Genomic DNA, 72,089 nt, shown 5'->3' on the forward strand with positions numbered 1-72,089 from the left:
ATTTAGGTGACCTACACACATTTTAAAAAAGATATGTCCAGCAACAACATGAAGACAGGGGCAGCATATAAGTCAATACCAGAAGCATTTATTGACTGATCTCAAAAGTGTTGGCTTACCAGGGTTGGTGGAGCCCTCAGTTTCATCTTTGCCTCGCAAAGCTAACTCAAACACTCCGCAAAACTTCACACACTGGATTAGCCGGCTGAGGATGTGGCGGTTCTTGCTAATGTCATAGTAAATATATTTGTTATAGTGAATATGGAATATGATATGTTGAGTAAAATGTTGTGCTAAGATCTATTTAGGTCAGGAGCTGGTTATAAGTTCTGTTCCTATCCAATAACAATGGACAAAAGGGTCCTATCTTGTCAGCCTTGTCAGTTTCAGTTCTCCAGTAAACTTGTGATTATCAACACTAACCTCATTGTTGTGGCGGCGGACAGCTAGCCTGTATCCCTCATCCAGTTGAGTGGCAATGTTCACTCTCCCCAAAGCAGACAATCTCAAACAGCTATCCATGTGGGTCTTTGACAGCTCATGTTTCTTAATCTTTCCTGAAAGATGGTGCATGTCCGTTACACACCAGTCGCTGTCCAAGCGGTGCTGTCTGCCGTGCCGCCTTCAGGGTGAAAGAGTAAGCAGGGGGTAGCAGAAGACTGCATTAGCTACATCGCAGCCTGCTATTCAGGTTTTTCGTTCGTACCAATTTTTGGAAAATCCTCGGGTGTAGGACTTTCCGCCTTTAGTAGAAACCTGTTGAATTATTAAATTTGGTCTGGGAGGTCCTAATTGTTTCATTGCCAATTTATCTTGATTTGTTCGCCGACAAAAAGTAACTTATTTCAAAGAGACAATCGAGTTGCACTGAACGCTATAGCCATCTTGATAGTAGTACGTGAATTGATTGACGCTGCTACCCGCTCTTTTCTTAGTTACGTTCATGGTTATGTTACGTATGACGAAAGCGCGTAAGTGCAAGCCCTCAGAAACCCATAGAGATTGTATTGAAAGCTCTGATATTTGAAAAAAATAGATTTTACATGGGAGTCTATGAGAGACTTCTGGGCGATTTTCAACCTGACTGAAATCGCCCCAAAAGGGGGGGGGGGGGAGGGGGCATTTGAAGCACGACTTTAGCCTGATTGGACATTTAGTGGCAGATCAGACGTCTAGATTAGAACACTGATAACTACTGTTGCCGTGATATAATTGATTAGAAAAAAAATCCCTTCCTTTTCCCGTTTGGCAGTGCGTCGCCCATATCGCCCTAATGAACACACCGCCCCTGGTCTATATAGAGATACATAATACATATCTAGCTGAACCAACCACAGATGGATCTATAATGAGGTACACAATACATATCTAGCTGAACCGACCACAGATGGATCTATAATGAGGTACAGAATACATACAGTGGGGGAAAAAAGTATTTAGTCAGCCACCAATTGTGCAAGTTCTCCCACTTAAAAAGATGAGAGAGGCCTGTAATTTTCATCATAAGTACACGTCAACTATGACAGACTTTTTAATGAATTTATTTGCAAATTATGGTGGAAAATAAGTATTTGGTCACCTACAAACAAGCAAGATTTCTGGCTCTCACAGACCTGTAACTTCTTCTTTAAGAGGCTCCTCTGTCCTCCACTCGTTACCTGTATTAATGGCACCTGTTTGAACTTGTTATCAGTATAAAAGACACCTGTCCACAACCTCTAACAGTCACACTCCAAACTCCACTATGGCCAAGACCAAAGAGCTGTGAAAGGACACCAGAAACTAAATTGTAGACCTGCACCAGGCTGGGAAGACTGAATCTGCAATAGGTAAGCAGCTTGGTTTGAAGAAATCAACTGTGGGAGCAATTATTAGGAAATGGAAGACATACAATACCACTGATAATCTCCCTCGATCTGGGGCTCCACGCAAGATCTCACCCCGTTGGGTCAAAATGATCACAAGAACTGTGAGCAAAAATCCCAGAACCACATGGGGGGACCTAGTGAATGACCTGCAGAGAGCTGGGACCAAAGTAACAAAGCCTACCATCAGTAACATACTACGCCGCCAGGGACTCAAATCCTGCAGTGCCAGACGTGTCTCCCTGCTTAAGCCAGTACATGTCCAAGCCCGTCTGAAGTTTGCTAGAGTGCATTTGGATGATCCAAAAGAGGATTGGGAGAATGTCATATGGTCAGATGAAACCAAAATATAACTTTTTGGTAAAAACTCAACTTGTCGTGTTTGGAGGACAAAGAATGCTGAGTTGCATCCAAAGAACACCATACCTACTGTGAAGCATGGGGGTGGAAACATCATGCTCTGGGGCTGTTTTTCTGCAAAGGGACCAGGACGACTGATCCGTGTAAAGGAAAGAATGAATGGGGCCATGTATCGTGAGATTTTCAGTGAAAACCTCCTTCCATCAGCAAGGGCATTGAAGATGAAACGTGGCTGGGTCTTTCAGCATGACAATGATCCCAAACACACCGCCCGGGCAACGAAGGAGTGGCTTCGTAAGAAGCATTTCAAGGTCCTGGAGTGGCCTAGCCAGTCTCCAGATCTCAACCCCATAGAAAATCTTTGGAGGGAGTTGAAAGTCTGTGTTGCCCAGCGACAGCCCCAAAACATCACTGCTCTAGAGGAGATCTGCATGGAGGAATGGGCAAAAATACCAGCAACAGTGTGTGAAAACCTTGTGAAGACTTAGAGAAAATATTTGACCTGTGTCATTGCCAACAAAGGGTATATAACAAAGAATTGAGAAACTTTTGTTATTGACCAAATACTTATTTTCCACCATAATTTGCAAATAAATTCATTAAAAATCCTACAATGTGATTTTTTGGAGAAAAAAAATCTCAATTTGTCTGTCATAGTTGACGTGTACCTATGATGAAAATTACAGGCCTCTCTCATCTTTTTAAGTGGGAGAACTTGCACAATTGGTGGCTGACTAAATACTTTTTTTCCCCACTGTATCTAGTTGAACCAACCACAGATAGATCTATAATGAGGTACAGAATACATATCTAGTTGAACCAACCACAGATGGATCTATAATGAGGTACAGCATACATATCTAGCTGAACCAACCACAGATGAATCTATAATGAGGTACAGAATACATATGTAGTTGAACCAACCATAGAACCAATGAAAGCTCTTGTGTGTCGATATCTTCACTAGTTGTTCCTGGCATCAAACCTGTAAACAATCAGGATCAATTGAACTTCAGACACCCACCTGGATCCCTTCTGCTGGAAACGTGGCAACAAGATACACACACAAACACTAAATATTTCAACAGAAATCAAGGGGTACATTTAAATGTGGTAATGGAAAAACAAGGTCTGAAAAGTGGTTTCTAAAAACAAGATAAAAAGTAAGGAACAAGTTGTTTTATTCACATTTAATATTAACTTTGTAGTAGAGTGGTTGCTTGTTAAAAAATCATGCAGATCACAATTCATCCAAACAACTTGGCATAAGTCCTTGCCACAGTGCTATTGCTTGGAGCTAGGGTTGGGTTAGGGTTAGGGATAGGGTTGGGTTGAAGCTAGGGTTAGGGATTGAGTTGGGTTGAAGCTAGGGTTAGGGATAGAGTTGGGTTGAAGCTAGGGTTAGGTTTAAGCCAACATGTGGATGGACATGAGTCTAAGGTTTGAGGATATATAATCTCTTATCTGGCTGTAATGGGGGGAGAGAGAGAGAGAGAGAGAGAGAGAGAGAGAGAGAGAGAGAGCGAGAGAGAGAGAGAGAGAGAGAGAGAGAGAGAGAGAGAGAGAGAGAGAGAGAGAGAGAGAGAGAGAGAGAGAGAGAGAGAGAGAGAGAGAGAGAGAGAGAGATCCTACCAGTGTTTAGTTGTACCTTTACCTTCCTGTAGTTGGTCATTTGGAAGGATTATGTATGTAGGAATGGTCTAATATCACTCCCAATGTGTTCTCGCAAGGGAGGTATTGAACGGGGGTGTCAATTTTGACCGCTACCTTTTTGAGAAAAAAAGTATTACTTGTTAAACAATCTCTTTCTCTGAGCAATTGTATTAGTATCAAATCATTTAATTTAATAATTTGGGACCTTATTGTATACTTCAATGTTAGAGATATGTTGAAACTGGATCCATCATAATGATTCTACATAGTATAGTATGCCATGGCCTTTACTGGCCAAAGGTTAAACTACTGTTATGTTTATGCTATACTATGGGATTGAGTCACTAGACTTTGACCAGATATTATTGCATCCAAAGATCAACTGTACCTAGAACATAGATACAGAGCCACTTGTCATCAGGAAGGTGCTCTCTCAGCACAACGGAAAATATCTCAATGATTTGACATGTTCTGTTTGTGAATTCAGGCTACAAGGTAAGAATCTTCCAAGGGATTATTGTAAAGTGTGTAGGGAAATTAAAGATATGGTGTTATTATAGTATAGAGAATGACAGTAAAACACTCAGATCTAACAGTCCATTTCACCTGGGACAGGTACGTGTCAGTTCAATCATACAAAATGGCGCTAATTGGGCGTAGGCAAGTCAAATTCAAAAACATATTGTTCATATCTCGTATTATAGGATTCGTATATCGTGGTGATTTTACAATTTGTAAAAATGTTAATGTATCATAGTTCTAAATAATCTTTCAGAATATCAGAACATTTGTTGTTTTCAAAATTACAATGAGCTCCTACTTCCTTTGTAATTTGGTATGAAACCTGAACGTACTTTTCTTAACATTGATATTATGAATTAAATTCAATAATATCATAATAATAGCAGACCTGTTGAACAAAGCAACACACTAGAATGAGTTAAATTATTACAAGAAAAAGTGAGACATTATTATTATTAATTACTATTAATAATAATATTATTGTATTATTATTAATATTATATTATTATTATTATTATTAGTTCCACTACATGGAGAAAAGGTTAACATCATCAGTCATGACTACGTGTTGATGTGATTGTATTAAATCACCTGACTGTTTGGATGTATCTGTTAGTAAATGTTTTATTTCTAAGAGATAATGAATAAAATAGAACAATTGACCTTCAATAATTAGTTGTCACTGTGTTCACCACAACCAACATGTTGGATCTCTGTTTAGGGGTCAGTGGTCTAAAATGAGTCTCTCTGGGGAGAGAGAGGAGGGGGGCCCTGCCTCTAATATGAGTCTCTCTGGGGAGAGAGAGGAGGGGGGCCCTGCCTCTAAAATGAGTCTGTCTGGGGAGAGAGAGGAGGGGGTCCCTGCCTCTAAAATGAGTCTCTCTGGGGAACATGACACCAAAGCTAAGAGGTGAGATGACAATGTTGTTTAAGAATTTATAAGTTTATTTCTAAAACGCTATATCCACAATTTTTTCACGTGTCTGTAAAATATTGTTGTTCTAAGATGTTAATTAATAGATTGTTGTGTATTAATTTTTGTTTAGCAAAACGCTATTTAGCTGGAATGAAATGTTTGTATCCTGTATATTTGACTGTGATATGTGGTTGTCTCACCAGCACACACACACACACACACACACACACACACACACACACACACACACACACACACACACACACACACACACACACACACACACACACACACACACAACATCTTTACCAGCATACACAGACATCTTTACCAGCATAAACACACATCTATAGAAGTTTTGCATGACACAATCATTGTCTAATGATTGTGTCATGTCTAATATGTTGTCATGCATAACCTTATTGTTTTTACTAATTCTGATCGTTGTTACAAGCGTTGTTTTTGCTAAGAATATATAGGACAATATATGACAATAGGAATGGTTTAAAAATCCCAATATTCATTTTAAATGATCCTTATAAATAGCAGTGCTGGGGATTTTGAAAGCCATAGTCAGTCAATCAACAATAGAATAATACTCTTATGAAAAATATTGACCTTTAATTTAGTCTGTGGATACTATGCGACTAGAAAGGTTAGAAATGCATGTATGACATCACAGCACAGTTGAAAAAAATATGGCAGGTGGAAATCAAAAGAGGATGTTCTACGGAGATAGGTGGGCGGGGCAGAGAGTAGCAGAGGGGTGGGATTAAAAAAGATCATGATCGGTAATAGTCATTACTGTAAACACTATAGATGTCTGAGTACTATCTATCCAAAATGTAATGTGTATAAGTAATTATTATTATTATTATTATTATTATTATTATTATTATTATTATATATAAAAAGTAATTACTGTGTATAAAAGTATTGTATGGGGGGTAGAATTGATCTTGGTTATATGCAAACACACTGGTGGCCAGAGAGGCATCTCTTTGTTTGAACGATGGCCCACGTCAACTCTGGCTGACTTCTTTACAATACAAAACATTACAATACAATACAACTTTGTCCATTAGTTGCAGCAAACAACAAAAACATGTATTTTCTGCTCCATTCTTAACCCCCCCAAACAGCAGACCTCACACATACAGTTGAGACCAGCACAGGTTCAAGCTGCAGTGCAGTTCCCCTGGATGGAGAGCATGTTGTGGGGTTAAGGGCCTTGCTCAAGGGCCCAACGAAAGGTGAATGTTTTGAGGATGTGAACCCATTAGCTCTCCAGGGGTCAGATCAATTCCGCCCGTTCTTTCCAGCACCCGGCCCGGGATTCAAACTGGACACTTTTCGGCCACAGGTCCAATGCCTGCCACAGCTCCAACTCATTTGCCGCTGGGCGAAAACCTGAGTTAATATTCAGAAATAAGCATGAGTTAATCTGCCAAAATGAAGACAAAATGTTATGCAGACATCATTATTATGAAAACATACATGCAGTTGTCATCAGCAGCAGCCACAAGAGAGAGAGCCTCTGATAGTTCTGGGTAACTGCCAGACTGAGCAAAACATAGATAGTGTGTTAAAATACATGTAATGATTAACTAGGATATTGAATCACCAACATTTATTATACATAATTATTATACAGAAATCAATGCCAAAAGCACAAGACATACGGTAGCATGTAGTTCTATATTATTTATGGATTGATCATATAGAAATATAGAAACATTATTTTAACTACTCTAAAGCAATTACATGTGGCGCAGGAACCACTGACTCACTGCATTATTCTATAGTATTATCAAGACACCTGCTGTTAACTCTTAACATGTTAGAACAGCTCATGAGGTGTCCTAAATATCTGCCGACTAGAGACTTCATGCATAGCTTTAATTTATACCCATAAGAGTAGAATTGCTGATACAACACTTATACGACCAATTTTCTACTCTGAGACGCTTTTTTGGATATGGGCCCAGATCTCAAAATATTGTTATAAAAAAACTTTGAATGTTTGTTTTACATATAAAAAATAATAATAAATGGTTTTGTAAGACACTGTAAAGACTGGGTTTAGTTTATTGTTTGGCAGTGCTCATGTCCGCGTTCTGGAACTGTCCGCGTCCCCGTACGGTTTGGCGCCAAGCATATTGTCCAGTTACGCGCAGAGTGGTCTGAGGTGATCTCGGGGAACAACGACAGAGTTCGATACAGTGTTGAGATGCCGAAGTTTATTGTTCAATTTGCTTTTTGCTTTACGGTCAGGGACAGTATGAGTGTAGCCAGATCCTTTTCACTCGCTGTTCTTGTTTAATTGTGTGGTTCACCGGATTCGTCATCATCCTCGAGACGAGGGACAGACGAACGACCTGCTAGTTAGCCAAGCTAGTCGGTACAGCTAGCTAAGCTAGCTACTCTACCAGCAGCATCCTAGTTATCCTACCTACCACTACATCATCACCGGCTGCCTGCATTTCTTGTGGACCGATGGAGCTCCCGGGTTGTTTCTTCCACCTGTTAAATACCGTGGAGGGCTTCTCCCCTCTCATTGACGGATGCTGGCTTCCTACGCTCCCTCTGTCCGGTTCTCCCCTCTTCACTAGATGGACGGTAACTTTAGTGTTTAACCCCTCTGTGTCCAAGGACCAAACTTTTGAATATTATTTTCGGGGCGCCTCAAGTAGGCAGGACACACGTCATTTTTAACATTGCTTTTTTTCGGATAAAAACTAGTTAATTGCATCCGCCATGGAGCCCAGTTTAATAATATTACCTTCTGTCCCTGGTTATGATGTAATTGCGAAAAAACAGGCCTTATTTTAGGGTATTTTTCACCCTACCAGCTCCTATTAGTTCTATTGAGCTCCGTGACACCGACTCGCCTTCAGAACGTTCTATTCCCAGCCCATTGTTCTGCGTCACAATGCCAGCTTCACTATTGTTATCAATGAGACCTGCCTGCGTTAACCCTGTAGGTTTACCTCAGGTAACTTATTATTAACAAGGTTACGGCTACTTGGTGAGCGTTAACCCTGTAGGTTTACCTCAGGTAACTGATTATTAACAAGGTTATGGCTACTTGGTGAGCGCGCACACTGTTCACCTGAGTAGATGTTGTGGTCACCAATAGTGAGGTGAGACACAGTTTATGAGGCAATTGCTGGCGGATAGCCATCAAACATTAAAAATGTTCTGGTCATGGTTAACCATATTTGTTTTAAGAAAAAAGTGTACAATCTAAACAAAACGCATGTCCCTGTCCTCTTTTTCAAGATGTGGCCGATTTTAAAGAGCCAGAATACATTTTTTTATTAAGAAATAACACTTTTTTTGACAACTTGTTGTTTCTAAATGGCTGCTGGGTAATTTGATATGCATCGAAATCTTTGTTAGTAGGCATCAAATTGAGCGAATGCTGCGCAGGTTCACTGAGTTGCAAACCAAATGGATATAATGGGGTGATTGTTGTCTAATCGGGTGGTCTAGCTCATTGATTTGTAGATCTGACGCAGTTGCTACCTCAGATTATGAGCCTAGCAAGTGTCATGAGTGAGTTATGTAGTACCCACATACGGCCACATGGAGGAGCAAGAGTGCCATAAACCCATACTGTTTTTTGCCATATAAACCCTAAACCTAACAATCAATCAAATGTATTCATAAAGCCCTTTTTACACCAGCAGATGTCACAAAGTGCTATACAGAAACTCTTACCCTACTTATAACCTAATTTAGCCGTAACCCTAACCCCTAATTCTAGGGTAGGGTAGCCTAGAACACTTTTAGAAACTATTTTAGTAATAATATTATCTTAGTAAATACAATTATAGTATTACATAGCGTTTTGATTATTTTGTTGTTATTTTATTATATGTATAATTGCAAAACAGAACACTTGATAAATAAGACACATTTGTTTTATTTTTCAAATGTGGTTTGAATTGGGTGACTTAGTAAACTCTGTGTGAAAGTCCAGCAAATGGCGTGGGTCAGGTTTGAGACTGATCTAATTCACTTTATTTCTCAGCTGCCTCACCAATGTCTGTATGTGAATTAATAACTTTTAATTGCTAAATATTTCCAATAGATGGCAGCATAAGACAACGAAGCATCAGTCATAGGCTACAAGCAGCAATATGATTGACATAAAATATTATGCAACCAAATACTATATGTCCCATGATTTTCTAAGATGGTCACTCATTACTTTAGTTAGCTATATATCTCGTATTAGGCCTGTGATGCTTTTGGAAGAGCAACAAAATATTGACTATAGCAGGTGTTGAACCCCGGGTAAATAATCACTAGTCAGATGCACTAACCTCAACCCTAGTATACATGCATTATAGAAAATAATCTTAATATCTGATATTGGGAGTAAATAACCTCGGAATAGAAAAGACAAGAGTGCATCTTCCAGCCCGCCAATAAATTACATCAAATCAAATCAAAGTGTATTTGTCACATACACGTGTTTAGCAGATGTTATAGCGGGTGTAGCGAAATGCTTGTGCTTCTAGCTCCGACAGTGCAGTAATATCTAACAAGTAATATCTAACAATTTCACAACATATACCCAATACACACAAAACTAGTAAGGAATGGAATTTAAGAATATATACATATATGGACAAGCAATGACAGAGCGGTATGGACTAAGATACAGTAGTATATTATAGAATACAGTATATACATATGAGATGAGTAGTGCAAGATATGTAAACATTATTAAAGTGAACAGTGATTTCAATAGGCAGCAGCAGCCTCTAATGTCCTAGTGATGGCTATTTAACAGTCTGATGGCCTTGAGATAGAAGCTGTTTTTCATTCTCTCAGTCCCAGCTTTGATGCACCTGTACTGACCTCGCTATTGGATGATAGCGGGGTGAACAGGCAGTGGCTCGGGTGGTTGATGAATCTGACAATGAATGTACTAGGAAAATAAGTTTTTCTCGACCAGAGGTGACTAAAGTAATGTCCAGGCGTTAGCAGTGTGGAAAGGGACAGTAAAAAGCGTGTGCAGGAGTTTTCCTGTGAGGGGGAGTGGTGGTGTATCCAGGGAGAAAACTAAACTAACCTTCTGAAATGTCATTCATGGTCTTATGCTGCCATCTATTGGAATTATTTAGCAACTGCAGTAGTACTGAATAACGTGTATATCCTTACTAAAGTAGTAATTACTCAGAATTGCAAAATATGACATTTTCTAGTTCATTTTACCACTTACAACAATAAAATAACAATTTATAGCATAGCACAATGAAACTGACATAAACCAAAAACAACATACATTTAGATAATTATAAAAAATTAATAACAAACAATGTATTTAGATGGGTGACATTATCTGCCAAAGTAACACCTCAATCGAGCGTTCTTTTTGATTATTATTACTGTGTAAAACCTAGCAGTACTACTTATTTCTCAGAGAGTGAGACAGATATATATTATTACTGTGTAAAACCTAGCAGTACTACTTATTTCTCAGAGAGTGAGGCAGATATATTATGACTGTGTAAAACCTAGCAGTACTACTTATTTCTCTGAGAGTGAGGCAGATATATATATTATGACTGTGTAAAACCTAGCAGTACTACTTATTTCTCAGAGAGTGAGGCAGGTATATATTTTTACTGTGTAAAACCTAGTAGTACTACTTATTTCTCTGAGAGTGAGGCAGAAATATATATATAGCTGTGTAAAACCTAGCAGTACTACTTATTTCTCTGAGAGTGAGGCAGATATATATTATGACTGTGTAAAACCTAGCAGTACTACTTATTTCTCTGAGAGTGAGGCATATATATATTACTACTGTGTAAAACCTAGTAGTACTACTTATTTCTCTGAGAGTGAGGCAGATATATTATTACTGTGTAAAACCTAGTAGTACTACTTATTTCTCTGAGAGTGAGGCATATATATATATATTATTACTGTGTTAAACCTAGTAGTACTACTTATTTCTCTGAGAGTGAGGCAGATATATATTATTACTGTGTAAAACCTAGCAGTACTACTTATTTCTCAGAGAGTGAGGTAGATATATATTATTACTGTGTAAAACCTAGTAGTACTACTTATTTCTTTGAGAGTGAGGCAGATATATATATATTATTACTCTGTAAAACCTAGCAGTACTACTTATTTCTCAGAGAGTGAGGTAGATATATATTATTACTGTGTAAAACCTAGCAGTACTACTTATTTCTCTGAGAGTGAGGCAGATATATATTATTTCTGTGTAAAACCTAGCAGTACTACTTATTTCTCAGAGAGTGAGGCAGATATATATTATTACTGTGTAAAACCTAGCAGTACTACTTATTTCTCTGAGAGTGAGGCAGATATGTAGTATTTAGCAAAAAACATGATTAGAGTAGATGAGAGATGTAATCCTTGTCTCTGTTGTGTTGAAGTCCAATCAAGCAGGAGAGACCAGCCTCCCCTGTACCCAGCTGTGTGTCCATGAAGAGTGACCTGTCTATGAATCAACCTATGAAGTTTAGAGAGGGAGACTTTTCTGCTGAACAAAGGTAAGAAGAACTCATGGGTCATGGTCAGTGAGTTAAACAACACTGTCTCTAGTCATTTCTCCTCTCCCATTTTACCATTTATTTTTGTTGTTTTCATAATCCATAGGCTAATAATTTTTTCCATTTTCATAGTCCTGAAACAATATTAAACAAACACTACATCCCTCCCTGTGTGTGTGTGTGTGTGTGTCTGTGTGTGTGTGTGTGTGTGTGTGTGTGTGTGTGTGTGTGTGTGTGTGTGTGTGTGTGTGTGTGTGTGCACTCCCTGGATGAGGAGATGTAATCTCATGTTTTTTCCACAGAAACCAACAGGAGAGATCAGAGTCAGAGATTCTCAGTGGTCAGTCTTCCCAGAGTCATCAAACAGACCTGGCCTCCATATTCAGTGTATGTGGTCCTGTTATGTACATTTGTTTTTGTTTACCTCAAGTAAAGTTGATCTTTCAATCATTAATTCATGTGTTAATGAGAAAGCATTTAGTCTCTTGCTTAACTGATTTACTTGATTTCTTTCAGTTGCTTGAAGAGAATATTATGACATTTGTGAAGAACGAGCTGAAGATGTTCAAGAGGATTCTTAGTCCAGAACTCCCAGAAGGCTTTGAGAGTCAGAAGCAGGATAAGGAAGTGGTGGATGCTGAAGATGAGAAGCAGGAGAGCAGTGCCAGAGAGGGGGCTCTGAAGATCACACTGCACGTCCTGAGGAAAATGAACCAGAAGGAGCTTGCTGACACACTGGAGAAAAGTAAGAGCTGTCTGCCTCGTGTTGAATGCTGTTTTATAACATTTAAAAGCTGTAGCTAAAGTACAGCTAAAGTAGCTGTGTAACTCAATGATATTGTAGCAGCCTTAACACAACACCTAGTGACCTCATCAACTAGCAGCAGGGATGTGTTGTGTTGTGTTGAGAGAGAGAGAGAGAGAGAGAGAGAGAGAGAGAGAGAGAGAGAGAGAGAGAGAGAGAGAGAGAGAGAGAGAGAGATAATACCAATAATAATATAATCAGTCATACCAGTCTGTAATGCATTATGAGAACATTTACACATTTATACAGTCAGTTATACAAATAAATTATTATAATTTAAAATGTTATAACAGTCCCACAATATTGTAGGCATTAAAACAGACGTAATATTAATATCCTCTGTGTTATTTCTTCATTCAGATGAGCTTGCTGTGATTTGTCAACGTGAACTCAAATCGAATCTAAAGAAGAAGTTTCAGTGTGTATTTGAGGGGATTGCTAAACAAGGAAACCCAACACTTCTCAATAAGATCTACACAGAGCTCTACATCACAGAGGGTGGAACAGGAGAGGTCAATAATGAACATGAGCTGAGACAGATTGAGACAACAACCAGGAAACAAGCAAGACCAGAGACTGCAATCAAATGTAACGACATCTTCAAACCCTTAACTGGACAAGACAAACTTATCAGAACTGTGCTGACAAAGGGAGTCGCTGGCATTGGAAAAACAGTCTCTGTGCAGAAGTTCATTCTGGACTGGGCTGAAGGAAAAGCAAATCAGGATGTCCAGTTTGTATTTTCATTCCCTTTTCGGGAGCTACATTCGATGAAAAAGAAAAAACAGACTTTCATTGAACTTCTCAATCACTTCTCAATGGAAACCAAAGAATCAAGAATCTCCAACTACGACAAGTACAAAGTTCTGTTCATCTTTGATGGTCTGGATGAGTGCCGACTGCCCCTAGACTTCAAGAAGAACAAGATATGCTGTGACATCACAAAGTCAACCTCAGTGGATGTTCTGCTGACAAATCTCATCAAGGGAAATCTGCTTCCCTCTGCTCTCCTCTGGATAACTACCCGACCTGCAGCAGCCAATAAGATCCCTTCAGGGTGTGTTGACCAGGTGACAGAGGTACGAGGGTTCAATGACCCACAGAAGGAGGAGTACTTCAGGAAGAGATTCAGTGATCAGGACCTGGCCAGCAGAATCATCTCACACATAAAGACATCAAGGAGCCTCCACATCATGTGCCACATTCCAGTCTTCTGTTGGATTTCTGCAACAGTCCTTGAACACATGTTGAGTACAGACAAGACAGAAGAGATGCCCAAGACTCTGACTGAGATGTACACACACCTTGTGGAGTTTCATACCAAACAGAAGAATGAAAAGTATCTTGGGAAAGAAGAGACAGGTCCACACTGGAATAAAGAGAGCATTCTGTCACTGGGAAAACTGGCTTTTCAACAGCTTGTGAATGGCAATCTGATTTTCTATGAAGAAGACCTGAAAGAGGCTGGCATTGATGTCAATGAAGCCTCAGTGTACTCAGGATTGTGCACACAGCTCTTTAAAGAGGAATGTGGGCTGTACCAGGACAAGGTGTACTGCTTCGTGCATCTGAGCATTCAGGAGTTTCTGGCTGCTGTATATGTGTTCCTCTCATTCATCAACAACAATGAGAATCTAATGGCAAAACCTCAATCAACCAGGAACTTTTTTGCACTGTTCAGAGACATGCCTGAAGTTACTTTCTACAAGAGTGCTGTGGATAAAGCCTTACAAAGTGAGACGGGAAACCTGGACCTGTTCCTCCGCTTCCTTCTGGGCCTCTCACTGGAGTCCAATCAGAAGTACTTACGAGGTCTACTGACAAAGACAAGAAGCAGCTCACAGAGCCATGAAGAAACAGTCAAGTACATCAAGGAGAAGATCAGGGAGAATCCCTCTCCAGAGAGGTGCATCAATCTGTTCCACTGTCTGAATGAACTGAATGACCATTCTCTAGTGGAGGAGATCCAAAGCTACCTGAGATCAGGAAGTCTCTCAGAAGAAGAACTGTCACCTGCACAGTGGTCAGCTCTGGTCTTTGTGTTGCTGACTTCAGAAAAGGAGCTGGATGTGTTTGACCTGAAGAAATACTCCAGATCAGAGGAAGGTCTTCTGAGGCTGCTGCCAGTGGTCAAAGCCTCCAGAGCTGCTCTGTGAGTACATAAAATGACATTTAAGTACTAATCATCAGGAAGAAATATTCAGTTTAGAGAAATATATATGTATTATAATATGTATATAATGTATAATATTACATTGAAAAACTTACTGAATCAATGCATTGATGTTCACATTAGTATAACAATATGACCATACAATTCTAGGAGACGGAAGATTAATCTATATGTTGTTTAAGAGAATAAACCAAATGCATCTGCCATTGTCCTTCTACACTACTGGTGTTAAATTAACAGTGTGTTTGTGAAATCATGATGATCTCTCTGTCAGGCTGTCAGGCTGTGGAGTCACAGAGAAAGGCTGTACTTCTCTGGTCTCAGCTCTGAGTTCAAACCCCTCACACCTGAGAGAGCTGGATCTGAGTAACAATGACCTGAAGGATTCAGGAGTGAAGCTGCTCTCTGCTGGACTGGGGAATCCCCACTGTAAACTGGAGACTCTGAGGTCAGTATTCCTGTAGTTGGTCAACAAGTGATAACTGTTCACCAGATTCATATGTGTTTACCAGGCACACATAGTCCACACCATATGTTTACATTTTAGTCATTTAGCAGACGCTCTTATCCAGAGCGACTTACAGGTAGTGAATACATATTTTTTAAATATTGGCCCCCCGTGGGAATCGAACCCACAACCCTGGCGTTGCAAACGCCATGCTCTATCAACTGAGCTACATCCCTGCCGGCCATTCCCTCCCCTACCCTGGATGACGCTGGGCCAATTGTGCGCCGCCCATGAGTCTCCCGGTCGCGTCAGAGCCTGGATTCGAACCAGGATCTAGTGGCACAGTTAGCACTGCAATGCAGTGCCTTAGACCACTGCGCCACTCAGGAGCTTATATGTGTTTGGACAGTGAAGCTTACAGTTTTAAATTTGGCGCTATAATCCAGCAATTTAGATTTCAGATAAAACGTTTCATATTAGGTTACAGTACAGAATGTCACCTTTTATTTTATGTTAATGGTGAGAGGTTAGCATGTTTTGTTGTATTATCAGGATTAATTTAGTAGTGTTTAGAAACATGTTATCTACTCACTTAGACAGAAGATTAATCCAGTCATCATCCACCATTCAGTTACTATTGGGCAAAACATAACCCAAAACACAACCAAAACAAACTGCAAATGCAACCAACGAGTTTGGGACCAAATACTAAACCTTTGACTACTTTAATACACTTGAAGTGAATTGGTCAGAATACTTTTGACTTCTTCAAATGGGGGGAATCGATACATAAAGTGCTTTCATTTAAAATGTTAGCTTCTCTGTCAAAATAGATATAGTGTGGACTGTATACTCAATACAATCTAAATCTGATACCTCACCGTCTGTCTTTTGACTGATACTGCTTTTTAAACTGCTCTGGTCAGTCTACTCAAATATTTGTACTATACAGTGAGGGAAAAAAGTATTTGATCCCCTGCTGATTTTGTACGTTTGCCCACTGACAAAGACATGATCAGTCCATCATTTTAATGATAGGTTTATTTGAACAGTGAGAGACAGAATAACAATAAAGAAATCCAGAAAAACGCATGTCAAAAATGTTATAAATTGATTTGCATTTTAATGAGGGAAATAAATATTTGACCCCTCTGCAAAACATGACTTAGTACTTGGTGGCAAAACCCTTGTTGGCAATCAGAGGTCAGACGTTTCTTGTAGTTGGCCACCAGGTTTGCACACATCTCAGGAGGGATTTTGTCCCACTCCTCTTTGCAGATCTTCTCCAAGTCATTAAGGTTTTGAGGCTGACGTTTGGCAACTCGAACCTTCAGCTCCCTCCACAGATTTTCTATGGGATTAAGGTCTGGAGACTGGCTAGGCCACTCCAGGACCTTAATGTGCTTCTTCTTGAGCCACTCCTTTGTTGCCTTGGCCGTGTGTTTTGGGTCATTGTCATGCTGGAATACCCATCCACGACCCATTTTCAATGCCCTGACTGAGGGAAGGAGGTTCTCATCCAAGATTTGACCGTACATGGCCCCGTCCATCGTCCCTTTGATGCGGTGAAGTTGTCCTGTCCCCTTAGCAGAAAAACACCCCCAAAGCATAATGTTTCCACCTCCATGTTTGACGGTGGGGATGGTGTTCTTTGGGTCATAGGCAGCATTCCTCCTCCTCCAAACACGGCGAGTTGAGTTGATGCCAAAGACCTAGTTTTTGGTCTCATCTGACCACAATACTTTCACCCAGTTCTCCTCTGAATCATTCAGATGTTCATTGGCAAACTTCAGACGGGCCTGTATAAGTGCTTTCTTGAGCAGGGGGACCTTGCGGGCGCTGCAGGGTTTCAGTCCTTTCACGGCATAGTGCAGGGTTCTGCAATTCCGGTCCTGGAGGGCCGAAACACTTGTGTTTTTTTAATTTCTACCTGGTAGTTAATTGCACTCACCTGGTGTCCCAGGTCTGAATTAGCCCCTGATTAGAAGGAGAGGATGAAAAACAGAGGTGTTTCGGCCCTCCAGGACCGGAATTGAAGAACCCTGGCATAGTGTGTTACCAATTTTTTTCTTGGTGACTATGGTCCCAGCTGCCTTGGGATCATTGACAAGATCCTCCCGTGTAGTTCTGGGCTGATTCCTCACTGTTCTCATAATTCCTGTAGTTCCTGTAGTTCCTGGAATTCCTGTAATTCTCCTGAGTGGCGCAGTGGTCTAAGGCACTGCATTGCAGTGCTAGCTGTGCCACTAGAGATCCTGGTTCGAATCCAGGCTCTGTTGTAGCCGGCCATGACCGGGAGACCCATGGGGCGGCGCACAATTGGTCCAGGTAGGGGAGGGAATGGCCGGCAGGGATGTAGCTCAGTTGGTAGAGCATGGCATTTGCAATGCCAGGGTTGTGGGTTCGATTCCCACAGGGGGCCAGTATGAAAAAAATTAAAAATATAATGTATGCACTAAATGTAAGTCGCTCTGGATAAGAGCGTCTGCTAAAATGTAAATAATCATTGCAACTCCACGAGGTGATATCTTGCATGGAGCCCCAGGCCGAGGGAGATTGACAGTTTTTTTGTGTTTCTTCCATTTGCGAATAATCGCACCAACTGTTGACACCTTCTCACCAATTGTTTGGCGATGGTCTTGTAGCCCATTCCAGCCTTGTGTAGGTCTACAATCTTGTCCCTGACATCCTTGGAGAGCTCTTTGGTCTTGGCCATGGTGGAGAGTTTGGAATCTGATTGATTGATTGCTTCTGTGGACAGGTGTCTTTTATACAGGTAACAAGCTGATATTAGGAGCACTCCCTTTAAGAGTGTGCTCCTAATTTCAGCTCATTACCTGTATAAAAGACACCTGGGAGCCAGAAACCTTTCTGATTGAGAGGGGGTCAAATAATTATTTTCCTCATTAAAATGCAAATCAATTTATAACATTTTTGACATGCGTTTTTCTGGATTTTGTTGTTGTTATTCTGTCTCTCACTGTTCAAATAAACCTACCATTAAAATGATAGACTGATCATTTCTTTGTCAGTGGGCAAACGTACAAAATCAGCAGGGGATCAAATACTTTTTTCCCTCACTGTACATGTTCTATCTAGAAGCAATAATCTGATAATTTCTAATAATGATACATTAATTTATGAATAGATATGGCAGGTTTCAGGACACTGATATATCTGAATATGTTGAAAAAATATACTGCCACTATTTTCACCGCCAAAGAATAGCAGTGTGGTTTTAATATGATTTGACTCTTTGCAGGCTGTCACACTGTCTAGTCACAGAGGAAGGCTGTGATTATCTGGTCTCAGCTCTGAGGTCAAACCCCTCACACCTGAGAGAGCTGGACCTGAGCTACAATGACCTGAAGGATTCAGGAGTGAAGCTGCTCTCTGCTGGACTGGGGAATCCCCACTGTAAACTGGAGACTCTGAGGTCAGTATTCCTGTAGTTGGTCAACAAGTGATAACTGTTCACCAGATCCACATGTGTTTACCAGGCACACATAGTCCACACCATATGTGTTTGGACAGTGAAGCTTACAGTTTTTAATTTGGCGCTATGCTCCAGCATTTTGGATTTGAGATAAAATGTTTCATATTAGGTGGAATTACAGAAAGGTCACCTTTTATTTTATGTTAATGGTGAGAGGTTAGCATATTTTGTTGTAGCCTCTGGAACTCTCTCACTCATTATTATTAATGATTAATTCATAATTTTTCTTAATCATGGCATCATCAGGATTCATTTAGTAATGTTTAGAAACATGTTATCTACTCACTTAGACAGAAAATTAATCCAGTCATCATCCACCATTCAGTTACTATTGGGCAAAACATAACCCAAAACACAACCAAAACAAACTGCAAATGCAACCAACGAGTTTGGGACCAAATACTAAACCTTTGACTACTTTAATACACTTGAAGTGAATTGGTCAGAATACTTTTGACTTCATCAAATGGGGGGAATAGATACATAAAGTGCTTTCATTTGAAATGTTAGCTTCTCTGTCAAAATAGATATGGTGTGGACTGTATACTCATACAATCTAAATCTGATACCTCACCGTCTGTCTTTTGACTGATAATGCTTTTTAAACTGCTCTGGTCAGTCTACTCAAATATTTGTACTATACAGTGAGGGAAAAAAGTATTTGATCCCCTGCTGATTTTGTACATTTGCCCACTGACAAAGACATGATCAGTCCATCATTTTAATGATAGGTTTATTTGAACAGTGAGAGACAGAATAACAATAAAGAAATCCAGAAAAACGCATGTCAAAAATGTTATAAATTGATTTGCATTTTAATGAGGGAAATAAATATTTGACCCCTCTGCAAAACATGACTTAGTACTTGGTGGCAAAACCCTTGTTGGCAATCAGAGGTCAGACGTTTCTTGTAGTTGGCCACCAGGTTTGCACACATCTCAGGAGGGATTTTGTCCCACTCCTCTTTGCAGATCTTCTCCAAGTCATTAAGGTTTTGAGGCTGACGTTTCGCAACTCGAACCTTCAGCTCCCTCCACAGATTTTCTATGGGATTAAGGTCTGGAGACTGGCTAGGCCACTCCAGGACCTTAATGTGCTTCTTCTTGAGCCACTCCTTTGTTGCCTTGGCCGTGTGTTTTGGGTCATTGTCATGCTGGAATACCCATCCACGACCCATTTTCAATGCCCTGACTGAGGGAAGGAGGTTCTCATCCAAGATTTGACGGTACATGGCCCCGTCCATCGTCCCTTTGATGCGGTGAAGTTGGCCTGTCCCCTTAGCAGAAAAACACCCCCAAAGCATAATGTTTCCACCTCCATGTTTGACGGTGGGGATGGTGTTCTTGGGGTCATAGGCAGCATTCCTCCTCCTCCAAACACGGCGAGTTGAGTTGATGCCAAAGACCTAGTTTTTGGTCTCATCTGACCACAATACTTTCACCCAGTTCTCCTCTGAATCATTCAGATGTTCATTGGCAAACTTCAGACGGGCCTGTATAAGTGCTTTCTTGAGCAGGGGGACCTTGCGGGCGCTGCAGGGTTTCAGTCCTTTCACGGCATAGTGCAGGGTTCTTCAATTCCGGTCCTGGAGGGCCGAAACACTTGTGTTTTTTTAATTTCTACCTGGTAGTTAATTGCACTCACCTGGTGTCCCAGGTCTGAATTAGCCCCTGATTAGAAGGAGAGGATGAAAAACAGAGGTGTTTCGGCCCTCCAGGACCGGAATTGAAGAACCCTGGCATAGTGTGTTACCAATTTTTTTCTTGGTGACTATGGTCCCAGCTGCCTTGGGATCATTGACAAGATCCTCCCGTGTAGTTCTGGGCTGATTCCTCACTGTTCTCATAATTCCTGTAGTTCCTGGAATTCCTGTAATTCTCCTGAGTGGCGCAGTGGTCTAAGGCACTGCATCGCAGTGCTAGCTGTGCCACTAGAGATCCTGGTTCAAATCCAGTCTCTGTCGTAGCTGGCCGCGACCGGGAGACCCATGGGGCGGTGCACAATTGGTCCAGGTAGGGGAGGGAATGGCCGGCAGGGATTTAGCTCAGTTGGTAGAGCATGGCATTTGCAATGCCAGGGTTGTGGGTTCGATTCCCACAGGGGGCCAGTATGAAAAAAATTAAAAATATAATGTATGCACTAAATGTAAGTCGCTCTGGATAAGAGCGTCTGCTAAAATGTAAATAATCATTGCAACTCCACGAGGTGATATCTTGCATGGAGCCCCAGGCCGAGGGAGATTGACAGTTTTTTTGTGTTTCTTCCATTTGCGAATAATCGCACCAACTGTTGTCACCTTCTCACCAATTGTTTGGCGATGGTCTTGTAGCCCATTCCAGCCTTGTGTAGGTCTACAATCTTGTCCCTGACATCCTTGGAGAGCTCTTTGGTCTTGGCCATGGTGGAGAGTTTGGAATCTGATTGATTGATTGCTTCTGTGGACAGGTGTCTTTTATACAGGTAACAAGCTGAGATTAGGAGCACTCCCTTTAAGAGTGTGCTCCTAATCTCAGCTCGTTACCTGTATAAAAGACACCTGGGAGCCAGAAACCTTTCTGATTGAGAGGGGGTCAAATAATTATTTCCCTCATTAAAATGCAAATCAATATATAACATTTTTGACATGCGTTTTTCTGGATTTTGTTGTTATTCTGTCTCTCACTGTTCAAATAAACCTACCATTAAAATGATAGACTGATCATTTCTTTGTCAGTGGGCAAACGTACATAATCAGCAGGGGATCAAATACTTTTTTCCCTCACTGTACATGTTCTATCTAGAAGCAATAATCTGATAATTTCTAATAATGATACATTAATTTATGAATAGATATGGCAGGTTTCAGGACACTGATATATCTGAATATGTTGAAAAAATATACTGCCACTATTTTCACCGCCAAAGAATAGCAGTGTGGTTTTAATATGATTTGACTCTTTGCAGGCTGTCACACTGTCTAGTCACAGAGGAAGGCTGTGATTCTCTGGTCTCAGCTCTGAGGTCAAACCCCTCACACCTGAGAGAGCTGGATCTGAGTAACAATGACCTGAAGGATTCAGGAGTGAAGCTGCTCTCTGCTGGACTGGGGAATCCCCACTGTAAACTGGAGACTCTGAGGTCAGTATTCCTGTAGTTGGTCAACAAGTGATAATTGTTCACCAGATCCACATGTGTTTACCAGGCACACATAGTCCACACCATATGTGTTTGGACAGTGAAGCTTACAGTTTTTAATTTGGCGCTATGCTCCAGCATTTTGGATTTGAGATAAAATGTTTCATATTAGGTGGAATTACAGAATGTCACCTTTTATTTTATGTTAATGGTGAGAGGTTAGCATATTTTGTTGTATCCTCTGGAACTCTCTCACTCATTATTATTAATGATTAATTCATAATTTTTCTTAATCATGGCATCATCAGAATTCATTTAGTAATGTTTAGAAACATGTTATCTACTCACTTAGACAGAAAATTACTCCAGTCATCATCCACCATTCAGTTACTATTGGGCAAAACATAACCCAAAACACAACCAAAACAAACTGCAAATGCAACCAACGAGTTTGGGACCAAATACTCAACTTTTGACTACTTTAATACACTTGAAGTGAATTGGTCAGAATACTTTTGACTTCTTCAAATGGGGGGAATAGATACATAAAGTGCTTTCATTTGAAATGTTAGCTTCTCTGTCAAACTAGATATGGTGTGGACTGTATACTCAATACAATCTAAATCTGATACCTCACTGTCTGTCTTTTGACTGATAGTGCTTTTTAAACTGCTCTGGTCAGTCTACTCAAATATTTGTAATATGCATTTTTGTATCTACAAGCAATACTTTGTTAATTTGTCATTTCCAATAATGAAACATTCATTTATGAATAGATATGGCAGGTTTCAGGACGCTGATATATCTCAATATGTTGCAAAAAATATACTGCCACTATTTTGACCACCAAAGAATAGCAGTGTGGTTTTAATATGATTTTACTCATTGCAGGCTGTCAGGCTGTCTAGTCACAGAGGAAGGCTGTGCTTCTCTGGTCTCAGCTCTGAAGTCAAACCCCTCACACCTGAGAGAGCTGGATCTGAGTAACAATGACCTGAAGGATTCAGGAGTGAAGCTGCTCTCTGCTGGACTGGGGAATCCCCACTGTAAACTGGAGACTCTGAGGTCAGTATTCCTGTAGTTGGTCAACAAGTGATAACTGTTCACCAGATCCACATGTGTTTACCAGGCACACATAGTCCACACCATATGTGTTTGGACAGTGAAGCTTACAGTTTTACATTTGATGCTATGCTCCATCATTTTGGATTTGAGGTAGAATGTTTCATATTAGGTAACAGTATATAATGTCAAATTTTATTTGAAGGTATTCATACATATCTGTGTTACTGTTTAGAAATGAAAGCACTTAATGTATCTAGTTCACCCATTTGAAAAAGTCGTAATAATTTGGACATATTCACTTATAATGTATTAAAGTAGTCATAAGTTTAGTATTTGGTCCCATATTCCTTACCTGCAGTGATTACGTCAAGCTTGTGATTCTACAAACTTGTTGAATACATTTGCAGTTTGTTTTGGTTGTGTTTTGGATGATGTTTTTCCTAATAGAAACTGAATGGTGAATAATGTCCTGTCATTTTGGAGTCACTTCACTTGTATTGTCAGTAAGAATAGAAGATGTTTCTGAACACTTCTACATTCATGTGGATGCTACTATGATTATGAATAATCATGAATGAATCGTGAATGATGATGAATGAGAAAGTTACAGAGGCACAAGGATCATAACCCCCTCTGTTATTGGTAATGGTGAGAGGTTAGCATGTTTTGTTGTAGCCTCTGTAACTTTCTCACTCATTATTATTCATGATTCATTCATGATTTTTCTAAATCATGTAATCATTAGGATTAATATAGTAGTGTTTAGAAACATGTTATCTACTCACATAGACAGAAAATTACTCCAGTCATCATCCACCATTCAGCTACTATCGGACAAAACACAACCCAAAACACAACCAAAACAAACTGCAAATGCAACCAACGAGTTTGGGACCAAATACTCAACTTTTGACTACTTTAATACACTATAAGTGAATTGGTCAGAATACTTATGACTTCTTCAAATGGGGGACTAGATACATAAAGTGCTTTCATTTCTAAATGTTGAAACAGATATGTATGAAAATACCCTCAAATAAAAGGTGACATTATATACTGTCACCTCATATAAAACATCTGATCTCAAATCCCAAATGTTGGAGTATAGAGCCACATTTAAAATGTTAGCTTCACTGTCAAAATAGATATGGTGTGGACTGTATACTCAATACAATCTAAATCTGATACCTCACTGTTTGTCTTTTGACTGATACTGCTTTTTAAACTGCTCTGGTCAGTCTACTCAAATATTTGTACTACATATTTTTATATCTACAAGCAGTACTTTGATAATTTGTCATTTCTAATAATGAAACATCCATTTATGAATAGATAGGGCAGGTTTCAGGACACTGATTTATCTGAAAATGTTGAAAAATATACTTTCAATATCTTCACCACCAAAGAATAGCAGTGTGGTTTTAATATGATTTGACTCTTTGCAGGCTGTCAGGCTGTCTAGTCACAGAGGAAGGCTGTGCTTCTCTGGTCTCAGCTCTGAAGTCAAACCCCTCACACCTGAGAGAGCTGGATCTGAGTAACAATGACCTGAAGGATTCAGGGGTGAAGCTGCTCTCTGCTGGACTGGGGAATCCCCACTGTAAACTGGAGACACTGAGGTCAGTATTCCTGTATCACTCAATGAACACACACTCATTGGACACACATACACACACACACACACACACACCAACACACACACACACTGTAAACACACACACTGGACACATACACACAAAGGACACACACACACACACAAACACACACTAGACACACACAAACACACACACACTGGACACACACACACACAATGATTAATTTAGTAGTGTTTAGAAACATGTTATCTACTGTTAATAATCATACATTAATTCATGTATATACAGTACCAGTCAAAAGTTTGGACACACCTACTCAATGAAGGGTTTTTCTTTATTTTTACTATTTTTTCCATTGTAGAATAATAGTGAAGACATCAAAACTATGAAATAACACATATGGAATCATGTAGTAACCCAAATAGTGTTAAACAAATGAAAATATATTTTATATTTGAAATTCTTCAAATAGCCACCCTTTGCCTTGATGACAGCTTTGCATACTCTTGGCATTCTCTCAACCAGCTTCACCTGGAATGCTTTTCCAACAGTCTTGAAGGAATTCCCACATATGCTGAGCACTTGTTGGCTGCTTTTCCTTCACTCTGCCGTCCGACTCATCCCAAACCATCTCAATTGGGTTGAGGTCGGGTGATTGTGGAGGCCAGGTCATCTGATGCAGCACTCAATCCCTCTCCTTACACAGTCTGGAAGTGTGTTGGGTCATTGTCCTGTTGAAAAACAAATGATAGTCCCACTAAGCCCAAACCAGATGGGATGGCGTATCGCTGCAGAATGCTGTGGTAGCCATGCTGGTTAAGTGTGCCTTGAATTCTAAATAAATCACAAACAGTGTCACCAGCAAAGCACCCCCACACCATAACACCTCCTCCTCCAAGCTTTACGGTGGGAACTACACATGCCGAGATCATCCGTTCACGCACACAGCTTCTCACAAAGACACGGCGGTTGGAACCAAAAATCTCAAATTTGGACTCCAGGCCAAAGGACAAATGTCCACCTGTGTAATGTCCATTGCTCGTGATTCTTGGCCCAAGCAGGTCTCTTCTTATTATTTGTGTCCTTTAGTAGTGGTTTATTTGCAGCAATTGAACATCTTGGCATGGTTCTGTTATAATCTCCACCCGGCACAGCCAGAAGAGGACTGGCCACCCCTCATAGCCTGGTTCCTCTCTAGGTTTCTTCCTAGGTTTTGCCTTTCTAGGGAGTTTTTCCTAGCCACCGTGCTTCTACACCTGCATTACTAGCTGTTTGGGGTTTTAGGCTGGGTTTCTGTACAGCACTTCGAGATATTAGCTGATGTAAGAAGGGCTATATAAAATAAAATTGATTGAATTCGACCATGAAGGCCTGATTCACACAGTCTCCTCTGAACAGTTGATGTTGAGATGTGTCTGTGACTTGAACTCTGTGAAGAATTTATTTGGGCAGCAATTTCTGAGGCTGGTAACTCAGATGAACTTATCCTCTGCAGGAGAGGTAACTCTGGGTCTTCCATTCCTGTGGCGGTCCTCATGATAGCCAGTTTCATCATAGTGCTTGATATTTTTTGCGACTGCACTTGAAGAAACTTTAAAAGTTCTTGAAATGTTCCTTATTGAATGACCGTCATGTCTTAAAGTAATGATGGACTGTCATTTCTCTTTGCTTATTTGAGCTGTTCTTGCCATAATATGGACTTGGTCTTTTACCCAATAGGGCTATCTTCTGTATACCACCCCTACCTTGTTACAACACAACTGATTGGCTCAAACTCATTAAGGAAATAAATTCCACAAATTACCTTTTAAGAAGGCACACCTGTTAATTGAAATGCGTTCCAGGTGACTACCTCATGAAACTGGTTGAGAGAATGCCAAGAGTGTGCAAAGCTGTCATCAAGGCAACGGGTGGCTATTTAAGAATCTAAAATCTAAAATATATTTTGATTTGTTTAACAGTTTTTTGGTTACTACATGATTCCATGTGTGTTATTTCATAGTTTTGATGTCTTCACTATTATTCTACAATGTAGAAAAATTGTTTTAAAAAAACTAAACAAAAACTTGAATGAGTAGGTGTGTCCAAACTTTTGACTGGTACTGTATATAAATTAATGTATCATTATTAACAATAGATAACATGTTTCCAAACACTACTATATATGAATAGATATGGCAGGTTTCAGGACACTGATGTATCTGAAAATTTTGAAAAAATATATTTTCACCACCAAAGAATAGCAGTGTGGTTTTAATATGATTTGACTCTTTGCAGGCTGTCAGGCTGTCTAGTCACAGAGGAAGGCTGTGCTTCTCTGGTCTCAGCTCCGAAGTCAAACCCCTCACACCTGAGAGAGCTGGATCTGAGTAACAATGACCTGAAGGATTCAGGAGTGAAGCTGCTCTCTGCTGGACTGGGGAATCCCCACTGTAAACTGGAGACTCTGAGGTCAGTATTCCTGTAGTTGGTCAACAAGTGATAACTGTTCACCAGATCCACATGTGTTTACCAGGCACACATAGTCCACACCATATGTGTTTGGACAGTGAAGCTTACAGTTTTACATTTGGTGCTGTGCTCCAGGATTTTGGATTTGAGATAGAATGTTTCATATTAGGCAACAGTACAGAATGTCACCTTTTATTTTAGGGTATTTTCATACATATCTGTTTTACTGTTTAGAAATGAAAGCACTTTATGTATCTAGTTCTCCCATTTGAAAAAGTCTTAATAATTTGGACATATTCACTTATATTGTATTAAAGGAGTCTTAAGTTTAGTATTTGGTCCAATATTCTTTGCCTGCAGTGATTACATCAAGCTTGTGATTCTACAAACGTGTTGAATACATTTGCAGTTTGTCTTGGTTGTGTTTTAGATGATGTTTTTCCCAATAGAAGCTGAATGGTGAATAATGTCCTGTCATTTTGGAGTCACTTCACTTGTATTGTCAGTAAAAATAGAAGATGTTTCTGAACACTTCTACATTCATGTGGATGCTACCGTGATTATGAATAATCATGAATGAATCGTGAATGATGATGAATGAGAAAGTTACAGAGGAACAAGGATCATACCCCTTCTGTTATTGGTAATGGTGAGAGGTTAGCATGTTTCGTTGTAGCCTCTGTAACTTTCTCACTCATTATTATTCATGATTCATTCATGATTTTTCTTCATCATTGCATCATCAGGATTAATTTAGTAGTGTTTAGAAACATGTTATTTACTCACTTAGACAGAAATTTACTCCAGTCATCATCCACCATTCAGTTACTATCGGGCAAAACATAACCCAAAACACAACCAAAACAAACTGCAAATGCAACCAACGAGTTTACAACCAAATACTAAACTTTTGACTACTTTAATACACTATAAGTGAATTGGTCAAAATAGTTATGACTTCTTCAAATGGGGGACTAGATACATAAAGTGCTTTCATTTCTAAACGGTGAAACAGATATGTATTAAAATATCCTCAAATAAAAGGTGACATTATATACTGTCACCTCATATAAAACATTTGATCTCAAATCCCAAATGTTGGAGTATATAGCGACATTTAAAATGTAATCTTCACTGTCAAAATAGATATGGTGTGGACTGTATACTCAATACAATCTAAATATGATACCTCACTGTCTGTCTTTTGACTGATACTGCTTTTTAAACTGCTCTGGTCAGTCTACTCAAATATTTGTACTATACATGTTTCTCTCTACAAGCAATATTATGATCATTTCTAATAATTATACATTCATTTATGAATAGATATGGCAGGTTTCAGGACACTGATATATCTTATTATGTAGAAAAAATATACTGCCACTATTTTCACCACCAAAGGATAGCAGTGTGATTTTAATATGATTTGACTCTTTGCAGGCTGTCAGGCTGTCTAGTCACAGAGGAAGGCTGTGCTTCTCTGGTCTCAGCTCTGAAGTCAAACCCCTCACACCTGAGAGAGCTGGACCTGAGCTACAATCACCCAGGAGACTCAGGAGTCAGACTGCTCTCTGCTGGACTGGAGGATCCACACTTCAGACTGGAGAAACACAAGTATGTAGAGGGTTTATGTCAATGTTCATATCAGACATGTTGGAGTTATCAGGCTAGTTAAGACAAACATTCTGACCACCACTTGGACTAAGTTATATGCTGACCGTGTGTGTGTGTGTGTGTGTGTGTGTGTGTGTGTGTGTGTGTGTGTGTGTGTGTGTGTGTGTGTGTGTGTGTGTGTGTTTGTGTCCAGTTTGTGTGTGTGTCCAATGTGTGTGTGTGGGTCCAATGTGTGTTTTTGTGTGTGTGTTCAGTGTGTGTGTGTGTGTGTGTGTGTGTGTGTGTGTGTGTGTGTGTGTGTGTGTGTGTGTGTGTGTGTGTGTGTGTGTGTGTGTGTGTGTGTGTGTGTGTGTGTGTGTGTGTGTGTGTGTGTGTGTGAGTGTGTCCACTGTTTGTGTGTTTGTCTGTCCAGTGTGTGTGTGTGTCCAGTGTGTGTGTGTCGTGTGTGTGGGTCCAGTGTGTGTGTGTGTGTGTGTCCAGTGTGTGTGTGTGTGTGTTTCTGTGTCCAGTGTGTGTGTGTGTGTGTGTGTCCAGTGTGTGTGTGTGTGTGTGTGTGTGTGTCCTGTGTGTGTGTGTGTGTGTGTGTCCTGTGTGTCCTGTGTGTGTGTGGGTCCAGTGTGGACATACACACACACAATGGACAAAAACACACACACACACACACTGGACACACACTGAACACACACACACTCACACACTGGACACACACACTCACTCACACTACACACACACACACACACACACACACACACAAACACACACTGGACACACACACCCACTGGACACACACACACACACACACACACTGGACACACACACACACACACACACACTGGACAAACACACACATACTGGACACACACACACACACACTGGACACACTTGACACACACACACACACACACTGGACACACACACACACTGGACACACATACACTGGACACACACACACACACACTGGACATACACACACACACACACACACACACACTGGACACACACACACACACTGGACACACACACACACACACACACTCACACTGGACACACACACACACACACACACACACACACACAATGGTCACACACACACAGACACACACACACACACACACACACACACACTGGACACACACACACTCACACTGGACACACACACACACTCACACACTGGACACACACACAGAGTGGACACCCACACACACACACACAGACACTGGACACACAAACACTGGACACACACATTCACATTGGACACACACACACACTGGACAAACAAACACACACAAACACACTCACACACTGGCCCCACACACACACACAAAAAGGAAAAACACATACACACACACACTGGACACACACACACACACACACACGCACACACAACTGGACACACACACACACACACACACACTAGACATACACACACACTGGACACACATACACACAATGGACACACATACACACACTGGACAAACACACACACACACTGGACACACACACACACACACACACACACACACACACTGGACACACACACACTGGACACAAACACACACTGGACACACACAATGGACACACATGCACACACTGGACATAACACACACACACACACTGGACACACACACACACACACACACACACACACACACACTGTACACAAACACACACTGGACAAACACACACACACACACACACACACACACACTGGACACACACACACACACACACTGGACACACACACACACACACACACATACTGGACACACAAACACACACACTTGACATACACACACACCCTGGACAGACAGACACACACACACACACACTGGACACACACCGGACACACACACACACACACACATACTGGACACACACACACACACACACACTGGACACACACTGGACACACACACACACACACACACTGGACACATACACACACACTCACACACTGGAAACACACACACACACACTGGAAACACACACACACACACTGGACACACACATTGTACACACACACACTGGACACACACACACAGTGGACACACACACACACACACACTTGGACAAATGTATGTACTGACTGTTTGTGTGTGTGTGTGTGTGTGTGTGTGTGTGTGTGTGTGTGTGTGTGTGTGTGTGTGTGTGTGTGTGTGTGTGTGTGTGTGTGTGTGTGTGTGTGTGTGTGTGTGTGTGTGTGTGTGTGAGAGTTCAGGGGTATCCCTCAATGACTGTCTGTTCTTCTGCTTACCGCTACAGTGTGGAACATGGTGGAGAGAATACAATGAAACCTGGACTTAGAAAATGTGAGTGTTGACTGCTGTGAAGAATATGACTAAGAATAAGTCTTAATTCAAGTGAAGTCAAAGTCAAAGACCACCATCATTACTTACTTGGTCATATTAAATATCAGCTGTAGTTCTACAGAAGCAGAAATCAGGAACACCAAAGTTTACTAAGAGTTGCTTTGACAATGTGTGTGTCTGTGTGTGTGTTCAGGATGTGTGTGTGTGTCCAGTGTTTGTGTGTGTGTGTGTGTGTGTGTGTTCAGTGTAAGTGTGTGTGTGTGTGTTCAGGATGTGTATGTGTGTCCAGTGTGTGTGTGTGTGTGTTTGTGTTTGTTCAGGATGTGTGTGTGTGTGTGTGTAATTAATGGGAATAAGTGTGTTTTATATTACCATACAGTATAACATATGATCATTGAACAAATCTCAAGTTACCTTAACTTCTCCTTTTGATACCTAGAAACATCTACATTAAATGAATTAGTGAAAAGTGAGTTAACATTCTAATGTGAATGATGATGATTTCTAATATTGTGTCTGGTTTCATCCATCAGATGTCTGTGATCTCACACTGGACCTAAACACAGTAAACAGATTCCTCTCTCTGTCTGAGGAGAACAGAAAGGTGACATGGAGGACAGAGGAGCAGCCGTATCCTGATCACCCAGAGAGATTTGAGGTCTGGGGACAGGTGCTGTGTAGAGAGGGTCTGACTGGGCGCTGTTACTGGGAGGTAGAGTGGAGTGGGAGATGGGCTGGTATAGGAGTGGCATATAAAGGAATCAGCAGGAGAGGAGGGGGTAATGACTGTAGGATTGGATTCAATGACAAGTCCTGGAGTCTGATCTGCTCTGACAACAGTTACTCTGCCTGGCACAATAATAAGTCCACAACCATAGACGTCCCCTCCTCCAGCCCCCACAGAGTAGGAGTGTATCTGGACTGGCCAGCCGGCACTCTGTCCTTCTACAGAGTCTCCTCTGACACACTGACCCACCTGAACACATTCCACTCCACATTCACTGAGCCCCTCTATCCAGGGTTTTGGGTTTTGGACTCAGTGTCCCTATGTTAAATACACACTGGACACACACACACTGGACACTGTACACACACACACACACACTAGACACACACACACACACACACACACACACACACACACTGGACACACACACACACACACTGACACACTGGACACACACACACACTGGACACACACACACACACTGGACACACACACACACTGGACACACACACACACACACTGGACACAGACACACATACTGAACACACACACACACTGGACACACACACTAACACACACTGGACACACAAACACACTTGATACACACACACACACACACACACACACACACACACACACACACACACACACACACACACTGAACAAACACACTGAACACACACACACCGGACAAACAAACACTGGACACACACACACACACACACACACACACACACATCACACACACTGGACAAACACACCCACACACTAGACACACACACACACTGGACACACACACACACTGGACACACACACACACTGAACAAACACACTGGAAACACACACACACACAGGACACACATACATTGATCACACACACACTGGACACACACTGGACAAACACACCCACACACTGGACACTGGACACACACACACTCTGGACACACACACACACTGGACACACACACTGAACACACACACACTGGACACACACACACTGGACACACACACACTGGACACACACACACACACACACACACACACACACACACACACACACACACACAGAGGACACACACACACTGGACACACACACTGGACAAACACACACATACACACACACACACACACACACACACACACACAGGACACACACACACTGGACACACACACACACACTGGACACACACACACTCACACACACTGGACACACACACACACACACACAGGAAACACACACAGGACACACACACACACACTGGACACACACACACACACACACCTGACACACACACACAGGACACACACACACACTGGACACACACACACACACACTCACACACACTGGACACACACACACACAGGACACACACACACACTGGACACACACACACACACACACTGGACACAAACACACACACACACACTGGACACACACAAACACACACACACACACTGGACACACACACTGGACACACACACATATGCTGGACACACACACACACACACACTCACACTGGACCCACACACATAAACACTGGACACACACACACTGGACACACACAAACACACACACACACTGGACACACAAACTGGACACACACACATACGCTGGACACACACACACACTCGCACTGGACCCACACACATACACACTGGACACACACACACTGGACACGCACACACCTGACACACACACACACACAGGACACACACACACACACACACACACACACACACACACACACACACACACACACACAGGACACACACACACACACACACTGGACACACACACACACTGGACACACACACACACACTGGACACACACACACACACACACACTGGACACACACACACACACACACACACTGGACACACACAAACACACACACACACACTGGACACACACACTGGACACACACACATATGCTGGACACACACACACACACACTCACACTGGACCCACACACATACACACTGGACACACACACACTGGACACACACAAACACACACACATACACTGGACACACAAACTGGACACACACACATACGCTGGACACACACACACACACACTCACACTGGACCCACACACATACACACTGGACACACACACACTGGACACACACACACCTGACAGCCACACACACAGGGCACACACACACACACACACACACACTCACACACACACACACTGGACACACACACACCTGACACACACACACACAGGACACACACACACACACACTCACACACACTGGACACACACACACACTGGACACACACACACACACACTGGACACACACACACACACACAGGACACACACACACACACACTCACACACACTGGACACACACACACACTGGACACACACACTCACACACACTGGACACACACACAGACACTGGACACACACACATACACACTTACACACACACTCACACACACTGGACACACACACACACACACACTGGACACACACACACTGGACAAACACACACACACAGTGGGACGCACACACTGGACACACACACATACGCTAGACACACACACACTGGACACACACACACACACACTCACACTGGACACACACACACATACACACAGGACACACACACCTGACAAACACACACACAGGACACACACACTGGACACACACACACACTGGACACACACTGGACACACACACACTGGACACACACACACACACACTGGACACACACACACACACTGGACACACACACACACACACTGGACACACACACTGGATACACAAACACAATGGACACACACACACTGATCACACACACACACACTGAACACACACACGCTGAACACACACACACACACACACACACACACACACTGGACACACACACACTAAACATACACGCTGGATACACACACACCCTGAACACACACACGCTGAACACACACACACTGGACACACACACACACACACACTGAACACACACACACACACACTGGACACATACACACTGAACACACAAACACACACTGGACACACACACACTGGACACACACACACACTGGACACGCATCCACACACACACACTGTACACACACACACATACACACACACTGGATTCACACACACACACACACACACACTGGACACACACATCCATACACATTGGACACACACACACTGAACACACACACACACTGGACAAACACACACACTGGACAAACACACACAGGACTCACACACACACACACAGGACACACACACACACACACTGGACAAACAGACACTGGACACACACACACACACACACTGGACACATTTCCATGTGTTGTATTTTGATGAAAGGAAATCCCATATAGCCTACTGGACAGGACTTTGCTATGGCATCTTCTGTTTGGGTGTCTCAGGTCAGGTCTGAGCCATGATCAGAATGTGTCTCTGTGTCTATTTCCAGCCCTGCCATTTCTACCTGTCCTGATCTAGTGTTTCACCCCTGACCTCCTCACACCGTCTCACTGTCCATGTCTGCTTTTAGCTCCCACCTCTACTTCACTGTGTTATAATGGACCTTATGCTTGTTATGTCACCTCTGGAACCAGTTATCAAACATACTGACCTTTCTGACCCTATCCCATGGCCCTACTTTCTACAACTGAACATTTAAATTCCTCTATGAGTTTTGTTTAGTGTCCATTTACTTATCTATGTATTTGTTGTATATTGGGGTTGTGCCGCAGAGCATCATGGGGGTTTGTATGTGTTGAGATGATCACGTTCCAGATAAATGGTTGAACTGCTTTGTTTGTAAATTGTCTGAGTGTTGGAGTTTGCCTCTGGCTGAACTTACATTTTAAAAACAAGAAAATTGTCTGGTTTGCTTTATGTAAGGAATTTGAAATGATTTATACTTGTACTTTTACTTTTGATACTTAAGTATATTTTAGCAATTACATTTAATTTTTGATATTTAAGTATATTTTAAACCAAATACTTTTAGACTTTTACTCAAGTAGTATTTTACTGGGTGACTTTCACTTTTAGTTGAGTCATTTTCTGTTAAGGTATCTTTAATTTTACTCAAGTATGACAATTGGGTACTTTTTCCACCACTGGAGTTAACATCGTCATGGACGGCAGAAAAGGACTGGAGACGGACATCGGAGCGGGAAAACAACATGATTAAAAAGGAGGAATATACAGTGATTAAAGGATAGGACATTTATTCAACTGTGAAGACAAACCTTTTAATTAAAACTGCTAAATGAGTGAATTTAGGAGGAAACGTCAGTGAGTGAAGTGAATGAAGATCACATGACTGAGGAAAATATTGCTTTGGTTGAGGACAATATTGAAGTGAGTGACAATCAGGAGCTTATTGAGAAATGAAAAAATATTGGAATTGTTGGAAACATTGGACAGTTTCATAAAAGTATTGAGCAGTGGAGCTCATATACAGAACGGTTTGAATATTTTGTTCTTGTAAATGACATGGATGAGGACAACGTTGTGCCTACATGTTTTAGTGTAATGGGGCCAAATACATTTAATTTACTAGGCAGCCTGCTACAGCCAGACAGAACAGGTAATAAGACGTATGGGGATATTGTGGAGATACTTAAAGGACATTTTTCACCAGAACCACTAGTTAATGCTGAAAGGTTCAGGTTCCACAGGAGACATCAGGAAGAGGGAGAATCAGTAACAATGTTTGCTGCTGCATTAAAGAAACTACCAGAACACTGAGTTTAATGCTGTTCTAAATGACATCATTAGAGACAGACTAGTATGTGGGCTACGGAGTGAAGCTACACAAAAGAGACTGTTGACTGAAAGTCATCTGACCTTGGCAAAGGACATTGGAATCAGTGTGTCCATGGAACTAGCTGCTAAAGAGGCTCACCAGTTGGAGCTGTGGTTCTTGGGGAAGTGGGAGAGCAGGACCTGCTGTCTTGACATTGTGTCTCCTTTTTCCCCAGTGGGAGCTGTGGTGCTTGGGGAAGAGGGAGAGCAGGACCTGCTGTCTTGACATTGTGTCTCCTTTTTCCCCAGTGGGAGCTGTGGTTCTTGGGGAAGAGGGAGAGCAGGACCTGCTGTCTTGACATTGTGTCTCCTTTTTCCCCAGTGGGAGCTGTGGTTCTTGGGGAAGAGGGAGAACAGGACCTGCTGTCTTGGCGGCCTGCTTGGTGACTGTAGCTTCTTTCTCTGTGTTCATGTGGTTCTCACCAAGCTCACATGCCAGATCCATAATGAAATGTCTCCTGCTGACTGTCTTGTCAAGGCATTGCTTGTACAACACGTGTTGATAGCAGCCATGTCGAGCACATTGTAGAACACCTCAACAGGCCAGCGGAGAGTATCCCCTTTTACAGAGTACAGTCAACAGGCCAGAGGAGAGTACCCCCTTTTACAGAGTACAGTCAACAGGCCAGCGGAGAGTACCCCCTTTTACAGAGTACAGTCAACAGGCCAGAGGAGAGTACCCCCTTTTACAGAGTACAGTCAACAGGCCAGAGGAGAGTACCCCCTTTTACAGAGTACAGTCAACAGGCCAGAGGAGAGTACCCCCTTTTACAGAGTACAGTCTGGACATCTGGTCTAGCATCCACACCAAGCTTTAACATAAAATAAAATAGAATAGAATAGGTTATAATTATATAGAATGATAATACTAATAGTAATAATATGAATGTAATATAATAAAAGGGGATCCTATTTGGTGTTTGGCAGATGGGAAGGCTATCTGTATATGGTAGAGATACTGTATATACCTTTGTGTGATTGTAGTCTGTCACTGTCTCCGGTGTCTTCTTCTGGTCACTGCCGGTGGCAACAGTGGGGTGCATGGTGCTGAGGAAGCTAACACTTATTTATTTAACATCTGTACACCGTGAGTGTTGCTTTACCACTCTCCATCACACCGTGAGTGTTGCTTTACCACTCTCCATCACACCGTGAGTGTTGCTTTACCAGTCTTCTTTACGTTCTGTTTCAGCTCAGCCGCCTCCCCACCCTGATAATCAAGTGTTTTATTGGTATCTTCCACTAGATGGCAGTAACCACCTGCTGTAACTAGACTACGACTATGTGTTCGGTTTCATACATGCAGTTTCCCAGAGGAGGAGTGTTGATCTAGGATCAGGTCCCCCCTGTCCATCTAATCTGTTTCATTATGATCTAAAAGGCTAAACTGATCCCAGATCAGTACTCCTACTCTTTTAATACTGTCACAGGTGACTCCTCAAGACATTTAAATATTTCCCCTTAAACCACTCAAATGTTGTTTTAGCAGTATGCTTAGGGTCATTGTCCTGCTGGAAGGTGAACCTCCATCCCAGTCTCAAATCTCTGGAGGACTGAAACAGGTTTCCCTCAAGAATTTCCCTGTATTTAGCGCCATCCATCATTCCTTCAATTCTGACCAGTTTCCCAGTCCCTGCCGACGAAAAACATCCCCACAGCATGATGCTGCTGCCACCATGCTTCACTGTGGGGATGGTGTTCTCGGGGTGATGAGAGGAGTTGGGTTTGCCCCAGACATAGCGTTTTCCTTGATGGCCAAAAAGCTACATTTTAGTCTCATCTGACCAGAGTACCTTCTTCCATATGTTTTGGGAGTCTCCCACATGGCTTTTGGCGAACACCAAACTTGTTATTTTTTTCTTTAAGCAATGGCTATTTTCTGGCCACTCTTCCGTAAAGCCCAGCTCTGTGGAGTGTACGGCTTAAAGTGGTCCTACGGACAGATACTCCAATCTCCGCTGTGGAGCTTTGCAGCTCCTTCAGGGTTATCTTTGGTCTCTTTGTTGCCTCTCTGATTAATGCCCTCCTTGCCTGGTCCGTGAATTTCAGTGGGCGGCCCTCTCTTGGCAGGTTTGTTGTGGTGCCATATTCTTTCAATTTTTTAATAATGGATTTAATGGTGCTCCGTGGGATGTTCAAAGTTTCAGATGTTTTTTATAACCCAACCCTGATCTGTACTTCTCCACAACTTTGTCCCTGACCTGTTTGGAGAGCTCCTTGGTCTTCATGGTGCCTCTTGCTTGGTGGTGCCCCTTGCTTAGTGGTGTTGCAGACTCTGGGGCCTTTCAGCCCAGGTGTATACAGTACATCTGGAAACCATCATAGGCCTCCCTGTCTCTGTTGTTATTACCCTTTGCCCCCAGGTCACTACATCCTGTCCATCAATATCTAATCAACAAAGGTATAAATTCTCAGTCATCTATCTTATGTGATATCAAACCTCTCAAACCTCTATAAACTCAGTCTGAGTAAAAGATAAACAGATAATTAACTACTATATATTCATGCTAATAATCTATGTAGTCAAAACCTTATTTTATATAAAAGGAAAAATCCCACATAGACATCATCCCCCCTTTTAAAATAACCCCTTTTTATATACTTCATTTTCAAATATACCCATTTCTTATTCATGCTACCAAGAAAACATACATCAACGAAATTGTGACCATCCTGACATCATCCCCACCAATACAAAGATCCATGACCCTTTATAAATTACATGGATATTATAATCTGAACACATGAATATAAAAATAACAAAAACATCCGTCTTCATCATCCACGCTCTGTCAGAGGAACCCCAAGTTTCTCCCTGGTCACAAGGGGCTCTATCTGATCCACTGAGATAGTCATCTGTCCACATCTTCTTCCTGTAACCCTTAATTCCATGCTATACATTTCCAACTTAACATTCCTTGTCCTCAATCAACATTATCAATGGACTCTAAACTGCAATATGATGATGTAGAATAATAATAATTAGTCCTCTCCCTCCTTGGATTACCATTAACTGATACATCTCTAACTGTATTCACAGGCATGTTATTAATCTGGCGTACAGATCTTAAAATCAATCCCCGAGAAATTGGAAACAACCCCCCATAACTATGGCTGTAATGATTACTATGGCCACTAGAGGACCTAGAATACTTGCCATCCATGTTCCTATGGAATTACCCACTAAACAACCTTGAAAAAACTTCAACAACATTCAAATTACCATATCCTCCTCATCTTTATATAATAGCCTCCAATTCTATGTGATTATCAATTACACATTCTAATGATAAACATCTCAGACCCAATTGCTTAACAACCCATGATTGTTAAAATATACAATATTAAACTCCGCCTTTGTCCTCCTAATATACCTGATATAACATACACATTATAACACTCTATTATCACTCCCTGTTACATCATCACATCCCTAGACTATTCCTGCTTTAATAATTCAACCAAATTCACATCATATGAAAATATCATAACCCCATGATAATAACCAATTCATTACTTGCCATTCAACATAGATATGTAGCACCCTAAACATCCATATCAATATCACCCAATACTTCAAATGTATATAATGACTAATATGTTAATACATTAACCCAATTAATCACATATTCATGATTTCATTCACAATCTTCACCTTAACTTCCATGTTTCAAACAGTATGAGTCAACAATGTCTATTCAATAAATCCTATAAATGTATCCTAAGACATGACCTTAATGTATCACTGTTTAAACCCCTAATATCTATAGAAAACATTTATATCCTTATACATACTAATAATTCACTTAAAAAACTCATTCATCTTATCAATTATAACCAACCAAATGACTGAACTCAACCAAATTTAAAATGACAATTCTTATTCACTTTATCCTTATCACTGAAAATGAAAACTCTCAACTTAATCACCCATTACAACTTTCAGAATGTATACTCATATTAACATACATTATAAACATTCAGAATTCAATTATGACATTCCTCATCCTGAAAATAAATACAGATCATTATCTCAATGCATTCTCAATACTATCACTTTAGCAGTGTATATACCTACTATCATCTCCAGATCACCAGTTTCCTCGTAGCCATCTGTAGCATTGGTTGACATGATACCTGTTCAATCTCCCCTCTATCCATACCTCCGTTGGTGTAGACCTTCACTAGTTCTTCTTCCTTCACTAGTTCTATGATCATGCAGAGTCCTTCTCCATTTATCACCGTCTCTCTGTTGTTGTGTCCTCCTATCAGCGTACCAATAGTCTCTGCTGCAAAAACACACAGACAAAACAAAACAATGCTCCGCCGAAGTGGTGCCACCTTCCTCCTTTGCGTTAGAAAAGTCCTACAATGGTCCATATAGATCTAGGAATCTCTCTCTCTTACTTGCCCCTCCATCAAGGTAGCCATCAACACCTATTACTAACCTTCCCACTTGGGTGTTGTCCGTCAATGACTTCCTTAATCCTTTACCACCACATCGTCTCCAAGTCGCAGAAAATGTCCAGATTCTCCTGGTAGGTCTGGCAGACAAACCTTCACCTTTTCAAAAGAAAGTCTGCATAACATTGTTAGTTGAGACACAGCATGCTACTTCATCCTGTCTTCTTATCAGTCCTGATAAGCCTTTTATATTAGGAAGTACACATTCTCAGTTTGTTACCTGTATAAAAGACACCTGTCCACAGAAGCAATCAATCAATCAGATTCCAAACTCTCCACCATGGCCAAGACCAAAGAGCTCTCCAAGGATGTCAGGGACAAGATTGTAGACCTACACAAGGCTGGAATGGGCTACAAGACCATTGCCAAGCAGCTTGATGAGAAGGTGACAACAGTTGGTGCGATTATTCGCAAATGGAAGCAACACAAAATAACTGTCAATCACAAAATCAGCAGGGGATCAAATACTTTTTTCCCTCACTGTATGTGTGTATGTATGTGTGTATATATATGTATATATATTTATATGTGTATATGTATGTGTATGTGTATTATCTCCCGAGTGGCGCAGTGGTCTACTAGAGATCCTGGTTCTAATCCAGGCTCTGTCGTAACCGGCCGCGACTGGGAGACCCATGGGGCAGCTCACAATTGGCCCAGCGTCGTCCAGGGTAGGGGAGGGAATGGCCGGCAGGGATGTAGCTCAGTTGGTAGAGCATGGCGTTTGCAACGCCAGGGTTGTGGGTTCGATTCCCACGGGGGGCCAGTATGGAGAAAAAAATTAAATAATGTATGCACTCACTCACTCTGGATAAGAGCGTCTGCTAAATGACGTAAATGTAAATATGTGTGTGTGTGTATATATATAAAAACATGGGGGACTGGAAGTGATACAGACAATTACATTGATGGAAGATACAATCTATCTGCAATATTAAGCTGATCTACCCCCTTAAAAAAAAACAAATAAATAAAATAATAATATTAGTTACCTGAAAATTGTATGTCATCCAGTCTTAAAATGTCTGCAAAAACCAAATATTGAAATACTGTTAAATATTTAAAAAACCATTGTTATCCATTGAGTGAATTGTTATCCATTGAGAGAGGGATATAGAATAGTATACTAACGTGCTGGGTAATTTATTTCCACAACTGTGATGTAACTGAACATCCGCTAGGTGGAGCCAGTGGTCCACTCTTGATTAGACACTTCACATAAAATAGAAATTTGTTTGGTAAAAACAGTAGGATAAATACATATGTAGGTATATATATATATATATATATATATATATATATATATATATATATATATATATATATATATATATATATAATATTATACTAACATTCTAGATACACACACACACACACACACATAATCAATTGACTTGTAGTTTTTCTATAACTGTGATGTAACTGTACATCCACTAGGTGGTGGCAGTGGTCCACTCTTGAGTAGAGACTTGGTTTGGCATGCATTTTCATGGTTTCTGAGACACCTTGAGAAATGTCACATAAAATTGACATTTGTTTGGTATAAACAGTAGGATGTATACATATGTAGGTAGAGTCCATTCTCGTTTAAAAAAATCAATAACACAACATCTCATTCATTATATACTATTTCATTTATACAATACATTATTAAAAACATTCATTTATAATATACAACATAAAAATTATATATATATATATATATATATATATATATATATATATATATATATATATATATGCATAGTTAGATATAGAAGCCTTCATCATATTGAAAATTCAACTCACCTTCAAAATGCTCCATGAGGAATAAATGATTCAAGGAGTCTCTTTAAGATGTATGTCTTCAGGCCTTCTGGTCCTCTGGGTCTTTTTTCTTGGTTGACTGAGACATCCCACGGACGCTCTTTTATGGGGTCAAATGGATCTGTTTAGGTAAGCAGTAAAACGGGACATCTTTAAGAATACAATTACCTTTTTTGTTTTTAATTAACTGAGACATCCACTGGACATTCCATCATCGGACACCTCCCGGACATTCCCGGACGCCCCCCCCCCCTGAGAGCTATTTTTAAAAGGTTAAAGGTTAAACAGGTTTAAAAAAGTAGTTTAAAAGACACTTGGGGGACCCCATGTGTACATTCAGTTCCCTTGTGTGTAAGGGACTCCCTAGATGAGCAAACTGTTGACCATTAAAATATGGATAGCTGAGAACTCTTTCTAAAAGGTTAAAGGTTCAACCGGTTTAAAAAAACAGTTGTTTGAAAGACACACCACACATGCTCACACACACACACACAACCCAAGGAACCAATGGCTCTTGTGTAGGGAGAGAGAGAGAGAGAGAGAGAGAGAGAGAGAGAGAGAGAGAGAGAGAGAGAGAGAGAGAGAGAGAGAGAGCGCGCTGTAATTCATTGAAGGTAAATACAATTTTCTTTCAAACCTTTTATTTTCTTCTAAAATGTTACTACAGAAATGGAAGCATTTATATACAAGTTATTAAAGTTCACTATACAATATTGAATATTAAACTATGACACTAATGTTTACTACTAAACCTTTATATGGATCATAAACTGTATTATTACACAATACTACACCGTACTAAACAATACATGTTTAAATGTATAATTATTATAATAATTATTTTCTTAGAAAAAAAGCAGAAACAGCATTTTTCTCCTTTTCAGGGGCCTTCTGTAACCCGACACCCCCATCAGTCTCCAAATCCCCGTCTTCAAGCAGTGAGGGAGTCAGACGTTGCCTCTTCCACGCTGGCTCTCCATAGCCTTCAAGGTTTTGCATGTTTTCTTTTCGATGATAGATCAACCTTCTTGCCGATAAGCCCAAGTTTTGTCTTGAGGACAGAAGGGACCATCTTCGTAAATGTTCACGATGGTGGAAAAACTGTTGCACTTGTTTCATCATATCAAGCACCTTAAACCAATCTCGCCACTTGAAGCTAAAGACAGGCAACAAAATAGTTGACCTCTGTGCAAGCGTTTGAAAATACATACGAACTAACAGATTGGGTGGCATTTGCGCTATTGAATTTAGAACAACCAAATATTGTCACTTTGGAGTCTGGACTCTACGCTACTGAAGAGATTCGTATGACTTTCAAATCATCTGGCCCACAGACTTCCTCTTCCAGTGGGTACCCAGGCAGGGATGGTCCATTCAGGGCCTTTTAGATCTGACAGAGCAAGTCTTATCTTAAGCCATTCCCTCATGAGAAACGCAGGAGAAAAACTCCCAGTTTTTGGCTGAAAAAGGTTGTTGAGACAACTGTGTGTGAAAATCTTCACTGTTGAATCGTCCGGTTGGCCTCCACTCATATCAATCCCACCATTAAAACAATCAGGTGCATCACAAAGAATGGCATCGATGGTTTTGTCATTGTGGCCCAGACATGAAGGACACAATACACCTAGAATTGGTCTAGGAGACGTGTTTTCTGGAGTTTTCTGTGGTTCATCTCTCTTGAGGTTTCTTGTCTAACACTTACTTATACTCAGGCAGAGCTACCCAGAAATTACTTTTCATTCTACAAGGGGTCACAAGCTCACTACACAGCAGCTCCATAAGTTCACTACAAAAAATTCCCAACTGTTTCACATTTTTCAAACAGTTCAAACTTTAAATTCAACTAGGTCAGTACACAACACATCAATCACCAGGCCATTACTTTTTATTTCAAACATGTTGTAGAGGGTTCGTTGCACAGTGCTGATATTCTCTTATTCTTAAACAAACTTTAAACTTTAGAAATTGACACAGACAACGGCTTCTGAGTATATGTAAAATATCCTTAGTTATGCAATTGCAGGCAGAAGTTAATACAGAGTCAACAGGATTTGTATAGCTCTTCATAAGTTCTGCAAATTGTCCAAAACAATCTCTGCTTTTCATCCAAGCACGCCCCTCCCTGGCAGATCAGGAGCCACCATGTTTTCTTCTTGTGGCTGTGTGGAAGCAACGAGAAATTGAAACAATCCAGGTCTACCTGTTCCTCTAGTTGATCTCTATCCCATGTCCTTGACTACACGCCCAGACCAGCTGCAGGGAGCTACCAGGTCTACCTGTTCCTCCAGTTGATCTCTATCCCATGTCCTTGACTACACGCCCAGACCAGCTGCAGGGAGCTAGAGGGAATCACCAATCACTTTTTGACAGCAACCGTCTACTATATTCTCTCTCACAGGAGTCTGTGAAACAAGACAGTTGGAGATTGAAACATTGTATGTGTATTCCCCTCCCCCAACTGCTCTGTTCACTCAGACAAACAAACCAGACTGCAGTTTCCCAGGCAAGAATTGACTTCAAATCCTAAATTACTTGATATCTTTCAGAAATACATAATTTCCCCCCCTCATAATTCCATAGGTCTATAGGAGTGTCCCAGGTTTTCATTACAACCATTTCTAGTGCATATTGTATATGGTTTCAATATCTTACTATCAGATTTGATAAATAACAGATTATAACATGAAAAGCTCAGTGTTGATTTTAAATATAAACATTAACAGTCCACAAAAATGGTGTGTAAAACAGTATGTTGGCTTGGCTGATAAAAAGGGTAGATTGAATTTCTCTTGGCAGTTGTGGCTCCCAGGTCTACAGCCAATCAAGGACTAGCTACCCATCCCCCACTGCTGCTCCCACCCCCCACCCCATCCCCTGACATGCTGGACTCTCAGGTTCTGTTCAATAAAGTGCAGCACAGCACAGCACAGTACAACTTTATTAGTCCATGTTACAGGGAACAAAGGGAATTTGTCTTTCTGAAGGGGTTGGTCACAGATCTGCCAGTTCAGATCAAATCCCACGTTTTGTTGTCTGGCTCAGGACTCAAACCAGTGACCTTTCAGTTACTGGACTAATTCTCTAACTTCCACCTCCTAACACTTCTAGCATGGGCTTCCTAGGCAAATTTCCTTTTCCACTATCCCATGTGTGGAGAAAACATGAGTCTGTCACATGATCTGGTAATGAGGTCGTCCTGCCTTCAACTTCAAAATCAGTGTCACCCTCAGGTCAAGAAGGCATTACCTCTTGGTCTAATGGTCAAGACACTGGTTTTTCCCATAGGACACCTGGGTACAGATCCCGCCCATGAAATGTGCACACCTCTCCCAAGGCACCATTCCACTGCTTCCACCAATGTAGTGTTTTTTTGCAAACAGCAACGGTGTAATGCCCCTTTCGTCTCAAACCCGGGTCTCCCTGCCCGTAGGCAAACAAATATATTGTAGTGAATTTAGGGGGTAGCCCCAAACAGGTTTTGAACCTGGGTCCATCAACTGTCAAGCCAACACCTTAAGCGTGTTAGGTTCTAAATGAACCTAGTAAAACTCAGGGACGTTTAGTAAAGCTCAAACCAAGTTTATTCACCCATTGGATCATACAGCTGCATAAGACAGAGAACACATTCACACAAGCACTGGTATTTAACCCTTTCTCCTATGCTGAGCCCCTCCTTCCACATCTGAACAGCCAATACACCTCTGTTGCTATCCAGAAGATTAGTTATATATGTTCTTCCTCACTTCATCTAACCTGACCTCTGCCCAAATTGCTCACTCCTCCCCAACTCACAGCTGTCATGTTGACTTGTACCAGACTGTGTCTCTTCTCCTCCAATAGGATCCCTGATGACTAACAATAACATATCCTGACAGAATGGAAACGTTATACATTCCCCTCTCTCCCTCAGTGACATGAATAAGTATATTTCATGTTTAGAAGTCAGAACCCAACAAGCGCTACACCAAGAGGTCCGAACCTCTCGATGATGTGGCTAGGTGTTGGATTAAGGTCGCTACATTACCCCCTTCCTTGGGGAGAGCATGCCCCCACACTTCTTTATAGCAAGTCTCTCACGTGTACATGCCTCTTTGATGGCCTCACAGGCACTATCCCACTTCTGACACCAATGTAACGAATTAAGGGATTGCTCCAACCGGGACTCGAACCCGGGTCCAGCGACTATCAAGCCAACACCTTATCCATTCCACCAAGAGATCAGAAGGTGGTAATTGGTAGGTGTTGGGTTCAGCTTGCTACAGTATATACTTATATAGGGCAATGTGTGATCTGGGAGCGGCAGCACTACCACTAGTGCTCCTGACACAGCCTAACACAATCTTTACCTTCTGAACTTTAAAAACTGACCTAAAGTCAGATACATTTAGACAAACCACCATGTGAGCAGCAAGTGTAGGGTTAATGGAGTGAAGTGGGGGATGGTAGGACCACCAGTATCAACTATATGTCTATGAATGCATTACTATTAATGCAGTACTAAAACGGATGGATGCTCTTCATCAACATCTCACCTGTGAAACTAGATATCAGCAATCAATCAACAAGACTAATGAAATGGAGCAAATGAAGACATTAGAACTGCTAAAGGTCAGATATTATATTCTGACACCAATTTCCTACTGGTAGATTTTGTACATGATCTGTCAATCCTGAGAGCAATGCTCTCTCTCCTCCTCTTCCCCCATCTCTCTTTGCTGGGGTGAAGTTTCCCCTAGATACAGATCTAGGATCAGCTTCCCCTCCCCCAAACCTAACAAGGATCATTAGTGGGAGGAATTCAAACCTGATCCAAAGCCAGTGTCTATTTGGGAAAATTGTCCCCTCCCCCACAACTCTACATGTGGATGTGGCTTCCTCCATCTCACCATGTTCACAAAGAAAACGGCAGTGTATTTCAGCTGTAAGTATTTTGAAGTTACTAGCTATATTATTTGAATTGAATCGACCTAGCTTCATTATTATTCAACAATAACTGGGCCAATGTCGCCGTAGCAGCAGTGGTGGTTCTAGAACATTCCCAGTGGGAGGGGCCAGGCTGGGGCCAGTTGTACTGTTAGAGGGGCCAGTTACATCACACATTATTGTTGTCATGTCGTTTTCTTCACTGCATTGCAGGCATCAATAGACAAATGACCATGTTTATAATCATTCAACTATTTATTATTTGCATTTAAATGTTTTACATTTGCATTACATATTCAGTATCAGTTACATCAACTGTATTCTACGGTTTTTGTGGTTTCTTGCAAAAAGATCCGCAAATTCATCTGGATTCAAGGCCTTTGCCCTCCTTGACTCAATACTTAATACACCTAAATTGCTTAATCTCTCATCTGACATTGGGGACCTAAGATACGTTTTCACCAGCTTTAGAGCAGAAAAACTCTGTTCATAAGAAGCGGTACTAACAGTGATTGAAACAGATATTCTGCACAGTTTAAAGAGCTGAAAGAAAACTTATTTTAATGCTGAATGAATAATGCTATCTCTACTACACTGGGGGGTCTCTGCATGCCACTCTGGATTTTCCTTTGTCAAATTCTTCTGAACTGATGTAGTTTCATGCCCCAAGTCCTCAATATTTGATTCATACATTCTAGCAAATGGAAACAGGGACTTCTCTTTCCTTCAGGTCATTGTTACTCAGATCCAGCTCTCTCAGGTGTGAGGGGTTTGACTTCAGAGCTGAGACCAGAGCAGCACAGCCTTCCTCTGTGACTAGACAGCCTGACAGCCTGCAAAGAGTCAAATCATATTAAAATCACACTGCTATTCTTTGGTGGTGAAAATAGTGGCAGTATATATTTTCTACATATTCAGATATATCAGTGTCCTGAAACCTGCCATATCTATTCATAAATGAATGTATCATTATTAGAAATGACAAATTATCAACGTTTTGCTTGTAGAGAGACAAATATAAAAGTACAAATACAGTGGTGTGAAAAAGTGTTTGCCCCCTTCCTGATTTGTTATTTGTTTGCATGTTTGTCACACTTAAATGTTTCAGATCATCAAACAAATTTAAATATTAGTCAAAGATAAAATGCAGTTTTGAAATGAAGGTTGTTATTATTAAGGGAAAACAAAATCCAAACCTACATGGCCCTGTGTGAAAAAGTGATTGCACCCCCTGTTATAACACAACTCAACTGTGGTTTATCACACCTGAGTTCAATTCCTCTAGCCACACCCAGGCCTGATTACTGCCACACCTGTTCTCAATCAAGGAATCACTTAAATAGGACCTGCCTTACAAAGTTAAGTAGACCAAAAGATCCTCAAAAGCTAGACATCATGCCGAGATCCAAAGAAATTCAGGAACAAATGAGAAAGAAATTAATTGAGATCCATCAGTCTGGAAAAGGTTATAAAGCCATTTCTAAAGCTTTGGGACTCCAGCGAACCACAGTGAGAGCCATTATCCACAAATGGCGAAAACATGGAACAGTGGTGAACCTTCCCAGGAGTGACCGGCCGACCAAAATGACCCCAAGAGCGTAGCGACGACTCATCCAAGAGGTCACAAAAGACCCCACAACAACATCCAAAGAGCTGCAGGCCTCACTTACTCAGTTAAAGTCAGTGTTCATGACTCCACCATAAGAAAGAGACTGGGCAGAAATGGCCTGCATGGCAGAGTTCCAACACGAAAACCACTGCTGAGCAAGAAAACCATTAAGGCTCGTCTCGTTTTTGCCAGAAAACATATTGATGATCCCCAAGACCTTTGGGAAAATACTCTGTGGACTGATGAGACAAAAGTTGAACTTTTTGGAAGGTGTGTGTCCCATTACATCTGCCGTAAAAGTAACATCGCATTTCAGAAAAAGAACATCATACCAACAGTAAAATATGGTGGTGGTAGTGTGATGGTCTGGGCCTGTTTTGCTGCTTCAGGACCTGGAAGACTTGCTGTGATAAATGGAACCATGAATTCTGCTGTCTACCAAAAAATCCTGAAGGAGAATGTCCGGCCATCTGTTCGAGACCTCAAGCTGAAGCGAACTTGGATTCTGCAGCAGGACAATGATCCAAAACACACCAGCAAGTTCACCTCTGAATGGCTGAAGAAAAACAAAATGAAGACTTTGGAGTGGCCTAGTCAAAGTCCTGACCTGAATCCTATTGAGATGCTGTGGCATGACCTTAAAAAGGCAGTTCATGCTCGAAAACCCTCCAATGTGGCTGAATAACAACAATTCTGCAAAGATGAGTGGGCCAAAATTCCTCCACAGCGCTGTAAAAACATCATGGGAATTCAAATGTTTGATTGCAGTTGTTGCTGCTAAGGGTGGCCCAACCAGTTATTAGGTTGTAGGGGGCAATCACTTTTTCACACAGGGCCATGTGGGTTTGGATTTTGTTTTCCCTTAATAATAACAACCTTCATTTCAAGACTGCATTTTGTGTTTACTTGTGTTATCTTTGACTAATTTTAAATTTGTTTGATGATCTGAAACATTTAAGTGTGACAAACATGCAAACAAATAAGAAATCAGAAAGGGGGCGAACACTTTTTCACACCACTGTAAAACTGTAAGCTTCACTGTCCAAACACATATGGTGTGGACTATGTGTGCCTGGTAAACACATGTGGATCTGGTGAACAGTTATCACTTGTTGACCAACTACAGGAATACTGACCTCAGAGTCTCCAGTTGACAGTGGGGATCCCCCAGGACAGCAGAGAGCAGCTTCACTCCTGAATCCTTCAGGTCATTGTTACTCAGATCCAGCTCTCTCAGGTGTGAGGGGTTTGACTTCAGAGCTGAGACCAGAGAATCACAGCCTTCCTCTGTGACTAGACAGCCTGACAGCCTGCAAAGAGTCAAATCATATTAAAATCACACTGCTATTCTTTGGTGGTGAAAATAGTGGCAGTATATATTTTCTACATATTCAGATATATCAGTGTCCTGAAACCTGCCATATCTATTCATAAATTAATGTATCATTATTAGAAATGACAAATTATCAAAGTATTGCTTAAAGAGAGAAAAATATAAAGTACAAATATTTGAGTAGACTGACCAGAGCAGTTTAAAAAGCAGTATCAGGCAAAAGACAGACAGTGAGGTATCAGATTTAGATTGTATTGAGTATACAGTCCACACCATATCTATTTTGACAGTGAAGATAACATTTTAAATGTGGCTCTATACTCCAGCATTTTGGATTTCAGATCAAATGTTTCATATGAGGTGACAGTATATAATGTCACCTTTTATTTGAGGGTATTTTCATACATATCTGTTTCACCGTTTAGAAATGAAAGCACTTTATGTATATAGTCCCACCATTTGAAGAAGTCATAAGTATTCTAACTAATTCACTTATAGTGTATTAAAGTAGTCAAAAGTTGAGTATTTGGTCTCAAACTCATTGGTTGCATTTGCAGTTTGTTTTGGTTGTGTTTTGGGTTATGTTTTGTCCAATAGTAACTGAATGGTGGATGATGACTGGAGTAATTTTCTGTCTAAGTGAGTAGATAACATGTTTCTAAACACTACTAAATGAATCCTTATGATTCCATGATTAAGACAAATCATGAATGAATCATGAATAATAATGAGTGAGAGAGTTACAGAGGCTACAACAAAACATGCTAACCTCTCACCATTACCAATAACAGAGGGGGTATGATCCTTGTTCCTCTGTAACTTTCTCATTCATCATCATTCACGATTCATTCATGATTATTCATAATCATGTTAGCGTCCACATGAATGTAGAAGTGTTCAGAAACATATTCTATTCTTACTGACAATACAAGTGAAGTGACTCCAAAATGACAGGACATTATTCACCATTCAGTTTCTATTGGGGAAAACATAATCCAAAAGACAACCAAAACAAACTGCAAATGCATTCAACAAGTTTGTAGAATCACAAGCTTGATGTAATCACTGTGGGTAAGGAATATTTGACCAAATACTAAACATTTGACTAAATTAATTTGTCCAAATAATTACGGCTTTTTCATTTGGGACAATTACACACATAAAGTGCTTTAATTTCTAAACGGTAAAACAGATATGAATTAATACCTTTAAATAAAAGGTGACATTCTGTACTGTTGCCTAATATGAAACATTCTATCTCAAATCCAAAATGCTGGAGCATAGCACCAAATGTAAAACTGTAAGCTTCACTGTCCAAACACATATGGTGTGGACTATGTGTGCCTGGTAAACACATGTGGATCTGGTGAACAGTTATCACTTGTTGACCAACTACAGGAATACTGACCTCAGAGTCTCCAGTTTACAGTGGGGATTCCCCAGGACAGCAGAAAGCAGCTTCACTCCTGAATCCTTCAGGTCATTGTTACTCAGATCCAGCTCTCTCAGGTGTGAGGGGTTTGACTTCAGAGCTGAGACCAGAGAAGCACAGCCTTCCTCTGTGACTAGACAGCGTGACAGCCTGCAAAGAGTCAAATCATATTAAAATCACACTGATATTCTTTGGTGGTGAAAATAGCGGCAATATATTTTTTCAACATTTTCAGATATATCAGTGTCCTGAAACCTGCCATATCTATTCATAAATTAATGTATCATTATTAACAATAATAAATGATCTAAGTAGTGCTTGTAGATAGAAAAATATAAAGTACAAATATTTGAGTAGACTGACCAGAGCAGTTTAAAAAGCAGTATCAGTCAAAAGACAGACAGTGAGGTATCAGATTTAGATTGTATTGAGTAGACAGTCCACACCATATCTATTTTGACAGTGAAGCTAACATTTTAAATGTGGCTCTATACTCCAGCATTTTGGATTTTAAAACAAATGTTTCATATGAGGTGACAGTATATAATGTCACCTTTTATTTGAGGGTATTTTTATACGTGTCTGTTTCACCATTTAGAAAAATAAATGCACTTTATGTATCTAGTCCCCCTATTTGAAGAAGTCATAAGTATTCTGACCAATTCACTTATTGTGTTTTAAAGTAGTCAAAGGTTTAGTATTTGGTCCCATATTCCTGCCGACAATAATGACAACAACGTGTATCCAGGTGAACAGTGAGTGCTTTATAAATACATTTGATTGATTGTTAGGTTTAGGGTTTTTATGGCAAAAAACAGAATGGGTTTATGGCACTCTTGCTCCTCGTTGTGGCCGTATGTGGGTACTACATAACTCACTCATGACACTTGCTACGCTCATAATCTGAGGTAGCAACTGCGTCAGATCTACAAATCCATTAGCTAGACCACCCGATTAGACAACAATCACCCCATTATATCCATTTGGTTTGCAACTCAGTGAACCTGCGCAGCATTCGCTCAATTTGATGCCTACGAACGAAGATTTCGATGCATATCAAATTATCCAGCAGTCATTTAGAAACAACAAGTCATCAAATAAATTGTTATTCTTAATTAACAAATGTCTTCTGGCTGTTTAAATCGGCCACATCTTGAAAAGAGGACAGGGACGTGTTTTTTTTAGATTGTACACTTTTTTCTTAAAACAAATATGGTTAACCATGACCAGAAAATGTTTAATGTTTGATGGCTATCCGCCAGCCATCGCCTCTTAAACTGTGTCTCACCTCACTATTGGTGACCACAACATGTACTCAGGTGAACAGTGTGCGCGCTCACCAAATAGCTGTAACATTGTTAACAATAAGTTACCTGAGGTAAACCTACAGGGTTAACGCTCACCAAGTAGCCGTAACCTTGTTAACAATAAGTTACCTGAGGTAAACCTACAGGGTTAACGCTCACCAAGTAGCCATAACCTTGTTAATAATAAGTTACCTGAGGAAAACCTACAGAGTTAGCGCTCACCAAGTAGCTGTAACCTTGTTAATAATAAGTTACCAGAGGTAAACCTACAGGGTTAACGCTCACCAAGTAGCCGTAACCTTGTTAATAATAAGTTACCTGAGGTAAACCTACAGGGTTAACGCTCACCAAGTAGCCGTAACCTTGTTAATAATAAGTTACCTGAGGTAAACCTACAGGGTTAACGCTCACCAAGTAGCCGTAACCTTGTTAATAATCAGTTACCTGAGGTAAACCTACAGGGTTAACGCTCACCAAGTAGCCGTAACCTTGTTAATAATAATTTACCTGAGGTAAACCTACAGGGTTAACGCAGGCAGGTCTCATTGATAACAATAGTGAAGCTGGCATTGTGACGCAGAACAATGGGCTGGGAATAGAACGTTCTGAAGGCGAGTCGGTGTCACGGAGCTCAATAGAACTAATAGGAGCTGGTAGGGTGAAAAAAGCCCAAACATAAGGCCTGTTGTTTCGTGATTACTTCATAACCAGGGACTGAAGGTAATATTATGAAACTGGGCTCCATGGCGGATGCAATGAGCTAATTTTATCAGAAATAAACGTTGTAAAAAATGTCACTTGAGGCGCCCCGAAAATAACATTCAAAAGTTCAGTCCTTGGACACATAGGGGTTAAACGGTAAAGTTACCGTCCATCTAGTGAAGAGAGGAGAACCGGACAGAGGGACCGTAGGTAGCCAGCATCGGTCAACGAGAGAGGGAGAAGCCCTCCACGGTATTTAACAGGTGGAAGAAACAACCAGGGAGCTCCATCGGTCCACAAGAAATGCAGGCAGCCGGTGATGATGTAGTGGTAGCTAGGATAACTAGGATGCTGCTGGTAGAGTAGCTAGCTTAGCTAGCTGTACCGACTAGCTTGGCTAGCTAGCAGGTCGTTCGTCTGTCCATCGAGGATGATGACGAATCCGGTGAACCACACAAGATGAAACAAGAATAGCGAGTGAAAAGGATCTGGCTACACTCATACTGTCACTGACCATTACGCAAAAAAGAAAATTGAACAATAAACTTCGGTGTCTCAACACTGTAACGAACTCCGTCGTTGTTCCCCAAGATCACCTCAGACCACTCTGCGCGTAACTGGACAATATGCTTGGCGCCAAACCGTACGTGGACGCGGACAGTTCTGTACGGGGACGCGGACAGTTCCAGAACGCGGACATGAGCAGAGCAACACAATAAACTAATCCAAGTCTTTAAAGTCAGGTACATTAGTAATATTCATTTTTTATTATGTAAAACAAAAATGATTCGTTTTTTAAAACAATATTTTGAGATCTGGGCCCATATCCAAAAAGCGTCTCAGAGTAGAAAATGTGTTGTATAAGTGCTGAGAATAAAGTCATTTTAGTCCTACTCTTATGGGTATAAATTAAAGCTATGCATGAAGCCTCTTTATTTATAAGTGTCCCACCTAGTTGGCAGATATTTAGGACACCTCATGAGCTGTACTAACCAGTTAAGAGGTACCAGCAGGTGTCTTGATAATAGAAACATGCAGCGAGTCAGTGGTTCCTGTGCAACATGTAATTGCTTTGGAGCAGTAGTGACCTGTCATTCAGGATAGAGCCCCACCTGTTTAGCAGATGCTCTTACCCAGAGCTATTTACAGTAAGTGCATTCATCTTAAGATAGCTAGGTGAGACAACCAGATAATACAGTCAAATATACAGGATATGAACATTCAATTTCAGCTAAACAATGGATATATAGCGTTTGGCAATAAAAATAATAATAATAATCTACATCTAAAATCTATTAATTAAACATCTGAGAACAGTAATATTGAAGGTACCCATAAGCAACCATTTCTGATTATTGTGGAAATAGCATTTAGGAAATAAACTCTTAATAATTCTTAAACAAAATTGTCATCTCACCTCTTAGCTTTGGTGTCATGTTCCCCAGAGAGACTCATTTTAGACCACTGACCCCTAAACAGAGATCCAACATGTTGGTTGTAGTTAACACAGTAATTCTTGAATGTGAATTGTTATAGTTTATTAATTATCTCTTACAAAACATTTACTAACAGACATATTGAAACAGTCAGGCTATTTAATGCAATCAAATGAACATCTGGTTGTGACATCTCTTCTCCATGTTAACTGTCAATAATAATAATAAGTCACTGTTTGTTAAGGTAGTTATAGACAGTGCAGCAACACAAGGCCATGTCTCACACTTATTTGTATTCATTAAAAGTCAGCCAATTATTATCTTTAAATCTGTTCTTTTCTAAACGTATCTGAGAATGTAGACAGAAGGGCTAAAACGGGCTTGATTGATCTGGGGGGGATCAGTGATCTATACAGAAATGTTTTTTGCAACAATTAAGAGATTTTTTATTATTTAAAGTAGGCTAGGTTATAATGTATAACAGTGATTTTTTGTGTAAAGCAGATCAAGGTCTATACCTCAGCCAGTGGCGACCCGTCATTCAGGGCAGGTGGCCTTTCCTGTTTTGCATGTTATTTTGGCATTAATACGTGTCACATATCAGTTTGCAAAAAATGTAAAAATAATATATATATAATTGAGTTAATAAAGCCGCAAAAAAACATGGTCTCTTTTTTGTTTTCTTGAGTAAGGCAGCTCCAAAATGCAGGTGTTTCAGCCTAGCTCAGTGCTTTCTGTGGTGGTGGGGCAGCCTAGCTCAGTGCTTTCTGGGGTGGTGGGTCAAGCCAGAAGACAATACAGAGCATTGCTTCGTGATTGGCTCAGTGTTCTGTCACTCATGGGGACACTACGTCACCGCCAAGTCTAAGGGTAGAGCTAGAAAATGCAAGCCCATTGGGTGCTGCCACAGAGTTACATTAGAAGTGCCCATCCAAGAAGGTCATTGGCCAACAGATAAAATGACGTCAAATCACATTATATCTACAGTAGCTTTGATTGAACTGATCAGGTCAACATCATACTTTCAAAATCTTAGCTATAGCCTACATATCCTAGATGACCAGCCTAAACCTGTTCAGATCAGTTCCCATAATGTTACAGACCTAACAGTAGCAGGACAGAGCTTGTAGCCTAGGCATGGTATTTTACACACCATTTCAAACGGAGACCATCAGGTTGGTCAGCATGATAAGTGATCATAGCTCAAACCTACTCTGACTATTGAATGCCTGACGTTGACCTAACCTTATAATAGTTTGTAGTTTAGCCTAGACCTACGAGGGTCTGCCCGTCTTTCCTACATATCAACATATTTATCCGAATTCTAATGTTACCGAGAAATATGTGCCACAGTTTCAACAGCCATTGTGTAACTGCGTAGGCTACACACTTACTTTCACGTTCATATGAGGAAATCACATAACTTCTTACAGTCGCTGGTGCAGCCGCCTGTTCTCTTGCAGATGAAGTAGCTTTTATAGGCGACTCATTCAACCAGCCTAAACAACAGTAAATAAAAGATGTCAAATGGTCAAAAGTCAATCCTGATATAGCCATGTACATCAAAGAGAGGTGTATTGCTACAGATGTAGGATCTTAATTTGAGCCAGTTTGCTACAGCAGGAAAATAATCCTGCAGCAACAGGACATTTTAATTATTATGGGAATGGCCGGCAGGGATGTAGCTCAGTTGGTAGAGCATGGCATTTGCAACTCCAGGGTTGTGGGTTCGATTCCAGTATAAAAAATAAAAATGTATGTAAGTCGCTCTGGATAAGAGCGTCTGCTAAATGACTAAAATGTAAAAAATCACCATGTAGAATTATGTGTACAGATGTAGGATCTTAATTTGTTCACCCCCCACTGCAGAATAACTTTCCCTCAATGCAGTAAATGTAAAACTTGTAGTGTATTTGAGGTTTTAAAAGGCTTCTGAAGTTTGTAATTTCCACTTAGAAATGGCAGACTTGAGTTTCCCTTACTAAAAATGTATCAACTGATACAAAAATGTCCATTAATTATAAATCACATTTACTGTTGCTGCAGGAATATTTTCATGCTGTAGCAAACTGGCTCAAATTTAGATCCTACATATGTACATGCAAATGTACTTAGGCGAATAAAGGTGATTCTGATTCTGCAAAGGTTGAGTCTCTAGATTCCCTTGCTGCTCTGGGGAAATAATGAAATGGTTGTCATAGTGATTTAAACTGGGCCTGGTTATCTCCAAACTTTGAGACCATGTCATTTATTATATTTCACCCAATTGATAAAGGAAGCTAGAAGGCTGAACCCAGAAGACAACTTTAAATCAACACTAACTGATATTATCCTAAAATCCTTTCACTCATATTGTTGTGTCTCTTTGATCAATGGACGTCGGGTAGCCTGTGATATTAATATTGTAGCAAACAGCGGGGCAGGGCAGTGAACCCAGGTCGCTGGCCAAAACTAGGTTAACCCTATTGCTGCGATGGGAATTGTAACCTGTCTCACACTGCCCCCTATAAAAGCAAGTATCGTGCTTCGACTACTCAGACCCCGCACACATCCGGGCCGTGCATTCTGATGGCCTCACAGACACCATACTACTTCTGACACCAATGTAGCAAACAGCGGGGCAGGGAAGTGAACCCAGGTTGCACTTGTAAAAAGGCAAACAACCTACGCATCGCGCCATTGGCGCCAATTGGGTTACTTAGTTGGAATTGCATCATAGTACACAACAAAATTTTCAGTCACCTCCTCCTTGTGTGAAGGACAAGTAGATAAACAGGTTAATGTCAAGCTCTGCATGTTTTTTGGAATGTCTCATGGAATGTAGGCTTACGTTGAACACCACACATTGGCTGCTACTGTAGGCTGAATGATAGAACAGCTATTTCCACGTTAAATGTTATTGGAGGCCTTTTTTACATTATGATCAAATAGCCTAATTGGTCTCTGTTAAAACTGTAACTTAAAGTGGGTACAGCCTCAGTGTTCACAGTAAACTCACGCCGGAAGTTGCACAGATCGCTACACTATAGTGGAACTATGATACAATTACATTTATAATACGAAATGTGAAATGTATTACTATGACGAATGAATATTGATGTATTGAATTCACAGGAGGTTGGTGGCACCTTAATTAGGGAGGACGGGCTTGTGGTAATGGCTGGAGCGGAATAGGTGGAATGGTATCATTAATATGAGCCGTCCTCCCCTCAGCAACCTCCACTGATTGAATTTGACTTGCCCACGTCCAGTTAGCGCAATTTTGTATGATTGAACTGTCAAGTCATTATATATTTTCCGTTCTGAGAGCACCATCCTGATGACTGGCACTCTGTACATTCCTATGGATGAGGCCTGAGATGGAATGTGAAGATAACTGAAGCTAGCTAACTTTAGAAAACCAGTATATCTAGCTAGCATCATAGTCCACCCCTCAGGCTAAGTTCAGGTTACAGCATGAGGCAGGCATCAACAGCCGAGTTGTAGGCTACTACCTGGGTCGTATTCATTAGTTTACTCCGCGGCCAACAGTTTTAAAATGTTGCATAAACAGTTTACTCCAAACGCTGTACAACGTGACCTAAACGGTTTCTGTTGCCAAACGTTTTTCTACGGTGGGCACTAATGAACACACACAACCTGTTTTGAGGAAGTGTAAGTTGTTGTTAGTCTTTCCACAGTATTTATTTGTCTCTCTTTCACACAACATACCTTCCTGAGTGAAAAGAGTTAACAGTAGATTAGAAAGAGAAAATGTTGTTGCTTGTTGTGTTTTAAGCCTGTTTTGAGAAGGCAAGTCTATAGACCTATGATACAGTACACTCTTAGAAAAAAGAGTTCCAAAAGGGTCCTCTGGCTGTCCCCATAGGAGAACGCTTTTGGGTTCCAGGTAAAACCCTTCTGGCTTCCATGTAGAACCCTCTGTGGAAAGGATTCTTCATGGAACCCAAAAGGGTTCTACCTAGTATCAAAAAGGGTTCTACAAAGGGTTCTCCTATGGGGACAGCCAAAGAACCCTTTTAGATTCTAGATAGTGTAGGAGCGATCACCCTGGGGCACACAGATGGAAACAAAACGAATTCACCCCACGCATCTAATTTATATCCAAAACATTTTAAGGAGAGTAGACCTATTATAACACTCTGTTTACCAAAATATCCATCAACTAAAGGAATACACATAACAATATCATCAACTATATGAATACACATAATATCATCAACTATATTAATACACATAACAATATCATCAACTATATTAATACACATAACAATATCATCAACTATATTAATACACATAACAATATCATCAACTATATGAATACACATAACAATATCATCAACTATATGAATACACATAACAATATCATCAACTATATTAATACACATAACAATATCATCAACTATATTAATACACATAACAATATCATCAACTATATTAATACACATAACAATCGTCGTCTTACCTTTTATATGTCTCTCAATAGAAGTAGCGTCTGGAATGATCATTCGGTGGTGGAAAGATCCTTTAGTTTGTTCTGCTCATTTCCATATCAGGTTCTACCTGTTCTCTCTCCCACTCCCTGTCTCTTTATAGCTCTTACAATGTGCCTTGGCATACATTCTACAAGTGTCTGGAACTCTATTGGAGGGATGTGACATCATTCTTCCACAAGAAATTCCATCATTTGGTGTTTTGTTGATGGTGGTGGAAAACGTTGTTTCAGGCGCCTCTCCAGAATCTCCCATAAGTCTTAAATTGGGTTGAGACCTGGTGACTGAGACGGCCATGGCACATTGTGAAACATCAGCAAGTTCAGCAGTCTTCATCACTGAAGCTCCTGCCAAACGTGCCCCAACAATCACCAGTCCTTAAGCTTTTCGCGAGCAGGGTCGCAGTCTCTCTTCGTTGCAGCTCCTCTCTCCCCAGGGGTAGCAGCTCCTCTCTCCCCAGGGGTAACAGCTCCTCTCTCCCCAGGGGTAGCAGCTCCTCTCTCCCCAGGAGTAGCAGCTCCTATCTCCCCAGGGGTAACAGATCCTCTCTCCAGGGGTAACAGCTCCTCTCTCCCCAGGGGTAGCAGCTCCTCTCTCTCCAGGGGTAGCAGCTCCTCTCTCCCCAGGGGTAGCAGCTCCTCTCTCCCCAGGGGTATCAGCTCCTCTCTCCCCAGGGGTATCAGCTCCTATCTCCCCAGGGGTAACAGCTCCTCTCTCCCCAGGGGTAACAGCTCCTCTCTCCCCAGGGGTAGCAGCTCCTCTCTCCCCAGGGGTAGCAACTCCTCTCTCCCCAGGGGTAGCAGCTCCTCTCTCCCCAGGGGTAGCAGCTCCTCTCTCCCCAGGGCTATCAGCTCCTCTCTCCCCAGGGGTAACAGCTCCTCTCTCCCCAGGGGTAACAGCTCCTCTCTCCCCAGGGGTAACAGCTCCTCTCTCCCCAGGGGTAACAACTCCTCTCTCCCCAGGGGTAGCAGCTCCTCTCTCCCCAGGGGTAACAACTCCTCTCTCCCCAGGGGTAGCAGCTCCTCTCTCCCCAGGGGTAGCAGCTCCTCTCTCCCCAGGGGTAACAGCTCCTCTCTCCCCAGGGGTAGCAGCTCCTCTCTCCCCAGGGGTAGCAGCTCCTCTCTCCCCAGGGGTAGCAGTTCCTCTCTCCCCAGGGGTAGAAGCTCCTCTCTCTCCAGGGGTAGCAGCTCCTCTCTCCCCAGGGGTAACAGCTCCTCTCTCTCCAGGGGTAACAGCTCCTCTCTCCCCAGGGGTAACAGCACCTCTCTCTCCAGGGGTAACAGCTCCTCTCTCCCCAGGGGTAGCAGCTCCTCTCTACCCAGGGGTAGCAGCTCCTCTCTACCCTAGGATTTGAAGACATCGGTGGCTTAGCCCACAGCCAGTAGGAGGGTCCAGGAAGGAATTTCAACAGCTAAATCCAGGAATACATCACCAGTGTATTGCCAAAAACCACTCAAGAACTTCAAATATAGACTCTGACCTGTCCAATGAGCCAAACTGATTAAATAATCCCACAGTACCTAAACACTCTTTCTCTCTCTCTCTCTCTCTCTCTCTCTCTCTCTCTCTCTCTCTCTCTCTCTCTCTCTCTCTCTCTCTCTCTCTCTCTCTCTCTCTCTCTCTCTCTCTCTCTCACACACACACACACAGTGCAGTAATTATAATCCCTATATCAGCTTTTAGTGATAGCCTACTGTGTGTTCTCCCCTCCTCTGTCTCTCTATCACTTTCTCTGTGTCGTCTATTGATGTCTTTCATCTTGTCTGGTGTCTCTCTCCATCATATCCTATTCTTCTGTTGCTGTCTCTGTGTCTTGTCTGGTGTCTCTCTCCATCATATCCTATTCTTCTGTTGCTGTCTCTGTGTCTTGTCTGATGTTTCTCTTTAGTTTTGCAATCCAAATTTGGAGCTATTGGAATTGTAACATGTTGTCCCATGTACATGGTGTAATTTACTGATGGTCCCTAACTAGCCCCATAGGGATATCCAAAGTCAACCCAAATTTACCACAGGCATTACGATTGGGTCGCATGCAGTTGCATTCTGAATTGATTATTACTTGGTGTGGGCATGTGGGCAACCTTCATTCACGTTGTGATGCAGTCACATCCACAAGTCTCACTAAACTCAGTTTTGGACAAGACTGACTTCATATCCTATTCTCCTGTTGCTGTCTCTGTGTCTTGTCTGGTGTCTCTCTCCATCATATCCTATTCTTCTGTTGCTGTCTCTGTGTCTTGTCTGGTGTCTCTCTCCATCATATCCTGTTCTTCTGTTGCTGTCTCTGTGTCTTGTCTGGTGTCTCTCTCCATCATATCCTATTCTCCTGTTGCTGTCTCTGTGTCTTGTCTGGTGTCTCTCTCCATCATATCCTATTCTTCTGTTGCTGTCTCTGTGTCTTGTCTGGTGTCTCTCTCCATCATATCCTGTTCTTCTGTTGCTGTCTCTGTGTCTTGTCTGGTGTCTCTCTCCATCATATCCTATTCTTCTGTTGTTGTCTCTGTGTCTTGTCTGGTGTCTCTCTCCATCATATCATATTCTTCTGTTGCTGTCTCTGTGTCTTGTCTGGTGTCTCTCTCCATCATATTATATTCTTCTGTTGCTGTCTCTGTGTCTTGTCTGGTGTCTCTCTCCATCATATCCTATTCTTCTTTTGCTGTCTCTGTGTCTTGTCTGGTGTCTCTCTCCATCATATCCTGTTCTTCTACTGCTGTCCCTGTGTCTTGTCTGGTGTCTCTCTCCATCATATCCTGTTCTTCTGTTGCTGTCTCTGTGTCTTGTCTGGTGTCTCTCTCCATCATATCATATTCTTCTGTTGCTGTCTCTGTGTCTTGTCTGGTGTCTCTCTCCATCATATCCTGTTCTTCTATTGCTGTCCCTGTGTCTTGTCTGGTGTCTCTCTCCATCATATCCTATTCTTCTGTTGCTGTCTCTGTGTCTTGTCTGGTGTCTCTCTCCATCGTATCATATTCTTCTGTCACTTTCTCTGTGTCTTGTCTGTTGTCTGTGTCTTGTCTGTTGCTGTCTGTGTCTTGTCTGTTGCTGTCTCAGGTTCTAGTTTGTTACTGTCTCCTGTGTCTATTTTCTTCTGTTATGGCCTGTTCTGTCTCTCTCCATCATATCCTGTTCTTCTGTTGCTGTCTCTGTGTCTTGTCTGGTGTCTCTCTCCATCATATCCTGTTCTTCTATTGCTGTCCCTGTGTCTTGTCTGGTGTCTCTCTCCATCATATCCTATTCTTCTGTTGCTGTCTCTGTGTCTTGTCTGGTGTCTCTCTCCATCGTATCATATTCTTCTGTTGCTGTCTCTATGTCTTGTCTGGTGTCTCTCTCCATCATATCATATTCTTCTGTTGTTGTCTCTGTGTCTTGTCTGGTGTCTCTCTCCATCATATCATATTCTTTTGTTGCTGTCTCTGTGTCTTGTCTGGTGTCTCTCTCCATCATATCATATTCTTCTGTTGCTGTCTCTGTGTCTTGTCTGGTGTCTCTCTCCATCATATCCTATTCTTCTGTTGCTGTCTCTCTGTCTTGTCTGGTGTCTCTCTCCATCATATCCTGTTCTTCTACTGCTGTCCCTGTGTCTTGTCTGGTGTCTCTCTCCATCATATCCTGTTCTTCTGTTGCTGTCTCTGTGTCTTGTCTGGTGTCTCTCTCCATCATATCCTGTTCTTCTGTTGCTGTCTTTGTGTCTTGTCTGGTGTCTCTCTCCATCATATCCTATTCTTCTGTTGCTGTCTCTATGTCTTGTCTGGTGTCTCTCTCCATCATATCCTATTCTTCTGTTGCTGTCTCTCTGTCTTGTCTGGTGTCTCTCTCCATCATATCCTGTTCTTCTACTGCTGTCCCTGTGTCTTGTCTGGTGTCTCTCTCCATCATATCCTGTTCTTCTGTTGCTGTCTCTGTGTCTTGTCTGGTGTCTCTCTCCATCATATCCTGTTCTTCTATTGCTGTCTCTGTGTCTTGTCTGGTGTCTCTCTCCATCATATCCTATTCTCCTGTTGCTGTCTCTGTGTCTTGTCTGGTGTCTCTCTCCATCATATCCTATTCTTCTGTTGCTGTCTCTGTGTCTTGTCTGGTGTCTCTCTCCATCATATCCTGTTCTTCTGTTGCTGTCTCTGTGTCTTGTCTGGTGTCTCTCTCCATCATATCCTATTCTCCTGTTGCTGTCTCTGTGTCTTGTCTGGTGTCTCTCTCCATCATATCCTATTCTTCTGTTGCTGTCTCTGTGTCTTGTCTGGTGTCTCTCTCCATCATATCCTGTTCTTCTGTTGCTGTCTCTGTCTCTTGTCTGGTGTCTCTCTCCATCATATCCTATTCTTCTGTTGTTGTCTCTGTGTCTTGTCTGGTGTCTCTCTCCATCATATCATATTCTTCTGTTGCTGTCTCTGTGTCTTGTCTGGTGTCTCTCTCCATCATATCATATTCTTCTGTTGCTGTCTCTGTGTCTTGTCTGGTGTCTCTCTCCATCATATCCTATTCTTCTGTTGCTGTCTCTGTGTCTTGTCTGGTGTCTCTCTCCATCATATCCTGTTCTTCTACTGCTGTCCCTGTGTCTTGTCTGGTGTCTCTCTCCATCATATCCTGTTCTTCTGTTGCTGTCTCTGTGTCTTGTCTGGTGTCTCTCTCCATCATATCATATTCTTCTGTTGCTGTCTCTGTGTCTTGTCTGGTGTCTCTCTCCATCATATCCTGTTCTTCTATTGCTGTCCCTGTGTCTTGTCTGGTGTCTCTCTCCATCATATCCTATTCTTCTGTTGCTGTCTCTGTGTCTTGTCTGGTGTCTCTCTCCATCGTATCATATTCTTCTGTCACTTTCTCTGTGTCTTGTCTGTTGTCTGTGTCTTGTCTGTTGCTGTCTGTGTCTTGTCTGTTGCTGTCTCAGGTTCTAGTTTGTTACTGTCTCCTGTGTCTATTTTCTTCTGTTATGGCCTGTTCTGTCTCTCTCCATCATATCCTGTTCTTCTGTTGCTGTCTCTGTGTCTTGTCTGGTGTCTCTCTCCATCATATCCTGTTCTTCTATTGCTGTCCCTGTGTCTTGTCTGGTGTCTCTCTCCATCATATCCTATTCTTCTGTTGCTGTCTCTGTGTCTTGTCTGGTGTCTCTCTCCATCGTATCATATTCTTCTTTTGCTGTCTCTATGTCTTGTCTGGTGTCTCTCTCCATCATATCATATTCTTCTGTTGTTGTCTCTGTGTCTTGTCTGGTGTCTCTCTCCATCATATCATATTCTTTTGTTGCTGTCTCTGTGTCTTGTCTGGTGTCTCTCTCCATCATATCATATTCTTCTGTTGCTGTCTCTGTGTCTTGTCTGGTGTCTCTCTCCATCATATCCTATTCTTCTGTTGCTGTCTCTCTGTCTTGTCTGGTGTCTCTCTCCATCATATCCTGTTCTTCTACTGCTGTCCCTGTGTCTTGTCTGGTGTCTCTCTCCATCATATCCTGTTCTTCTGTTGCTGTCTCTGTGTCTTGTCTGGTGTCTCTCTCCATCATATCCTGTTCTTCTGTTGCTGTCTTTGTGTCTTGTCTGGTGTCTCTCTCCATCATATCCTATTCTTCTGTTGCTGTCTCTATGTCTTGTCTTGTGTCTCTCTCCATCATATCCTATTCTTCTGTTGCTGTCTCTGTGTCTTGTCTGGTGTCTCTCTCCATCATATCCTGTTCTTCTGTTTCTGTCTCTGTGTCTTGTCTGGGGTCTCTCTCCATCATATCCTATTCTTCTGTTGCTGTCTCTGTGTCTTGTCTGGTGTCTCTCTCCATCATATCCTATTCTTCTGTTGCTGTCTCTGTGTCTTGTCTAATGTTTCGCTTTAGTTTTGCAATCCAAATTTGGAGCTATTGGAATTGTAACATGTTGTCCCATATACATGGTGTAATTTACTGATGGTCCCAAATAACCCCATAGGGATATCCAAAGTCAATCCAAATTTACCCCAGGCATTACGATTGGGTCGGGTGCAGTTGCATTCTGAATTGATTATTACTTGTTGTGGGCATGTGGGCAACCTTCATTTACGTTGTGATGCAGTCACAACCACAAGTCTCACTAAACTCAGTTTTGGACAAGACTGAATATATGACCAAAATTATCCAATATTTTTCCACGGAATTGTGCCATGTTTATTCTGGTGATAACTGGATCACTGGCTGTCTCATTGAGTGTGTGAGGGTGAGTGTCATGGTCGGGATGGCCTGAACTCAGAGCCTGATAGAATACCAAGGAAAACCATAGTAACTGCAGTAGAACATGGTGGAACAAAGCCAGATGGCAGTAACCTCACTTACTGCTGTTTCCTTGGTTTTTACTGGGATTTTGTAGTTGCATCAAATTTGACCCTCCATTTTCTCTGAAACAGAAGATAATTGAACCAGGACACTTTGTCACAAGATATAACAGATACTATGAAGCCTGATTCAGGTCTGAACTCATCTTTGACCAAATGTGTAGCAGCAGTTTGCAATTGTACGTCAGAATAGCTGTGCACATAATCCTAATACCTCTTCATGGACTACATTTGAACACTTAAACATTGTCTTCTTTTAGGGCGGGACCTGGTATGGTGTGGTCACATTGCCTAGTGGTTAGAACGTTGGGCCAGTAACTGAAAGGTTGCTGGTTTGAATACCCAAGCCGTCAATGTGAAAATCTGTTGATGTGCCCTTAAGAAAGGCACTTAACACTAACTTGCTTCATGGGTGCTGTACTACTATGCCTTACCCTGTAACACAACACATTTCACTGCACCTATCCGGTGTATCTGACAATAAAAACATATATATTTTTTTGCAATTCCAACAGTTAATTTAACAATGCTGGTTATAACTCTTGTTGACGTTGATCCAAGGACACCTTGACTTGCATTACCCTCTTACTGCAGAAAAATATTCTCATGAAATCATGTGACTTATAGTTAGAGAAAATGATTCCTGTAAACGCACACTGCTACATGCAGGAAACAAGGTATGGACAAACCAGAAATGTGACATTTCTGTTTGATAGTAACCCTGAATGATGAATGTGTGATCTATCTTGTCATCTTTTTGGCCAACCACATTGGAACATTCAAATCTTTTAGGACATGAAGAATGGAGTCATTGTTTTCAGGAAGGTGTCTCCATGGTGATAGGAGGGACAGGAGGCAGACTAAGGGCAAGGGAAGCCACCTGAACTACTGCCCTACAAAGGCAAAGAGCAGTCTACGCAAATGTCCGTGCATATCAACCATAACCACTGATCTGACCTATGACCCCTAAAATGCTGATACTGAACTCTGCCTTTGTATGACCTTAAACAAGTATATGGGTAATGCAACGGCAAAGTGCAGCATCAAGAAATCTAAATATGTTGATCCAACTTTCTTGTTGTTTATCTGTTTGATGGAAACTGTTTGATAGTTGTTACTACCTTCCAACTGTATTTAATGGTGTTATGTAGTCGTGTTTTTCATGTTTTCAATGTTGTATTATAGTAGGCCTAAGGTTATTTCATCATGGAGAATGTTTATACTTAAGAAATATTTGACATTGTATGACTATCATTATAATGCTGTTTTACCATTATTTACTCTCTCTCTCTCACACACACACACACTCACACACACACACACACATACCCCCCCCCCCCCACACACACACACACAAACACTCACTGTGCAGTAATTAGAATCTATAGACCAGCTTTAAGTGATACAGTCTACTGTCTGATCTCCCCTCCTCTGCCTCTCTCCATTACTTTCTCTGTCTTCTGTTGCTGTCTCTCTTGTCTACCCTCTTCTGTTGCTGTCTCTCTTGTCTGCCCTCTTCTGTTGCTGTCTCTCTTGTCTCCCCCCTTCTGTTGCTGTCTCTCTTGTCTCCCCTCTTCTGTTGCTGTCTCTCTTGTCTGCCCTCTTCTGTTGCTGTCTCTCTTGTCTCCCCTCTTCTGTTGCTGTCTCTCTTGTCTGCCCTCTTCTGTTGCTGTCTCTCTTGTCTACCCTCTTCTGTTGCTGTCTCTCTTGTCTCCCCTCTTCTGTTGCTGTCTCTCTTGTCTCCCCTCTTCTGTTGCTGTCTCTCTTGTCTCCCCTCTTCTGTTACTGTCTCTCTTGTCTACCCTCTTCTGTTGCTGTCTCTCTTGTCTCCCCTCTTCTGTTGCTGTCTCTCTTGTCTGCCCTCTTCTGTTGCTGTCTCTCTTGTCTCCCCTCTTCTGTTGCTGTCTCTCTTGTCTGCTCCCTTCTGTTGCTGTCTCTCTTGTCTGCCCTCTTCTGTTGCTGTCTCTCTTGTCTCCCCCCTTCTGTTGCTGTCTCTCCTGTCTCCCCTCTTCTGTTGCTGTCTCTCTTGTCTCCCCTCTTCTGTTGCTGTCTCTCTTGTCTGCCTTCTTCTGTTGCTGTCTCTCTTGTCTCCCCTCTTCTGTTGCTGTCTCTCTTGTCTCCCCTCTTCTGTTGCTGTCTCTCTTGTCTGCCCTCTTCTGTTGCTGTCTCTCTTGTCTGCATTCTTCTGCTCAACCAACCTTGGTTCTCTCTCCATCTGCCCTCTTCTGTCACTTTCTCTGTGTCTTGTCTGTTGATGTCTATGTCTTATCTGTTGCTGTCTGTGTTTTGTCTGTTGCTGTCTGTAAATTGTATTTTGCTGTCTGTGTCTTGTCTGTTGCTGTCTGTGTCTTGTCTGTTGCTGTCTGTGTCTTGTCTGTTTCAATCTGTGTCTTGTCTGTTGCTATCTGTGTGTTGTCTGTTGCTGTCTCAGGTTCTAGTTTGTTACTGTCTCCTTTGTCTATTTTCTTCTGTTATGGCCTGTTCTGTCTCTCTCCATCATATCCTGTTCTTCTGTTGCTGTCCCTGTGTCTTGTCTGGTGTCTCTCTCCATCATATCCTATTCTTCTGTTGCTGTCTCTGTGTCTTGTCTGGTGTCTCTCTCCATCATATCCTATTCTTCTGTTGCTGTCTCTGTGTCTTGTCTGGTGTCTCTCTCCATCATATCCTATTCTTCTGTTGCTGTCTCTGTGTCTTGTCTGATGTTTCTCTTTAGTTTTGCAATCCAAATTTGGAGCTATTGGAATTGTAACATGTTGTCCCATGTACATGGTGTAATTTACTGATGGTCCCTAACTAGCCCCATAGGGATATCCAAAGTCAACCCAAATTTACCCCAGGCATTACGATTGGGTCGCGTGCAGTTGCATTCTGAATTGATTATTACTTGGTGTGGGCATGTGGGCAACCTTCATTTACGTTGTGATGCAGTCACAACCACAAGTCTCACTAAACTCAGTTTTGGAAAAGACTGACTTTATGACCAAAATTATCCTATTTACACTTTAAAGTTAATTTTGACAGTAGAATAAATGTCTCTGACTCATTTCGATGCCACATAGGCTGTTTGCTAAATGATACGTTGGTTTTTAACTGCAGTTGCTCTTTAAAGTTACTGTATACTGACACGACCAGGGCAACACAACTGGAAAAGAAAATTCAAGTGTCCACATAACAGCGCAACAGAACTCCAAACATCAAATCAAACCAAATGTTATTTGCCACATGCGCCGAATACACCATGTCTAGACATTACAGTGAAATGCTTACTTACAAGCCCTTAACCAACAATGCAGTTTTTAAGAAGAAAAAAAGAAAAAAAAAAGAAAAAGAAAATGTTAAGTAAAAAATAGATAAATAATAATAATTAAAGCTACATGGCCCCCAGGGTACATGAATATGGTGATTTCAATACAGCAAAAATATGGTTTATTTGTCATATACACACGATAAACATGGTGGGTGGGTTCACTGACACAGATTAATCCTAGACTAAATTGCACTTTTAAACTGGACTAACTGAAATGGCATTTCTCAGACATGGCTATGAATACATAAGGTTGCTAATTAAAAAAAACTCACAAAAGCTCTGACAATGATACGTAAAGCTCATTAAAGAGCGGTGATACTATCAACAGCAGTGATACTATCAAGAGCAGTGATACTATCAAGAGCAGTGATACTATCAAGAGCAGTGATACTATCAACAGCAGTGATACTATCAAGAGCAGTGATACTATCAACAGCAGTGATACTATCAAGAGCAGTGATACTATCAAGAGCAGTGATACTATCAAGAGCAGTGATACTATCAACAGTAGTGATACTATCAACAGCAGTGATACTATCAAGAGCAGTGATACTATCAACAGCAGTGATACTATCAAGAGCAGTGATACTATCAAGAGCAGTGATACTATCAACAGCATTGATACTATCAACAGCAGTGATACTATCAAGAGCAGTGATACTATCAAGAGCAGTGATACTACCAAGAGCAGTGATACTATCAACAGCAGGTATACTATCAAGAGCAGTGATACTATCAACAGCAGTGATACTATCAACAGCAGTGATACAATCAAGAGCAGTGATACTATCAAGAGCAGTGATACTATCAACAGTAGTGATACTATCAATAGCAGTGATACTATCAAGAGCAGTGATACTATCAACAGCAGTGATACTATCAAGAGCAGTGATACTATCAACAGCAGTGATACTATCAACAGCAGTGATACTATCAAGAGCAGTGATAATATCAAAAGCAGTGATACTATCAAGAGCAGTGATACTATCAACCAGTGGCGGCTCCTGAAAAAATTCTCAGGGGGGGCAATTTTTCTGATGATTTAGGTGACCTACACACATTTTAAAAAAGATATGTCCATCAACAACATGAAGACAGGGGCAGCATATAAGTCAATGCCTGAAGCATTTATTGACTGATCTCAAAAGTGTTGGCTTACAAAAGCAAAATAAGTTATCACAGTAAAAATAATCAAGGGTGTTCTTTCACATTCCTCAACACTGCATAAACAATATGCATTTCCATAAACAAATGAAATATCAGCTGAAAATACAGCATCTTGGTATTTGTTCAGATTGCAGGATCAACAAGAGCTTTTACCACATTTTTTGCCTCATGGTTGAATTGGAAATATGTGCACCTGAGCATAATTCACAACAAGCAAGCAGGAGCTTTTGATAGAGGCTACTGAAAACATTGATGCAAGTTATTGGTAATAATAAATTTTTATAGACTTCCATATTCTGCCCTCTTGTATAGATTTGTGAAAATGAACAGTGATAGACATTTTGCCTGAAAACAGAATTTGAAAATAATTTATAGAAAAGGTAAACACAGCTACAGTGGGGAGAACAAGTATTTGATACACTGCCGATTTTCCAGGTTTTTCTACTTACAAAGCATGTAGAGGTCTGTCATTTTTATCATAGGTACACTTCAACTGTGAGAGACGGAATCTAGAACAAAAATCCAGAAATTCACATTGTATGATTTTTATGTAATTCATTTGCATTTTATTGCATGACATAAGTATTTGATACATCAGAAAAGCAGAACTTAATATTTGGTACAGAAACCTTTGTTTGCAATACAGAGATCATACGTTTCCTGTAGGTCTTGACCAGGTTTGCACACACTGCAGCAGGGATTTTGGCCCACTCCTCCATACAGACCTTCTCCAGATCCTTCAGGTTTCGGGGCTGTCGCTGGGCAATACGGACTTTCAGCTCCCTCCAAAGATTTTCTATTGGGTTCAGGTCTGGAGACTGGCTAGGCCACTCCAGGACCTTGAGATGCTTCTTACGGAGCCACTCCTTAGTTGCCCTGGCTGTGTGTTTCGGGTCGTTGTCATGCTGGAAGACCCAGCCACGACCCATCTTCAATGCTCTTACTGAGGGAAGGAGGTTGTTGGCCAAGATCTCGCGATACATGGCCCCATCCATCCTCCCCTCAATACGGTGCAGTCATCCTGTCCCCTTTGCAGAAAAGCATCCCCAAAGAATTATGTTTCCACCTCCATGCTTTATGGTTGGGATGGTGTTATTGAGGTTGTACTCATCCTTCTTCTTCCTCCAAACACGGCGAGTGGAGTTTAGACCAAAAAGCTCTATTTTTGTCTCATCAGACCACATGACCTTCTCCCATTCCTCCTCTGGATCATCCAGATGGTCATTGGCAAACTTCAGACGGGCCTGGACATGCGCTGGCTTGAGCAGGGGGACCTTGCGTGCGCTGTAGGATTTTAATCCATGACGGCGTAGTGTGTTACTAAGGGTTTTCTTTGAGACTGTGGTCCCAGCTCTCTTCAGGTCATTGACCAGGTC

The 72,089-nt window shown here is 41.4% G+C and overlaps 2 protein-coding genes across 2 annotated transcripts; one reads left to right on the plus strand and one right to left on the minus strand.

Moving 5' to 3' along the window:
- Positions 1 to 5,212: 5,212 nt before the first annotated feature.
- LOC311140510 (NLR family CARD domain-containing protein 3-like) lies at positions 5,213 to 27,162 on the plus strand (the record flags this gene model as incomplete). Its single annotated transcript, XM_084175599.1, has 8 exons — positions 5,213 to 5,310; positions 11,745 to 11,861; positions 12,164 to 12,248; positions 12,378 to 12,606; positions 13,027 to 14,818; positions 22,789 to 22,962; positions 24,408 to 24,593; positions 27,144 to 27,162. Exons 1-8 carry the CDS (start codon positions 5,228 to 5,230, stop codon positions 27,160 to 27,162), a joined length of 2,685 nt encoding a protein of 894 aa, XP_084031725.1. The 5' UTR covers positions 5,213 to 5,227.
- A 20,722-nt stretch (positions 27,163 to 47,884) lies between these two features.
- Positions 47,885 to 60,018, minus strand: LOC311142099 (ribonuclease inhibitor-like). Its single transcript, XM_084177684.1, has 6 exons — positions 59,930 to 60,018; positions 56,859 to 56,963; positions 55,446 to 55,499; positions 51,996 to 52,169; positions 50,391 to 50,564; positions 47,885 to 48,478 (listed from the first exon to the last, which is right to left on the minus strand). The coding sequence occupies exons 3-6, from the start codon at positions 55,481 to 55,483 to the stop codon at positions 48,340 to 48,342; spliced, it is 525 nt and encodes a 174-aa protein (XP_084033810.1). The 5' UTR covers positions 55,484 to 55,499; positions 56,859 to 56,963; positions 59,930 to 60,018; the 3' UTR covers positions 47,885 to 48,339.
- Between the last annotated feature and the right edge of the window lie 12,071 nt (positions 60,019 to 72,089).

This window comes from Coregonus lavaretus (assembly GCF_964263955.1).
Source record: "Coregonus lavaretus genome assembly, chromosome: 2".
In the NCBI taxonomy this organism is placed as follows: domain Eukaryota; kingdom Metazoa; phylum Chordata; class Actinopteri; order Salmoniformes; family Salmonidae; genus Coregonus; species Coregonus lavaretus.

Bases quoted from the DNA above. Each gene is read 5' to 3' on its own strand.
- LOC311142099 (XM_084177684.1), bottom strand. From the start codon at position 55,483: ATGAGTCTCTCTGGGGAACATGACACCAAAGCTAAGAG. The intron at 52,170-55,445 runs GTGAGATGACAA...GACTCTTTGCAG, and splicing joins CATGACACCAAAGCTAAGAG to GCTGTCACGCTGTCTAGTCA. The intron at 50,565-51,995 runs GTCAGTATTCCT...GACTCTTTGCAG, and splicing joins TGTAAACTGGAGACTCTGAG to GCTGTCAGGCTGTCTAGTCA.